Source organism: Myotis nattereri, assembly GCF_964212035.1.
Source record: "Myotis nattereri genome assembly, chromosome: X".
NCBI lineage: Eukaryota > Metazoa > Chordata > Mammalia > Chiroptera > Vespertilionidae > Myotis > Myotis nattereri.
In genome coordinates, this window is record NC_138078.1 from 33,327,316 (window position 1) to 33,399,404 (window position 72,089).

General features: G+C 37.4%; 1 protein-coding gene across 4 annotated transcripts; it reads right to left on the reverse strand.

The window, feature by feature from the left end:
- Positions 1–737: 737 nt before the first annotated feature.
- ZNF711 (zinc finger protein 711) lies at positions 738–41,826 on the reverse strand. 4 transcript variants are annotated; one of them, XM_081115458.1, is made up of 10 exons: positions 41,667–41,826; positions 39,822–39,945; positions 38,676–38,935; positions 38,210–38,317; positions 28,083–28,634; positions 9,672–9,824; positions 8,858–8,995; positions 5,084–5,122; positions 3,913–4,056; positions 738–3,416 (listed from the first exon to the last, which is right to left on the reverse strand). In XM_081115458.1, exons 4-10 carry the CDS (start codon positions 38,289–38,291, stop codon positions 2,239–2,241), a joined length of 2,286 nt encoding a protein of 761 aa, XP_080971584.1. In that variant the 5' UTR covers positions 38,292–38,317; positions 38,676–38,935; positions 39,822–39,945; positions 41,667–41,826; the 3' UTR covers positions 738–2,238. The 4 variants fall into 4 exon arrangements, with proteins under 4 accessions (XP_080971584.1, XP_080971582.1, XP_080971581.1 ...); XM_081115456.1 differs by having other exon boundaries at positions 5,084–5,125; XM_081115455.1 differs by lacking the exons at positions 38,676–38,935; positions 39,822–39,945 and having other exon boundaries at positions 5,084–5,125.
- Positions 41,827–72,089: the final 30,263 nt, after the last annotated feature.

Here is a 72,089-nt window from a genome sequence, read left to right on the forward strand (position 1 = left end):
CCATCGCTATCTGTTTAAACAAAGTTGCCAAAGTGCACCAGAATCACCCTGGGGACTTTTATCTTAACACCTTATTACTCTTATGGAGCTTACTAGAAATGCAGAATTGAAGGCCCCATCCCACACCTACTGAATCAGAATATGTATTTTAACAAGATCCCTAGATAAACTATATAGATATTAAAGCTTAAAAAAGCACTGGTCTAACATGTAATGACTAACACATTCTTTTTTGTTAGTGATCATTAAAAGACAATTAACCAAATTGACAGTCTTAAGCAATAGTGCTATTTAGGTACATTAATTCTACTGAATGATAACTAGTTTGAATATAGATTATTTTTATGCTCATTTGCAGAAGTCTTTCCCAAGTACTTAATAGTTTTCCTTTAAAATGTATTTTGCTCTATTAGAAACATAATTTTAGATTCATTTCTCAAGATTGTGTTACTTAAGCAGGTTAAAAATATTTAGTTTTCTCTATAATATTAAATATCAAGTCTTAAGATGGGCACTTTTATAGCATTCTGTCATGGTTTTAGCAAAAATTTATATTTTTGAGGAATAATCAGGTCACAATCATTACAATTTTTCAGATTCTTAACTTGTATTGTTGCTAATGCACAAAATTCTACATGTTAATCTGCAGACCAAATTGCCTAAGAGCAACTTTAAGTGAAAAGTCTCTTAATAAAGCATGAACCTTACAGCAAAACTTTAAATAAATTTGTACAACCTTGAAGTGCAATAAATGCTTTTTATTGTATGCTCATTTCAATGAGTAACACTTAGAAATAATCCCACGTAACAGAGACAATCTTATTTTACAGCGTGTACATCATTTACAGTCACATAACACACAATTTTAGATTTTCCAAATTTAATATTCTGAAGTTAAGAAAGATAAAAAATTTATTCTCAAGAAACTGATTCTTATCTGGTGCAAAAAAACAGAAAGGTGAACATTAGTTGAAATACAAAGCCACAATACAGTATGAAGTAAAATTACATTTTAATAATGTTGAACAGCTGAGTGTAAACATGAAGCAACTAAAACTTAAAAATACACATCATATGCAATACATTTATGAACAGGATTTCATTAAATTTCCCTAAACCAGCTTTTTATATTAAGCGCCATTTTGATTTCCAGCATGCTAACACAAAGCGTTGTTAAAGGGATGCATATTTTAAATTTATACACTGTAAACTGAATATCCACTTCTGAATTCTATTGGCAGCACAGTGTTTTGTTAAATACTGCATAAACACTGCCTTGTATTGAAAATGCATGTTAATTATATGGTATATATATAGATTTTAAAAATCAAAATTTTCAAGAATGGCATAAAATTGCACCTTTAAACATTAGAGCAAGTAAGGCTAGAACCATCATACTTGCTAATTGTCCTAAAAAAAACCTAAACATTATAATATTTAAGAAAACTGAGTTCTCTCAATTTAATCTTTAGATCATTAAGAAATATAGTGCTAACTTTGTTTGCAACACTAATGGTTGCATTCGTTTTAGAAAGCCATATTTGACTCAAATATACGCTTGTCATATATGCCATACTGAACAATAACCAACTCAAACAGCATAAAAAAGGGAACTTTAATCCTTAGAGTTTAGCACAGAATGCTTTATTTTAAACATCCTGTCCTGTGATAAAATTTTAGCAGCTCTGAAATTCTTTTTAATAGTATTGAACTAATCTAACCTGTTTTTCAGTGAAAGTTATTTTAATGAATACATAAACTTTTAGATTTCTGGAATTCAATTTCCAGGTACCATATAAAAGGCTCAATGACAAAATGCTTGATGGATGACTGCATTTTATTTCCCACCCCATTTCTAAAATTGCATAAAAGTGAGGCTTGTCATAGCAAAGCATTGCTAAACTCCTAAATTATGTAAGATTTTTTTCAGAAGCATGTCTCTAGTATGATCAGCCAAATAGTCATTATCTTTGCTCTTCCCTTCTGTAGTTTATGCATATAATCCTATTAAATTGACACTTAATAGGTTTTTCTACAACCATTCTATGGTGCTTCTTAAATTCTTTAAGTAATTTCCAAAGGGCTATGAGATACCCTGTCAATTCAAATATTTTTAATACAAAGAATGCAAAGTTATGATTTAATATCAACTTTGTAACCAGATGAAAAGGTTTATGAAGTTTTACTGCCATGTAGCATATCATATTTTCCAGAGTTTCTTTCTTTATATTGGTCTTATTACATAAGAGCCTCCTTGTGGTGTCTCATAATATGCTGATTTTTTTCTGATGGTCTTCGGAATCCCTTTTTGCAGAATTCACACCTGTGTGGATAGTCTTTTGTATGTATTGATATCACATGTCGTTTAAAGCCAGATGCATCTGTTGTACTGTACTCACAATACTCACATTGGTAAATCTTCCTTCCAGTGTGGGTCTTCATATGCTTTTTCAGCTCATTTTGTTGTCTGAACCCTCTCTTGCACCTTTTACACTTCAATGACTGATCCTTAGTATGAACTGAAAGGATATGACCACTAAGAATAAATGGATCTGATGTTTTAAAGTCACAGTGCCTACACTGATGAATCTTCCTACCCTTATGGATATCACTATGCTTTTTGAGCTCAGAAGGACGATGGAAACCTTTATCACAAACCTCACATTTGTGAGGGAAATCCTTAGTGTGGACAGATATGATGTGCCGCTTTAGGTCACTTGAGTTGGTGCTCTTATGGTCACAATGAGGACACTGGTGTGTCTTATGTCCTTGAAATAAATCCAGATGGCGTTGAAGCTCCCTTTCATCACCAAATGCTTGGGGACAATGCTCACATTTATATGGCAAATTGTTACCATGCTTAGACTTAATGTGAGTTTTCAGGTTTGATTGATCTGCACACCTGAAAACACAATACTGACACTGATATGGCTTCTCACCAGTATGGGTTCTCATGTGTTTTTTGAGTTCAGAAGGATGTCGAAAGCCCTTCCCACACTCAACACAAACATGTGGAAAATTCTTGCTGTGAACAGCCAGTAAATGTCTGTTTAATAGTCCTTGTTCTGCAGTTTCATAGTCACAGTATTTGCACTTGTGCATCTTCGGCTCCTTATCTCTTAGTATAAGTTTATTTGAACTCAGTGGACTAGCCTCTCTGTATCTTCGTGTATATTCTGTAAACTCATGGGTTTTGTCAACTTTGTTTATAAGCTTATGGCTTTCTAAGTGGTTATGGAAACTCACTTTCTTGTTAGTTGTAAAGTCACAATCTGTACACTGATATTTTTTTCTCATCAAATGATCAGGATGATTCTTCATGTGTCTTTTCAAGAATCCCCTTGATTTAAACTTTTTTGTGCAAATATGGCAAGGATATACTGTCAAGGGTTGTCCATCAGGGCCTATTATAACAGCTAGATTAAAAAAAATAGGGAAGTTGTGACATTTAGCCAGACTGTTTAAAAAGATTTTACAACAAAAGTGCCAATATTCACACTGTGAGAACTATACTAGTGGAATAAAATTTTCTAAGATAAAATGCACATTAAAAGCAATTTATGATAAAATAGCTCACACAAATTAATGAGCAGCACTCTGCTATATACTATTCATCTGCCAAAATACTATATCACATGTACTTTGTAAACTAGAAACAGGTACCCTTTATTGTAAAACCAACCTGACAATTCCCTTTTAAAACACCATTTGGGTAAAGAGCAAACAAGTATAGTTTTATTAAGTATGAGTCAAACACATTTAAAGAAACACAACTATTTAGATCAAACACAAACAGGTATGTGGGAGTAGAGCTATACTATAAACAACTGATATTTTCTCCAATTACAAAAAAAAATAACTCCACTTTTCAAATTATTATAATATCAATAAAGCAAAGTATTAGTATTTTACCTGTTTGCCACTGCCTCATTTCTCCTCTTCTCCTCTTCTTGGCTTTTTGTTTAAGTACTTTATTTGTATTAATGCTATCACAAATTTGAAGGTACTGTGCTGCTGTATTACTTCTGTTTTCTAATGTTGAGTCCAAAGTATTTCCTGAAAAATTGATACACAATTAAACTACATATAGTTATACATTTTTGGATTTTGTTAGATGAATTACTAGAGATGACATGGCATCAGGTTGCCCTTATGGTACTGAATTTAACATTGTGGTATTACATTCCACAAAGTATACCTATGTTATCCTCTTTTACACTCTTATATACACACACGTGCAAACACTTTAAATAACTATGTGTAACACATAACCATCTCATATATACGCTTTAGAATAGTTTACTTAATGTGAAAAGTATTAAGATGCATTTTAAGATAGATGTGGCAGGCAATGTCAGTGTGATCAGTGTATACAGAATAAAGCACTTAATAAAATCTCAGTTGTCACAAATCTGTTGTGTTATGCAATTTAGTTTAAAAATGTAGACCAACAAAACTCTTTAGATTATATGCTGTAATTTTTGCCACTCATCAATTCCTCTGAAATCTATATTTCAATATAGAGATTAAAATACCTCGTAAGGGTAAAAATGGAATAGACATACACTTTATCATAAGAAAAAGTCTCTTTGCTTAAGAAAAGAAAATGAACTATTAACCATGGTATAACACTATATAGAGTGTGTTAAAATAAAAAAAATTAAGCTGACACATGGGTTTTATGTACCAGTTACATAAATCTACAGGCTGCAATAAAAAATAGAAAACAGTTCTGCCCCAAAGAAGATATTAATAAATAGTTGATATCATGGACAATTTCTACACTTCTGTCAAAATAATTTATATTTTGTATGTTTTTTCCATAACAGCCTTTTATAAAGCATGTGGTAAGTTGCCTGGTATTTTATTTTAAGGTAAATGTAAATTAACAGCATTCACAGAATAATACAAATTATTTATGTAACTAATAAATAGGCAAATTCCTCTGTAACTAATTAGATATGGTCAGGCAAGTAAAAGTCCAAAAAATGTGTCTGTACATATAAACTAATAACTCTTCATCTGCCAAACAGTATACAAAATTGGCTATTTGACTTACAACTCACATATAAAGCTCTCTCACCTTGACAATCTTCATACCTTCTTGAAACTCTTCTTTCATCTACTAAAATAAAAAAAGACTAATTAAAAACTGATATGTTGAGTATAATGATTACTAGCAGATCACATCTTAATCTACAAAATCTTACTCTGACCACCATTCCTTGAATTAAATTTTGTTGTTGACTTCTTCCATCCCATAGGTTAGATAATTTCACACACTGAAAATAAGGCCTGCTATCAGCATCCTTGGAACTGTAATGTCCAGAAAAATCTTACTTTCTAAAAAAAACTGGGTAGATAATTCTGCAGAGTGCCCTTAAAATTGAAGATTTTCAATGAAAAACTCTTGAATGAATACACCTTTAGAAAACCAAGTTAAGATAAATTAATACATTTGAACACCAAAATTTTTCAGAGTATACATGGACCATCTTGTAAATTAAGTAGGAACAAAATAAAGTAGAAAGAAAAAATAACTTGATAAATTTACTTTTTATGACCTGGGTTTTTGTTCCTTTTCAAAACCTCAAAATCTTATTATCTGTGGTATTAATACATGAAAATACGATTTTCCAAAAGGGGAAGAATTTTCAAAGGCTATCCCTATTTTAGAAAAATTAAAAATTTTATGGCACTTACTTATATAGGTAGGATTTTAAATAAATCCTATTTGAAAAGCACAATGCATTAAGCAAGGTTCGTTTTAAATATAGTTTATTGATTTTTTTTTTTTACAGAGAGGAAGGGAGAGGGATAGAGAGTTAGAAACATCAATGAGAGAGAAACATCGATCAGCCGCCCCCTGCACATCCCCACTGGGGATGTGCCCACAACCAAGGTACATGCCCTTGACTGGAACCGAACCCGGGACCCTTCAGATTGCAGGCCGACGCTCTATCCACTGAGCCAAACCGGTCAGGGCAGCAAGGTTCGTTTTAAATAGCCCAATATATGTGGTAGGAAAATCATGTAGGTAACTAGAGACGAATCAGTCCACAGCAAAACATCTATAATAATAAAAGCGTAATATGCAAATTGGACGAACGGCCCAACAGCAGAACGACCGTCCAGACGAAGCAGGAGCTGTGAGGGCTGAGCCCCTTGAACGATTTCGTGCATTGGGCCTCTAGTTTTATAATATTAGCCAATTCATAAAGGGTATTAGCACAACATATTTAATGACTTAAAGGCTGGTCAAATGAGATATGTTATGTACTTATCAGGTGAAAAAATGTCAATGTCCTACCATATGCCACAGCCCAGACAACAGGGGCAATTGTTTTATTAACATTAGAGTCCTCAAGCTGAGTTTCAGGGAGATAAGTTCCTTCCTCTTCCCCTACAATGATTTCCATACACTAGTAAACTTCATCTGCTATTTTAGCACAACCTAAATTTTAGAAATAAGTGCTTGTTTATAACCCTAAATATTTAATAAATGGGTAAAAATTCCAAACAATTTAAACCTTTTAACTTTCATTATTTCAATTTGGTTAATTTAAAAATTACAATAGGCAATTTAGAAGCTAGTGCCACTAGGAGAAAATAATTTATCAAAATTATTTTTCTCCTCTTAGAACCTAGTCCTCCTATAAAAATGGCTTTTAGATTATATAAAATATGTGTGCTTGAAATATATTGACTGATTTTATAGTCCATTGGCATAACTATATTAAAAGAATTGTATTCCAGCCCTAACCAGTTTGGCTCAGTGGATAGAACATCAGCCTGCAGACTCAAGGGTCCCAGGTTCGATTCCGGTCAAGGGCATGTACCTTGGTTGCAGGCACATCCCCAGTGGGGAGTGTGCAGGAGGCAGCTGATCGATGTTTCTAACTCTCTATCCCTCTCCCTTCCTCTCTGTAAAAAATCAATAAAATATATATATTAAAAAAAGAGAATTGTATTCCATAATTCTGCCTGATAGTTATTTGGAACTCAGAAAGCATTTCCTGTAGCATCAATACTAGAAAAGTGGCCCATGATTATCTCACATATTGCAACTTACATACGGTACTGTATATTCAATGAAAATGGTCAAAAATAATAATGAAAACATTTTAAATTAAAGTCAAATATATATATATATAATATATTACATGTCATATATATATTGTTGGTGCTCAAGAATATGTGGACGCCCTTTCAGTCAAAAGATAGGATTTTCTGAGACTTTATTAAAGGAAAAAAGCAATAAATGAGATTCATTAAATTGTCTTGAATTTATGCTTATCCTTTCATTCACATTAATGAGATCTTCTGTTCCCTATAGAAGAAACAAGGGACACGTGGGGAAAAAGTGCTTCTCTTCTTCTCAGTTTCTGTTCTTTCAATTAACCAGAAAAAGTCATTGGTGTAAGTTACACACATTCCCATGGAATTCTGGAATCAGGTAACCTAAGTCTCCATCTCCCACCTTCTACCGTGCCCCTTTACTTACCAATGATGAAAAAAATAAAAATAAAGACTTTAGAGACCAAATAGAAATTATTTCATTTAACTCTCTACCTCTTCAATCAAATCCTTTAGACAAATTTGTTTCAATATTTTCAGGTATAGTATATTATTCATGTTTGGAATTAGAACCCAGTTCCCTGTGGCTTTTTTTTTTATATTTTATTGATTTTTTACAGAGAGGAAGGGAGAGGGATAGAGAGCCAGAAACATCGATGAAAGAGAAACATCGATCAGCTGCCTTCTGCACACCCCCAACTGGGGATTTGCCTGCAACCAAGGTACATGCCCTTGACCGGAATCAAACCTGGGACCCTTCAGTCCGCCGGTCGATACTCTATCCACTGAGCCAAACCGGCCAGGGCATCTCCGTGGCTTTTAAGGGATGGAAATTTGAGGAGTGGGGATCAAAATGCAGTATAGGTAAAGATGGGTACTGTCAAGGTAATGCACTTAAGTGGAGGCTCTTGCCCTTCTAGGGCAAAACAAAGCAGTTTTTGTCTTAGTATGGCAAGAAGACAGAAGAAGCCTTAGGGAAGGGCTGCATTCCTACAAAGAAGTGAGAAGAAAGTAAGCAGAGAATAAAATGTCTTCATAAGGAAATGGCAGGAAAGGAAATCTGAGGATCTTTGATCACTCTGTGATACTCAGCCCTAAGAAGCCTTAAATAGCAACTACTTGGAGACTATCAAAGGAATCATAAGTAAAGATCCTGGCAGCTTGACTTGGAAAAATACTTACTCAACCAATCCCTCAGGGATAGTAGGCAAACAACCAGTTTTCCCTTTCACTGCTAAATCCAGATAAAGGCCAACAGTGGTAATTGCCATGTGGAAAGAACAGTGGCAGTAGAGTAATAGATAGGAATTCTAACCCTACCTTCCTCACTTAATATTGGAATGACCTTGGGTAATTACTTAACTTCCCTGAGCATTTTTTTCCTGTATAAAACAGGGATAATACCACCTACTTCCCAGATGAGGTGTGAGAATTAAATGAGATAATATACACATGACATATCCATTAACACAGAGAAAGTAGATTCTCCATAATTCCCTGTATCTTTGTGGGTTCTACTGAAGCCAGCAACAGTATATTGCTGATCTCTGTATCCCTGGTATCTGGACATACTATTTCATATTTGCTAATTTGAGCAATACATGTATGTATGAATAATCAAAAGAACCCTTCCCTTTTAAATTATTTTAGCAAAGGGTCAAGCTTATTTTTAGTGACTTTTTTTTTCCTATATAGTGCTTGTATTTCTGGGAATACTTTATTTTTTAAAAGAATGCATGATGGCTACTAATAAGTCACTCCAGTGCCCTTTTGTTCTTACTGATATCATCTTCTTCTTGAGAAGAATCTTTAACCGCCATGTAAACCATCTTCTCCCGTTGCATTCGGCTCTGGTCAAGCACTCCAGCTACAGAATGTCCATTGGTGTATTCACTCTCTGTGACAATTTCTGTTCCACCTTAAAAAATTAAAACACATATCAAAATAGAGAAGTATCATGGAATAATTTCTTAAATTAATGAGAATATAATAAATAGTTTTTAGAAAAATATTCTTCCAAAATATTCCAAGATAAATTTCTAAATGTCAAGAAAATTTTCTTATAATTTAAACTTTTTATACATCACTGACAAATAACAAATATAACACATCACACTTATACGCCAAGCATTCTATAAGACCTTTACATGCATTTACCCATTTAATCTTCACAAAAGCCCCATGAGCTAGTTATTATCATTATGGCTTACTTTACGGATGAGAACACTAAGGCAGAAGGAGGTTAAGTAAATCACAAAAGGCCACTCAGCTAAATGGCAGAACTAGGACTGAAATCCAAGCAGGCAATTCTAGCCTGCCCTTAAATACTCATTATAATTTTCACCAATAAACTAAATCCTCTCCACTCATTTGTTTTAATATATCAACTGTAATATTCTACTCATGTTTGAAAGAACCTAAGTATGATATATTCTCAATTCCTGGTTCATATTTCATATGCATTTTTATATTCCATCCCCAAAAAAACCTATAAAAAAATCTGCACTTTTAAGTCAATTTATGTATAGTCTCTAGAAAAGATAAGAATAAGTTCTAATTATTGAATATTACAGCAAAAAACTAAGTCTTTGTACCTATTTCAACATCATCTTCAGCCTCAGCTTTAAATATATACACTTTTATTACTTCTGAACCAAATCCATCTTCTTTAACATCTTGTGAACCATCACTGCCGATTTTTAATGGTGTGTTCCCCATATGCTCCAATTTCCCCCCAACATCATCCACTGTAAAATATAAAAAAGTATATATCTCAGTCAAAAAGTAACCGACATTTAGTGGGTGTTAAGCATAAGTGCAATAAGAAATAGCATGTTAACCACCTACCCACTGTATTCATTTAATGACCTATTATACAACCATTAAAAGTAGTATGTTTCATGAAAAAAAGGTGTACAACAGATATACTACATGATGATCACATTATATAAAAAACTATTCACAGGTTTCAATTTATATATATATACATATATATGTACATATATAACATTTAATACCTATATAGCTTTAATTAAAATGGTTTGGGAAAGATAAAATAATCTTCCTTCACATTCAGTATTTTAAGTTAAATCCTTATACCAAATTTAATAACATAAAAATTAGAACATTCTAACAAATGTGAGGTGATACCTCATTGTCGTTCTAATTTGCATCTCTCAGGTGATTAGTGACAGAGTTTTTTCCATGTCTCTTGGCCATCTGTATGTCTACTTTAGAGAAGTGTCTATTTAGGTCCTTTGCCCATTTTTTAATTGGATTGTTTGTCTTCCTTTTGTTAAGTTGTATGAATTCCTTATATATTTTGGAAATTAACCCCTTATCAGATATGACATTGGCAAATATGTTCTCCTATGCAGTGGGCTCCCTTTTCATTTTGTTGATGGTTTCTTTTACTGCACAGAAGCTTTTTATTTTGATGTAGTCCCATTTGTTTATTTTCTCCTTAGTTTCCCTTGCCCTAGGACAGTGGTCGGCAAACTCATTAGTCAACAGAGCCAAATATCAACAGTACAACGATTGAAATTTCTTTTGAGAGCCAGATTTTTTAAACTTAAACTATATACGTAGGTACATTGTTATTAACCTACCTATATAGTTTAAGTACTGTTGATATTCGGTGCCACCACGCACCTGCATATCCCGCAGCCCGCCTGCGCTGCGTCTCCCGTCATCCGACTGACTGACACCCCCCACTTCTTCTAATGCCACTTCTTCAAAATAGACTCGCCCAGGCCGAAAACTGACTTCTGTGCATGGGCCACGAAGTTTCAATCGCACTGTATGTGCGTGCCTGCACGTGGTATTTTGTGGAAGAGGCACACTCAAGGGGCCAAAGAGCAGCATGTGGCACGAGAGCTGCGGTTTGCCAACCACTGCCCCAGGAGATGTACACTGTCAGAATGGCTATCATCAACAAATCGACAAATGACAAGTACTGGTGAGGATGTGAAGAAAAGGGAATTCTATTACACTGCTGGTCAAATGCAGACTGGTCTAGCCACTATGGAAAACAGAATGGAATTTGGTCAAAAATTTAAAAATGGAACTGTCATTTGACCCAGTGATCCCACTTCTGGGAATATATCCTAAAAAAACATGAAACACCAACCAGAAAGAATATATGCACCCCTATATGCAGCACAATTTACAATAGCTAAGATCTGGAAACAGCACAAGTGCCCATCAATAGATGAGTAGATAAAAAAGCTGTGGTACATGTATATCATGGAATACTCTGCAGCTGTGAAAAAGAAGGGTTTCTTACCATTTGAGGCAGCATGGAAGGACCTGGAGAGTATTATTTTAAGCGAAATGTGCCAGACAGAGAAATACAAGTATCATATGATCTCATTCACACGTGAAATCTAATGAACAAATTAAACTGATGAACGAAATAGATCCAGAGACACAGAGGCATGGAACAGATTGAAGAATCTCAGAAGGAAGGCAGGGGTGGGTAATGGGGTGAGATTAACTGGGAAACTTATATTCATAGATGCATAGCCCATGGACACAGACAATAGTGTGGTGAAGGCCTGGGAGGGGCAGGTGTAGGGTGGATCAGGTCAATGGGAAAAAATAGAGGGGGGAGCCATCTGGAATACTCTCAACAATAAATAATTTTTTTAAAAAAAGTAGTGGTCATAAAATATGCTCACATAAAAATTCCCAAATTTAAAAAGTTGTATTTCTAAAACCAAGTAACATATGGAATTTAAGTTTGGAAAAAAAGAGGGAATACAGAAAATACCTGGTTTTATAAAAAGGGCTTTTCAGAAATCATTACAAAATAAAATCTTAGTACATATTTTAATTTCTACTGATTCAATGAAAGGCAACTTCAAACCAGAAATTTAGTACATTTCTAGATTTACCAACATATGCTATACTTCAAAATCATATACATAGGTAAAGCAATATTATTTGAGAATATTACTTACATTTTAAGTATACTTTAAAAATTTGATTCTTTGCCATACATGCAGCCTTTAAGAATATTAGTTTCACATGAATACTATGTACAAATTGTGCAATGAACATAATACACTCCCTTCTTTTACCATAAATATTAAACAATATATTCCCACCAAAAATTAAATGCTTACCAATTTTTAATGTTTGTCCCTAAGAAACTGAAATGTAATCTGAATTGAAAATCTGTTCTTTCCTATTATATACATCATAGTGCCAAATATGAAACATAAAATTGTGAAGTCTGACTACATCTAAACAATTCCAGAAGTACTAAAAACAGAATAAAAAGTGACACTATACAATCATCAACCCATTACTCTTAATAAATGAAGATCAACTTTATGTTCTTTGTTTCATGTAGAATAACTTCCTTATGTATTTCCTGCAATCAAGGGTTTCTGGTGATAAGATCCCTCAGCTTCCATATGGATGGGAACATTTTTATTTCTCCTTCATATTTAAAGGATAATTTTGTTGGATATATTATTCGTGGCTGGTAAATTCTCTCTTTCAGACATTTAAATATTTGGTTCCAATCTCTTCTGGCTTGTACAGTTTCTGCTGAGAAGTCTGATGAAATTCTGATGGGTTTTCCTTTGTAAGTCACTTCTTTCTTTTCCCTGGCTGCTTTGAGAATTTTTTCTTTATCATTAATTTTTGACAGCTTCAGTAACAAATGCCTTGGAGAGAGCCTCTTTGGATTGAGGACACTAGGTATTTGGTTTGCTTCTTGGATTCAAAGATCTAGTTCTTTCCCTAGGTTTGTGAAGTTCTCATCCACTATTTGTTTGAATAGAGAATAGACTCTCTATTCCATGCTCCCTCTTCTCCTCCTCCAGAATGCCTATTATTCTAATATTGCTTTTTCTAATGGAATCACATAGTCCTTGTAGGGCTCTTTCATTTTTTCTCCTTTATGTTCCCGTCTCTCTCTTGTTAATTTCTAGATTCCTATCTTTGATATCACTAATTCTTTCCTCCATCTGATTGGCTGTTTTCTATGCTCAGTAGTTTACTCTTTTTTAATACATATTTTTAAAGAAGGGAGAGGGACAGAAAGATAGAAATATCAATGATGAGAGGGAATCACGGATTGGCTGCCTCCTGAAAACCCCATTACTAGGGATCGAGCCTGCAACCTGGGCATGTGGCCTGACCAGGAATGGAACTGCAACCTCCTGTTTCATAGTCTGATGCTCAACTGAGCCATGCCGGCTGGGCTCAGTAGTTTACTCTTAAAACATTTTTTGTTGTTGAAAGTATTACATAGGTCCTCGTTTTTCCATTAACCTTTTCCATCCTGCTCCTGTCCACCCCCCACCCAGTAGTGTACTCTTAATCTCCTTAATTGCATGCTTCATTTCTAGGATTTCTGACTTCTTCTGTAAAGTTTCAATCTCTTTGGTAAAGTACTCATTTTTTTTCATTGATTTGTTTTCAGAGTACATTGAATTGCCTGTGTGTATTTTCTCACATTTTATTATTTTCAGAACTGCAATCTTGAAATCTGTCATTTATATCACATATATCCATGTGTTCCAGCTTGCTTTCTGGAGTTTTTTCATTTTCTTTCTGATCATCCTCATTACCATGGTTATTCATGGTATTTGAAGTTCTTCTTTGCCTAAGCATTTATATCTGTCCATATTAGTGAAGAGGTTTTCCTACTATTTTCTAGTAGATGGCACTGAATTGCAAGATTTCTTTTACCTCTGTGGTCTCCCAGGCTTGACCTCCACAGCTTCCCTAAGACAATACAGATATGCTGCTTGGAGGTGGAGTTTGTTTTGCCCTCACTGTAATCACAACACCTGACCTCTGTGGGGTCCTGCCCCAAGTACTCCTCCTGGGGATCAGTCACAGAGGGATACATACAGTGGTTCTACTGCAACAGCGCTTGGTTTATGGATAATATGCTCCTCAACCCAACTCCCAGGGCAACAGGAGGAGAGCTTTGGGAGTGGTGGGAGGGCTCAGTGGTTGCACTTCTTATCTGAAATACCACGCCCTGGCCCAACAGTGGATTTCTATATGGCAGAACCCTGTGCTCTGTCAGGAGTCTGTTGACTCAGTCACTGTTCATTCCAATTGCTGCTCGCCCTGCTTAACTGCCCTTCCCCGGCAGTTCTCTGTTCTTCAAGCCAAAGGAAGCTCCTGCTACCACCAGTATCCTTCCTCTCCTGGGTGGGTGGTGAGCTCCTGCTTGCAGGGTTGCATCTGTGGGACATCTTCACTTTTCTCCATTCTTGTCTCCCCATTTATTCCTGGTTTCCCACCTCTAGATGTTTCAATGTGCTGGTCTCTCAGGCATGCGTCTGTGTTGAGCAGGGATTTCTTTGTTGAATTATAGTTGGTTAACTTTTTGACATTTATAATTTGTGACTAAAACATAAAAGAAGAGGGAGAAAAGTCTGAACTGGCAAAGGAGGATGAATATCAGATGCACTCAAAAGAAAAAATACTATAGTATATATACAAGTTTATTTTTACAAACCTAATAGTAACCACACACACAAATCCCCAAACCAGGATACATAGCTTCAAAAGAGGAAACAAAGGAAAGAAGTATAGAATACAACCAAACAAAAATAACAGACAGAAACAAAGGAAAAGAACCAATGAAGGCACAGAACTACCAGAAAACAAAAAATGAAATGGCTATACATAATCCTCATCCATCAATAATTACCCTAAACATAAATGGTCTGAATTCCCCAATAAAGAGGCACATAGTAGCAGAGTGGATTAATAAACAAAACCCAAACATATGCTGCCTATAAGAGACACATTAAAGCTGCAATGACAAAGGTAGATTCAAAGTAAAAGGGTGGAAAATGATTCTCCAAGCAAATAACATCCAGAGAAAAGCAGGTGCAGCCATACATACGTCTGACAGAATAGATTTCAAGATGACAAAGATAACAAGAGACAAATATGGATACTTTATAATAAAAGGGACACTACATCAAGAAAACATAAAACTTCTTTAATATATATATGCACCTAACCAGAGAGCACCAAAATATATAAAACAATTACTCACAGAACTAAAGGAGAAACAGATCAAAACACAATCATAGTTGGGGACCTTAATACTCCATTGAAAGCTCTAAACAGATCAACCAAACAGAAAATTAATAAAGAAATAGCCTTAAATGAAACACTAGACCAAATGGACATAATTGACATTTGCAGAACCTTTCATCCCGTAACATCAACCAAAGGACTTATATGCAAGCATATAGGCCTAACCAATGGACACAGACAACAGGGGGGTGAGAGCATGAGAGAGAGGATGGGGGGTAATGTGGGGATAAGGACACATATGTAATAACTTAATCAATAAAGAAATTTTAAGAAAAGAGAACATGAGAGAAGATGGAAGGAAAGAAGGAATGAAGGGGAAAAGGCAGGCAATTAAGACAGGGAGAAAGGGAAGAAAAGAAAGCAAGAAAGAAAGGTATCAGTGTGATATGTTTATTTACTGATTGATTTCAAACCAGAGCATCTATGTGGTACAAATCTGTTCTTTAATTTACTTGGAAGGAATGGATGAAAAATAAAAGCCTGAAAAAGTAAAAAACAAATAAAAAAAACCCCATCAGATTATACAATCTTCTCCAGTGCACATAGGACATTCTCAAGTATAGATCATATGTTGGGTTCTTAAACTAGCATCAACAAATTCAAGAAGAATGAAATTATACCAAATGTATTCTCTGACCACGATGCCTTGAAATTAAAAATCAACTGTAAAAAGGAAGTAAAGAAATCCTCAAATATGTGGAGATTAAACACACTACTAAAAAATTACTGGTTCAAAGAAGAAATAAAAGATGAGATCAAAAGTTATAGAGAGACAAATGAAAATGATAACACAATATATCAAAACTTCTGGGATGCAGCAAAAGCAGTAATAAGAGGGAGGTTTATATCACTACAGGCCTATCTCAAGAAACAAGAGAAATCCCAAGTAAACAACCTAACATCAGATCTTAAAGAACTAGAAAAAAGAAGAACAAAAGGAACCCAAAGTCAGAAGAAAGGAAATAATAAGAATTAGAGCAGAACTGAATGAAATAGAGAACAAAGATTATACAAAAAAATCAATAAAACAAAGAACTGGTTCTTTGAAAATATTAATAAAATTGACAAATACCTGGCTAGACTCACTAAGGAAAAAAAGCAAAAAGGCCCATAAAAACAAAAAACAGAAATAAGAGAGAAGTCACCAGGGACATCATAGATATACAAAGGATCATATTAGAATATTATGAAAGACAATATGCCATCAAATTCAATAACCTAGAAGAAATGAATAAGTTCTTATACTTATATAACCTTCCTAATCTAAATCATGAAGAACTGGAAAATCTAAATAGACCAATAAGTACTAAGGAAATTGAAACAACCATCAAAAACCTCCCAAAAAAGAGTTCAGAAACAGATGGCTTCACCAGTGAATTCCACCACGCCTTCAAAGATTTAAAACCTGCCCTTCTCAAACGATTCCAAAAATTTGAAGAAGCAGCAGCAATACTTCCTAACACATTTTAGGCCAATATAACTCTGATACCAAAATCTGGCAAAGATAACACACAAAAAAAGAAAACTACAGACCAATATCTCTGATGAATACAGATACAAAAACCCTAAGCAAAATACTAGCAAATCAAATACAACATTGCATCCAAAAAATAATATAATAAAAACACCACAATCAAATCAGGTTCATTCCAGGGGCACAAAGATGGTTGAATAACACAAATTAATTAATGTAATACACCACATTGACAAAAGAAAGTATAAAATCATATGATCTTATCAATAGATGCAGAAAAAGAATTTGATAAGATACCTCTTATTTATGATTAAAACACTCAATAAAATAATAGAAGTGTACCTCAAAATAATAAAGGCTATAAATGATAAACCCTCAGCTAATATCATACTCAACGGCAAAAAACTGAAAGCTTTTCCCCTAAGAATGGAACAAGACAAGGATGTCCACTCTCACTACTCTTATTCAACATAGTGCTAAAAGTCCTATCCAGAGGAATAAGGAAATAGAAAGAAATAAAAGGCACCCAAATAGGGAAGAAGTAAAATTGTCACTTTTTGCAGATGACATGATTCTGTGTGTAGAAAACCCTAAAAATTCCACCAAAAAGCTATTAGAAACAATAAACAAGTACAGTCAAGTTGCAGGATACAAAATCAATGTGCAAAATCCATTGCCTTCCTATATACCAGTGGTTCTCAAACTTCCTAATGCCGTGACCCTTTAATACAGTTCCTCATGTTGTGGTGACCCCCAATTTCATTGTTACAAATTGAGCATAATTAAAGCATAGTGATTAATCACAAAAACAATATGTAATTATATACGTGTTTTCCGATGGTCTTAGGTGACCCCTGTGAAAGGGTTATTTAACCCCCAAAGGGGTCGCGACCCCCAGGTTGAGAACCGCTGCTATATGCTAACAACAAACTTCAGAAAAAGAAATGAAAAAAATTCCTTTGCCATTGCAACAAAATAATAAAATACCTAGAAATAAACTTAAAGAATGTGAAAGACCTATATACTGAAAATTACAAAGCATCATTAAAAGATATTGAAAAAGACACTAAAAATAAAAAAAATATATCATGTGTTCATGGTTTGAAGAATCAACATAGTTAAAATGTTCATATTACCAAAAGCAACATACAGATTTAATGCAATCTCCATCAAAATCCCATATCATTTTTTAAGAAATAGAATGAGAAATCATCAGATTTTTATGGAACCACAAAAGACTCCAAATAACCAAAGCAATCCTGAGGAAAAAGAATGAAGCTGGAGGTATCATGCTAACTGACATCAAATTATACTACAGAGCTAAGATAATCAAAACAGTATGGTATTGGCAGAGAAACAAACACACTGATCAATGGAACAGAATAGAGAGCCTAGCTATAAAAACACATGTATATGGACAGGTAATTTTCAACAAAGGAGCCAGAAACACATAATGGAGTAAAGATAGTCTCTTCAATAAAAGATGCTGGGAAAACTGGAAAGCCATATGAAAATGAATGAAACTGGATTACATTTTGTCCCCATGTGCAAAAATTAATTCAAAATGGGTCAAAGACCTAAATATAAGACCAGAAACAATAAGTTACATAGAAGAATATATAGGTACCAAATTTATGGACCTCGGTGAAAGAGAACATTTTATGCCTCTGGTGGAGGCAGACTAAGGGCAAGAAATTTAGGGAAGTGCAAATCAAAACTGCAGTGAGATACCACCTCACACCTGTTAAGAGTGGTCATTATCAACAAGACAAGCAATAACATGTTGGAGAAATTATGGAAAAAAGGGAACACTCTTTCATCATTTGTAGACTGATACAACCACTATGGAGTCTGGTGAATCCTCAAAAATTCAACAATAGAGCCACCATACAACTTAGCAATTCCTCTCTTGAGTATATACCTGAAAAACTTGAAATCATGTATTCACAAAAACATATGCACCCTATGTTCATTGCAGCATCATTCACTGTGGCCCAGACATGGAAACAACCAGTGTCCTACAATAGAGGACTAGATAAAGATGTGGTACATATACACAATGGAATACTACTCATCCGTAAGAAAGAATGAAATAGCACCATTTACAACAACATGGATGGATGGATCTTGAGAATATTATGTTAAGTGAAATAAGTCAGTCAGAAAAATCTAAGAACCATATGATTTCACTCATATGTGGAATATAAAACTGAAATTCGTGAACACAAACAGCAGTGTGGTGGTTGCTAGAGGGAATGGGGTAGGGTGAGGAGGGGGTCCTAATATATGTTGACTGGAGAAGATTTGACTCTGTGTGGTGGGCATACAGATTTTGTAACATAGAAACCTACACCTGAAAACTATATGTTCATGTTGACTAATGTCACCTTAATAAATTTAATTTAAAAATCTAAATGGGTCAATGTCTAGATTTTCCCTACCTCACTTTGAAATTTTATACATACATTTTCAAAAATAGTCCTTTTGCCTTTCAAAATGGTGAAAAACAATAAATTCCAGAAATTCTTTTACAATGCAAAGTTGAACTTTGTGATTAAATATAAACAATACTATTTAAGTGTTCAAACTATTTGTCTATGACAGAAAGCACTAAAATGATCAATATAAACAAGTTAAATATTTTCATTCCTTCATAGCTTCTAATTCTGTTCCTTCATTTCTGGCAAATATTTTTGGGAAGCAATGAAACAGATTCAAATAAAAAAAAGAAAGATGAAGCCCGGATCACATGGCTCAGTGGTTGAGCGTTGACCTATGAACCAGGAGGTCATGGTTCAACTCCTGGTCAAGGCACATGCACAGATTGCGGGTTCGATCCCCAGTATGAGGCGTGCAGGAGGCAGCCGATCAATGATTCTTATCATTAATGTTTCCAACTCTCTCCCCCTCTCCCTTCATCTCTGAAATCAATTTTAAAAAAAGATGATGAAGTATATATTATTGGTTTAATAGCTTCTCTCTTTAAAATAGTGTATTATGCTCAGTGAAATAAGTCTGTCAGAGAGAAATACCATAGGATTTCACTTATATTTGGAATTAAAGAACAGAATAAACAAATAAAATTGAAATAGAATCATAGACAGAGAATGGACTGGGCTTTCCCAGAGGGGGTTGGGCATGGGAAACTGGAATAAGTGAAGGAATTAAGAAGTACAAACTTGTAGTTACAAAAGTCATAGGAGATGCAAAGTACAGCATAGAGAATATAATCAATAATATTTCAATAACTATTTATGGTGCCAGTTTATTTCCGGGCACTCTATTCTGTTCCATTGATCTTTATGTTTTTATGCCAGAACCAAGTTGTTTTGTCCTTGTAGTATAGCTTGATATCAGGTATTTTGATAACTCCAACTTTGTTCCTCTGTCTCAAGATTGCTGAGACTATTCGGGTTCTCTTATGGATACGTGTAAATCTTTTTCATTATTTCTTCTAGTTCTGTGAAATACACTGATGGTATGTGATAGGAATGGTACTGAGTCTATAGGTTGATTTGGTTAGCATTGATATTTTAATGATGTTAATTCTTCCTATCTATGATGGCAGTTTATGCTTCCATTTATCTGTATTTTCTTCTATTTCTTTCTTCAGTATCTTACAATTTTCCCAGTACAGGTCTTTTACCTCCTTGGCTAAATCTATTCCTACATTATTTTTCTTTTTGATGCAGTTGTGAATGGGATAACATTACCTTCACTTTTTCATAATTCATTATTGTTGTATAAAAATGGAACCAATTTCTGAATATTAACTTTGTACTCTGATAGTTTAATGAATTCATGTATCAGTTCTAGTAGTTTTTGATGGAATCTTTAGGGTTTTCTATATACAGCATCATGTCATCTGCAAATGATGACATCATTATTTCTTCCTTTCCAATTCAGATGCCTTATATTTCTTCTTGTCTGCTTGTGACTAGGACTTCCAGTACTATCTATAACAGTGATGGCGAACCTTTTGAGCTCGGCGTGTCAGCATTTTGAAAAACCCTAATTTAACTCTGGTGCCGTGTCACATATAGAAATTTTTTGATATTTGCAACCATAGTAAAACAAAGATTTATATTTTTGATATTTATTTTATATATTTAAATGCCATTTAACAAAGAAAAATCAACCAAAAAAATGAGTTCTTGTGTCACCTCTGACACGTGTGTCATAGGTTCGCCATCACTTATCTATAATAATAAAAGCATAATACGCTAATTAGACTGGACATCCTTTTGGACTATCTTCCTTCCAGAGAGAGCCAGGGTTGCGAGCGAGGGAAGCCCGGGTCCCAGGTGCCAGAAGGACGCCAGTGCCAGCAGCTGGGGGAAGGAAGGCCTACTCTTGCACAGATTTCATGCATCAGGCCTCTAGTGTTGAATAAGTGGTAAAAGCAGATATCCCTGGCTTATTCCTGATCTTAAGGAAAACATGTTAAGTTTTTTATCACTGTGATCTTGGCTGTGGGTTTGTTATAAACATCCTTTATTATGTTGAGGTATGTTCCCTGTATTCCCACTTTGCTGAAAATTTTTATCATAAATGGGTGCTAGATTTTACCAAATAATTTTTCTACATCTATTGATATGATTTTTATCCTTCATCTTGTTTACGTGATGTATCATGTTTATTGATTTGCAGATATTGTACGAACCTTGCATCCCAAGAATAAATCCCATTTGATCATGGTGTATGAGTTTTTTAATGTCTTACCAGATATGATTTAATACTTTGTTGAGGGTTTTTGCATCTATGTTCATCAGGGATACTGGCCTATAATTTTATTTCTTTTTAGCGCCTTTATCTAGTTTTGGAATTAGATAAAGCTTATTTTATATGCTTGGTTATATAAAATAAACTTGGAAGTCTTCCCTTCTCTTGAATTTTTTGGAATACTTTGAGAATAGGTGTTAATTCTTTGAATGTTTGGTACTATTCACCTGTGAAGCCACCTAGTCCAGGACTTTTGTTTGCTGGGAGTTTTTATTACTGCTTTGATTTCATTAGTTTTAATCAGTCTGTTCAGATTTTTCTATTTCTTTTGTTTTAAAAAACTGATGATAATTTTATGCTGTGACAACTTTTCTTTATATTTATTTTTTTTAAATGTTGACATTATTGCAGGTGTTCCCCTTCAAACCCATCTTTGTCCATCTCCACCCTCTCCAGCAACTCCCTGCCTTGGCCTTTACCAAATTATTGTCCATGTCCATGGGGTATGCACATATGTTCTTTAGCTATTTCCTTCACCTTTTTTATCCAGTCATCACCCACCCTGCACCCCTTGGGCACCGGCCAGCATGTTCCCCGTATTCATGCTTCTGGTTCCATTTTGTTCATCATTCCACATACTAGTGAGATAATCTGTTCCTTATTATTCTTTTTTGTTAATTCTCACCAGAGGATATTTTTCCATTGGTTTTTAAACAGAGTGGCAAGGAGGTGGTGAGACAGAGAAAGAGAAACTTTGATATGAGAGAGACACATCGATTTGTTGCCTCTTGCACATGCTCCGATCAGAGCCAGGGATCAAGCCTGCAACCTAGGTACATGCCCTTGACCAGAATCGAACCCAGGACCCTTCAGACTGCAGGTCAAAGCTCTATCCACTGAGGCAAACTGGCTAGAGCTGTTTCTTCTTGAATCATTTTTGGAGGATAGTATGTTTCTAAGAATTTATCCATTCCTTCCAGATTATCCAACTTCTTGGCATACAGTTGTTCAATTTTCTTATAATCCTTTGTATTTCTGTGATGTTAGATGTTACTTCCCCTCTTTCATTTCTGATTTTATTGATGAGGGTCCTCTTTTTTTCTTAATGATTCTGATTAAAGGTTTATCAATCTTGTTTATCTTGTCAAGAATCAGTTCTTGGTTTCATTGATCTTTTGTATTGTTTTTTAGACTCCCTTTCATTTATTTCCACTCTGATCTTTATTTCTGTCCTGCTACTAACTTTGCCTTTGTTGTTCTTTTTCTAGTTCCTTTAAGTGTAAAGTTAGTTTGAGATTTTTTTTGCTTTGTGAGGTACATTCAAGGTCAACTGCCACCCACTGGATGCTCTGGGACTTTCGTGGTAGAGTAGTGTCTCAAGGAGTCTTTAGGGTAAGGCCAGCAGAGATCATCAGGCCCAAAGAGATCAAGATTTGTCCATGAGTAGGGAGGGCTCTGAATAGGAACCGTGGCACCAGTTGGAAGTGAGAGGGAAAAATGGACCCCACCCAAGAGCTACACAATTCATTTTTTCTCAGAGTATGCCCGGACTTCCTGGAATATGTTCTGCACCTAGGGACCAGGCTGGCCAAGTTCACTGACAATACTGCAGGATCATCAGGAGTTGGGAGGGTAGAAATAGTGGTTCTCCTACTGTTGAGTTAGTGGACCTCCCTTGAGGTGGGAGTCACAGCTACCCTTGCATGCCAGGGGCTGCTCTGTTGCTCTGGGAGGGGTGCAGGGGAAGGGAGGTTGTGGGTGGCAAGGGTTGGGGGAGGGGTTCCTCTGCTCTGGCAAAGGAGGTGAGGGGATAGCAACTCAGTGTATGTATGGGAAGATGGTGGAGGGGTTTGGGGGAAGGGGCTCAATTGTTTGAGGAAAGGGGAATAAGATAGGTGCAGCAACTCTTTTGTGTGTGGTAGTGTGTGTGTGTGTGTGTGTGTGTGTGTGTGTGTGAGAGAGAGAGAGAGAGAGAGAGAGAGAGAGAGAAAGAGAGAGAGAATGAGAATGGCAGCGTGATGGAAGCAGTGTGGTGGAGGGGGGTGCTTCTAGCAGTTGGGGGAAAGGGTAAGGTTGAGGTGGTGGTGGCAACAGCTAAGGCACCGCTTCCTGCTCTATTACCCAATGCACATAGGGCCACTGTTCTTGGCAATCAATGACTTTATAAATAGATCCTCAAAGACTCTTCTTAATGCATTTAGTATTCAAAATACCCCAAATGCAAACTTAAACTTTTTGCTTGTTATAAGTTTTACAATATTCAAGTCTCACAGTGCTGTTTCTCAACTCATATGGCATTCCACTCAGCAATAAGCAGGTGACATTACATACACGACAGAATTCTGTTAGCACTAAATATAACCTAAATGAGTAAGGTGCACTGTTAGCCAACACTGTAAAGTGTTAACGTTCGATATTTTTTTATAAACCATTGACACAATATGATCAAAATTTCATTTTAGCAAAATATATAACATTCCTTTTTAAAGCTAAGTAGGCTTTCTACTGTACCCCTTTTATATTACATTCCAAAATTATATGGTGGATATAATATTATCAGTATACAGTGTTTGATGTACCACAGGGATGGGGTCAGGATATGTGTAAAACATTTGTATTTCACAATGCTGAAAAAAAAATTAGTAACATTTTATTACAAAGGTATTCTATACCTAGGTATATACCAAAGAGATCTGAAAACATATAGTTGCACAAAAACATGTACATGATTATTCATGTTGGCATTATTCATTATAGCCAAAAAGTAGAAACAACCCAAATGACTATGATTTATCAAATGGATAAATAAAATGTATATCCATATAATGAATATTACTTGGTAATAAAACTGAAGTACTGACATGCTACATAGATAATCCTTGAAAGCATTATACTAAGTGAAGGAAGCCAGACACAAGAGGCCACATAGTATACACTTCCATTTCTATGAAAATTTTATAATAGGCAAACCTATAATGACAGAAATTGAAGCAGTGGTTACCTAGGGGGCATTGAAGTGGGGGAGGTGACTGATAAAAGGTATGGGGTTTCCTTGTGCAGTGAAGAAATATTCTACAATTGATTATAGTAATGGTTGTGCAATTCCTTGAATATACTAAAAACCACTGAACTGCACATCTTAAAAGGTAAATTGTATGGCATATGAATTATATCTCAACAAAACTATTATATTAAAAAGATTATAATAGGTATTTACTTTTCTCTTTTACCCATAAAGCTGATGAGGTTGATGTTATCTCCCCTAAAGGCCCTACCAAGATATTGTGCTTTGTATAAAAATATGCTCCTGAAAGAAATATAAACTGATTTTATAGGTCAAAAGTAATTTAAATGCAGCATATTAGTTCATCATTTAAAGGAACTTCCCTCCTTCAGTGATGCTTTTTATAAAGGAAATCAGCACCTATAAATGTCTTAATGGGAGTTTGGTATTTTAAAGAAAAACAAACCTAGGGTAACTTCATCTTAGATAAAGTTATGCTATTAATATCCAAGTTACTTTTATCTTTATTGTTGAAAGTATTATAGACTAGAGACCTGGTGTACGGATTTGTGCACTGGTGGGGTCCCTTGGGCTGGCCTGCAGAGATTGGGCCGAAACTGGCCCGGTGCATGGATTAGTACACCAGTGGGGTCCCTCGGCCTGGCCTGTAGGGATCAGGCAGAAACTGGCTTTCCAACAACCCCCAAGAAGTCCCAGATTGCGAGGGCACAGGCCAGGCCGAGGGACCCCACCAGTGCACGATCGGGGCCAAAGAGGGACCGCAGAAAGGCTCCAGGGTGTGTCCAGCCCATCTCACCCAGACCCCAGCAGCAAGCTAACCTACCGGTCAGAGGGTCTGTCCCCTGGTGGTCAGTGCGTGTCATAGTGACTGGTCGAACTAACGGTCGGGCACTTAGCATATTAGGCTTTTATTATATAGGATGGTCCCCTTTTATCCTAATTGACCCCCTCCAGCCTACTCCCACCCCCTCCCCAGGCTTTCACCACACCATTGTCTATGTCCATGGGTTATGCATATATGCATATAAGTTCTTTGGTTATTCTCTTCCCACCCCCTCCCTTCCCTCTGGTATATATCAGTCTGTTGCATGCTTCAGTGTCTCTGGCTCTATTTTGCTCATCAGTTTATTTTGTTCATTAGAGTCCACATATAAATGACATTATGTGATACTCATCTTTCTCTGACTGGCTTATGTCACTTAGCATAATACTCTCCAGGTCCCTCCATGCTGTCTCAAATATTAAGAGATCCTTCCTTTTCACAGCTGCATAGTATACCATTGCATAAATATACCATAGTTCTTTAATTCATTCATCTACTGTTGGGCACTTGGGCTGCTTCCAGATCTTAGCTATTGTAAATAACACTGCTATAAACACAGGAGTACATATATTCTTTCTGATTAGTGTTTCAGGCTTCTTAGACTATATTTCTAGCAGTGGGATCACTGGATCAAATGGCAGTTCCATTTTTAATTTTTTGAGTAAAGTCCACACTGTTTGCCATAGTGGCTATACCTGTCTGCCTTCCTACCAGCAGTGTACTAGGGTTCCTTTTCCTTCATATCTTCACCATCATAAAATAATAATAATAATGACGATGATGATATCCAAGTTACTGAGCACAAGTGGAAGAACCTAACCATCTAAGATAAAGAATTTGTGAAGTGTGGCCTGAAAGCAGAAAAATTTCAGATGCACCTCAGATATTCAGAGAAGACAAACTCTTTACCTCTAAAACTCAGTTACTGACAAGATTTCCTTATAGGATTATTCAGGGATTCAGAAATAAGACAAAGGTATGTTTTAAGTTCTCAACTTTATCTCTTAGATATTTTGAAAATCTCTATCTTGGAAAAATAAACAAAGAATAGGACTTTAAGGTTAATTTAACACCAAATCCTTTCAAGGCAATTTATTCTCGAATTCCTAAAAGATTCAATGGCCAACAGAAACCAAGAGGTAAACAAAATGAAGTAAATATTAAGAGATGGATAAAAAAAAAAGCTATATAAAGAATAATATAAAACGTGAAAATGGTAAGAAATAGTGCCTAGTCTTATTTGAGTACTTTAACCTTTATAAAATATAGTCTAGGACTTGGGTCGTGGGAAAATGGGTGATATAAAAAACTTCATTTTTGTATATTTGTATATCCTGCTTTCCAAAATTAAAAAATGCTTAAGTTTTAAAGGGATTTTTTTAAATGTTGCTGTTTCTCTACTAATGAATAAGGAATTCATTAATCCCTAGTTTAAATTCCTCTTAGAATGACCCTACTGCAGTTCCAATATTATTCAAGCAATACACTTTTTTTAAAAAATAATTTTCAGCCTACTTAGAGTAGGACAGAAATTCTCTGCATTTGTCAATATAGTAATATCAACATAAATAATAGGAACTAAAATATTCTAGAAACTTAAAAAAACCCTTTTATAGAATCAAATTATAGATGATATGTTAAAGGATGACTATTTACATTACATATGATGTTTAAATTTTAGACCATGTTAACACTAAAGAGTTTAAGTTGACAAGTTCCCATTTTAAAGGCATAATGAATTTGTGTTGGTACAGAAAGACTACTGACTTTGTCATACCATGTTATACAAACATAACTGTAGGTTGTTTTTTTATGTAAGGTTAAATGTAAATATGGAGTTGCTTTAGTAATCCACATTAGTTCAAAAAGAGATAGTAACATTTACACAGTCTTTTAGTAGCTTGAATCATTCCCTTAAAAACAATGCAAATATTCAAAATTGCATATAGAGAAAAAAGTTAACACACTAGACTTCATAATCATATTTAAAATTAAAGTAATCTAATTTTTTTCATTTTAAATTCACTGATACACACATATAATAATCACTGTATGCATACTTACATACATACATACATATACTCTAGCTCCCAATCAACCATTTTGTAATTTTATAAAGAAAAGAACAAAAATCCTCTATGGAAAAGTGAAGTCTTTACCTAAGCTTTACTACTTCCAGCATGATCCCTTCAAATTTATAATGTATAGACCCACTTCTATCTCTAGCTCCATCTATAACATATCATTAGATTTTTATTATTGTTGCTATTCAGGCAAACGCACCACTTAGAATGAGAACAAGATATTTCTATCTTCCTCCTCCAGATAGAGTGTCTTAAGGACATCGTAAAGCAGTCTGAAATAAACACACATATTTACACAAACAGAAAAAAACATACAGGGAAAATTGTTGAACACAATCTGAGTTTATAATTTACTTTTCAAGTGTTGCATAAAAACTAATTATACATTTTTGAACATATTATGCTTAAATTCCTAAGCAAAACTGAACAACTCCAATACCTGCCATATTAAAAGTAAAGCAATGGCTACCTAAACTAAATTTCCCATTTTAAAATATATATATTTACCATTAAAATTCTGTATCAGTTAATGTTCTTGCTGTACTTTCCAAATCTATATTTCTATTCTAAGATATTACTAAATTATGTTATTTTATTTTGGATATGAATATTCATTCAGTAAATTAAAAATATGAGCAAATTCAAAAAAGCATGTCAACAATAGTTTTGAAAATTTTCTTTTTAAAAAAATTGCCCCCATGATTTTTATTGAGTAAATCCCTCATCCCACAAAAACTTTCCAGGTTATATATAAATCAATCTCTCAAGTACTTATGAACTTTATGTTCCACTTACATGATATCATTAAGTAGTCTTCAGAAGTGCTCTTGACATCCTCCTCCTCCTCATCATCATCATCTTCAGTTTTAATAGTAACTGTAGATCCAGGAACACCACCAGCTGTTTGAATCACAGTTTCTGAATCTGAATTAGTTACAAGAACCTCCTCCGATACCATTGTGGGAGAGTCAACGCCTGAAACACAATCTTGGACCACATGTTCTAAGTGTCCATCAGGACCAGTAACAATGTCAGCCACAAAAACCTGCTCAGGTACTCTAACGGCTTCTGTAATTAGCTCAGAAGTCAAGATGTGATCACCATCATCTTCCTCTATATCCTCTTCAATAGCGACATCAGCTTCAAGTACAGCTTCAGGAACAATTACACCTTCTGTTACTACATCGGTTTCAGTGATGATATCAGGCCCATGAACAACTTCAGCTGCAAGGCCATGATCAAGAGTTATCCCATCATCTGTGACAACATCAGAAACTAATACAGCCTCAGGAACTGAAACAACAATATGGTCTCCATCGATATGCGCAGTACCAGCCATTCCAGCCACTATAATATAAACAATTATTCAAAAAGTAGTTATATTATTAGTTAAAAGAAATGCACTTAATATGTTAGATGACATAAAATATTTTAAGTAAGAAATAGTCCTGACCAAACTATCATTAAAAAAAAAAATCACTGATAATTGGAGTGTAATAAAAACCATCACCAATCAGGAAGGGAGTGAAAACAAATTAGAACCTTAAAAATGATGTATTTTATTTTCAAGTAAAACATAAAGTCACAGTGATATATCACTACACACCAATTAGAACAACTGAAATAAAAAACAAATAACAGCACAGGTTGGTGAGGATGTGGAGAAAGTTGATATCTCATATTTTGCTGGTGGGAATGTAAAATGTAGCAGACACTCTGGAAAATAGTTTGGCGGTTTCTTATAAAACTAAACATGTACTTACCATACAACCCAACACTTGGCTCTAGGGAATTTTCCACAAAATTATCAAAACATATGTTTATACAAAAAACTACACATAAATATTCATAACAGCTCATAGTAACTATTACTCATAGTAGCAAAAAATTGAAAATAATCCAAATGTCCTTCAGCAATGAATGGTTTGCTAAACCAATTCTGGCACATCCTTAATATGGAATGCTACTCAGCAATAAAAAAGGGACAAACCACTGCTACATTCAACAACCTGAATTAATCTCCAAGAAATTATGCTGAGTGCAAAAAGGCAATTACCAAAGTTTACAATACTGTATAATGTATAAATGGAATAACTTCTATAGCATTCATAAAATAAAAAAACTACACAGCTGGAGAATAGATTAGCAGTTGCCAAGTGTGGGTATGTGTGTGTGAATGTATCGGCATAGCATATATATGGTAATGGAACAGTTTGTATTTTCATTGGGGTGGTGTTTACACAAATCTATATGTGGGTTAAAACTACATAGAATTATACACACGCACACACAAATGTATGTAGAAAATATGGTAACAACTGAATGAAGTCTGTACTCAACACATTTCGTACCGCTCAGGAGTTTTCTCGTGTTTCGCATGCCATCTGTTAAGGACCGCTCATAAGTGTTCTCGTTTTTCACGCCCATGGAAAAAGGAGCGAATCTAGATACTTATGTAAATTTTGTTTGGTCCCTCTTCATAGAGGAAAATGTTTTACGCAGTACCATACATTAAAAAAGTACTAGGAACTTTAATTGTTTATTTGCTTTTGTAAATAAAAATGTTATAATTATTGAAAAACAACACCTAAAGTACATTATGATGATTTAAATAATGTGCAGTTTGCCCAAAAACGTGCGGTCCCTGGCGTATGTCTTAGAGATTTCTATGCGGTATGCAATGTGTTAACAGCAATGCACCAATATTAATTTCCTGGTTACGATATTACTAGAGGCCCAGTGCACGACATTCGTGCACTGGTGAAGGGGGGGGGGGTGTCCCTCAGCCCGTCCTGCACCCTTTAGCAGTCCGGGAGTTCTTGGGGGATGTCCAATTGATGTCTTAGGCCCCACGGGGAGCAGGCCTAAGCCACAGTCGGACATCCTTAGTGCTGCTGCGGAGGCGGGAGAGGGTCCTGCCACCGCTGCTGCGCTTGCTAGCCATCAGTCCCGCTTGTGACTGAGTGGTGCACTGACCACTAGGGGGCAGCTCCTGCGTTGAGTGTCTGCCCCCTGGTGGTCAGTGCACACCATAGCAACCAGTCATTCTGCCTTTTGGTCAATTTGCATATTACCCTTTTATTATATAGGACGACAGCTCATAGTAACTTAGTTATAAAGGTATCACCATTGGAAGAAGATGAGTAAAGGGTAAATGGGCACCTATGTATTATTTTTCTACTTCTGGCGAGACCAGTATTTTCAAAAAATAAAATTAAAGTAAAAAGGAAACAAACATAAAAAGTGCTAGCTCATATGTTAAATTAGGTGAGTTTAAAATGACAAGCTTATTATAAAGTATGTATTACAAGCATAAAAGTTCCTAAACTTCCTCATCTTACCCTAAATAATAAAAGTGTAATATGCAAACCAACCAAACTGCAGAATGACTGGTCACTATGATGCACACTAACCACCAGGGGGCAGATGCTCAACACAGGAGCTGCCCCCTGGTGGTCAGTGCACTTCCACAGGGGAAGCACTGCTCAGTCAAAAACCAGGCTCACAGCTGGCGAGTACAGCGGTGGTGGCAGGAGCCTCTCCTGCCTCCGTTGCATGTGGGCAGTAAGGAGCGAGGGGCCCCTGACTGCGAAAGGGCACAGGCCGGGCAGAGGGACCCCTCCTCCCCAGTGCACGAATCTTGTTCACCTGCCCTCTAGTAAGAAATAAAGCCTCCTTTGACAACTGATTTTGGGGGATAAAACAAACTATTTTCACACAAAGATTTCTTCTGATAAAATATTATACATATGGCCCTAGCTGGTTTGGCTCAGTGGAGAGTGTCAGCCTGCAGACTGAAGGGTCCTGGGTTCGATTCTGGTCAAGGGCATGTACCTCAGTTACAGGCTTGATCTCCAGCCCATCAGGGCGTGTGCGGAGGAAACTAACTGATATGCCTCTCGCACATCAATGTTTCTCTCTCTCTGTCTCTCCTTCTCCTTACCACTCTGTCTAAAAATCAATGGAAAAAACATCCTCAGGTGAGGATTCACACAAAAATTATACATATATACTCCAAATTGTATTATATTCTAAATTAATCTGTAGGGGGAAAAAGGTTTAAATAACTTGGGCACCATGGTAAACATCAGCTCCTACTTCCCTTGTGAAAGTGTCAAATTTTCCTTCATGATTTCTGTTAAATTATGCCTCCCTCAGTAAACAATTTAATAAAGTTTGTGGACCAGATTGTAACAAATTATCTGTAAGAATCCAATACAAACCCTTTTCCATATAATGATCACTTTCAATAAAGTAACTAGAGCCCCAGTGCATGAGTCTGTGCACCGATGGTGTTCCTCAGCCTGGCCTGCGCCCTGTCACAATCTGGGTCCCCTGGGGGGTGTAGTAGTGCTCGAAGCCGCAGATGGCCAGGGAGGAACCCAAGCCCAGGCCAGGCGCTGCTCCTGCTCATCCTGGCCCTGCTGCTACGGAGGCAGGAGGGTTGCCCTGCCGCAGCTGTGCTTGCCAGCCGTGAGCCTGACTATGGGAGCACACTGACCACCAGGGGGCAGCTTCTGCGTTGAGTGCCTGCCCCCTGATGGTCAGTGTGCTTCATAGCGACCAGTTGTTCAGTGGCTTAGGCTTTTATATATATAGACTAGAGGCCCGGTGCACAAAATTCATGCGGGGGGGGGGGTCCCCTCAGCCCAGCCTGCACCTTCTCCAATCCGGGACCCCTTGGGGGATGTCCGACTGCCAGTTTAGGCCCAATCCCTGGGATCGGGCCTAAACTGGCAGTCGGATATCCTTCTCACAATCCTGGACCACTGGCTCCTAATCGCTCACCTGCCTGGTCGCCCCTAACTGCCTCCCCACCCGCCGGCCTGATTGCCCCTCACTGCCTCTGCGTGCTGGCCTGATTGCCCCTAATTGCCCTCCTGCCAGCCTGGTCACCCCTAACTGCCCCCGCTGCCAGTCAGCTCTTCCCCAACTGCCCCCCCCTGCTAGCCTGGTCGCCCCACGCAGCCTGTTGTTCAGTTGTTTGGTCGTCCCTCACTAACCCCCCTGCCGGCCTGGTCGTAGGCAGCCATCTTGTAAGGGCGTGAGGGTTAATTTGCATATTACCTCTTTATTATATATGATACCTGAAAGAGTGCTATTTGCTATAGAGTATTCACTATTATAAACCAATTCATTATGGCAGTTAGTTAACAAGTTTGGTAGGAGACCAACGGACACTGTTAATACCCTAATCCATAAAAAAAATAAAAAAATAAAATAAAAGTGAGAAGGGAAAGCTGCCTTTAACCCTTCTGTATCCATCTCACTATTCTCAAACTGTCACCTAAATCACCACATTACCCTAAAAGAACAGGGCCTCAATCTTGAAATCTAGTAGACAAAAGGAGTGTGTATACAAGTAGTTCTTTCTCTTTACTTGTTACTCCAGTGGCCATTTTGGAGACAGGGAGGACAGGTTTCAAATTTAGCATTCAACCAGACTGTCAATATCGTTTTTTGCAAGGAAAATGTAAATGTTAAGTCTACAAAATGAAGAGTATGAAAATACTATGTATATAAACAATACATTGATATTTTATAAAACTTCTTCACAATTCAAACTTAAATTATAGTAAAATCCATTTATTTTAGAACACTGCTGGAGGTTAGTTTGGTTCTTGAGACTAGACATTAGGAAAGGATGGTATAATGCTAGTGCTGGCCTGATTTCAGATTAACCTGGTTGGGAAGATTCTAAAACAGATGGAATAAGTGTTTTTCTGTTCACTTAGCCTCTACTCTAGTAGGAACTTACAGGTCAAAATAATTCATATCTAAACCAAAAAATATCCAAATATCCTTTCTTACCCTGAACTAGATAATCTCAAAGAGCTTAGTCTAAGAATCAATGAGTTTTCTACAGGGTATTGGCAGATTACTCAGACCAAGATCCAAGACTTCTATTAAATTTTGCTCTTTCCTCTTCAACTCATGTTAGATTCCTTTGAATTTTTAAACAGTCACACATTTACCTATACAATAGCTATATTTATTGAGCACTGACTATGCACCAAGAAACTTGCTAATGCTTTTACATAATTATCTCACTTAAGCCTCAGAACAACTGTTTAATAAGGTGAGTTGTTATTATCCCCATTTTAAATAAGAACTTTGGTTAAGAGTGGTTAAATGAGCTTGCCCTAGGCGCAAGCTGGGAATTAAACTCTTTGACTCCAGACTCAACTTTATTTTTTTAAATATATTTTTGATGATTTCAGAAAGGAAGGGAGAGAAGGAGACAGAAAAATCAATGATGAGAAACACTGATCAGTTGCCTCCTGAATTCCCCCTACCAGGGATTGAGCCCACAACCTGGGTATGTGCCATGACCAGCAATCAAACCTTGACCTCCTGGTTCATAGGTTGACACTCAACCACTTAGCTTCACCAGAGGGCTAGACTTTATTTTTATACTCTTTAGAAGAGAATTTATTTACCCTAGAAACTTTTTAAAAGATTTTATAGGATTAACCAAATGAGTAACTACTAAAGGAATAGTTTGAGAAAGAGTAAAAATATTGATCATTTACATTTCAAAGCATTTAGTAAGCAGCATTAAAGGGCATTAATAATTTATCTCACTAGGTAACAAAATTATATACAGTAAGAAAAAATCATTTAAAAAGTATGACGTAAATTAGATAACCAGGTAACAGTAAGAAACAAATAATCACTTTAAGCATTTCCAATTTACCAAAGTTATTTCATTTAAATGTGAATACTTGGAATTTCACTATGGGGTAGCATAAAATTTGGTATTTGTTAGGTCTATCTTGGGCCATTGTCTAAGGTTGTTTTTCTATTTAAGTCCCAAAGCAACATAGACTTTCTGCAGCAATAAAATCTTAAAAAACTATTAAATTCAGTAGCACAGATTCCAAGGGCAACCATTCTACTGAAACATGACAAGGTTATTAGATAATTTGTTATAAATATTTAAATATCAAATATCCTTAAAAAACTACTGTAATTAAAAAACTAATTTTTGAATTAAATTCATGTTTCAGATTCTTTTTTTCCCCAAATAAAAAATGTTAAACTCTTTTATATAAAAATAAAAAAAAACCCAACAACTACAAACTGGGAAACTTATTTAAAACTAGAGGCTCAGTGCAAGAAATTCATGCACTGGCGGGGTGGGGGGGTGGGGGGGGGATCCTCTCAGCCCAGCCTGTGCTCTCTCGCAGTTCAGGACCCCTTGGGGGATATTCGGCAGTTGGACATCCCTTTTGCAGTCCAGGATCTCTCTTGCAGTCGGGGACCCCTCACTCCTTACCACCCGCCTGCTTGCTGCTCCTTACCACTTGGCTAGCTATTCCTTAGCACTGCCTGGGAGGCGGGAGACGTTCCCGCCACTGCTACTGTACTCGCCAGCCATGAGCCTGGCTTCTGGCTGAGTGGTGCTCCAGTTGATTTGCATATTAGGGTTTTATTATATAGGATTTGCACCACAAAACAATATTGATCTTATATGATTAAAAAGCACTTATGTATTTATAGTAGCCATGCCATCCCAACCAAGAATCTTATGGAATTTAGAGATTTTGTGCCACAGTGTATTTACTTGGCTAGCTCTACTTGTGTATGCTAAACTGTTTCACTAATATCATTAATTTATGTGATTGTAAATATCTAACTTTTTATGTTTGCAGAAATTTAAAGAGAATGTATCTAATTTTTAATTAAATTTTAGAATTAGGAAATTTTAATGGATGGAGGGAAGACTAAACACAGGGAGGGGGTGGCTATTTTCAGAAAGAAACCTAAATTAACAGAGCTAAAATTTCCCTTGTCAAAAATCCTACCAATAAAGGTTCCTTTAGGTTTAGAACAGTTTGCATTTCTTAAAATAACATAAGAAATGAAAAGACCCATATATGAAATTGAGCTCAGAACTACAGATCAAAAAATATATAAATATGTTGATCATTATATCCCACATATGAGTGAGATCATGTGATATTTATCTTTCTCCAACTGGCTTATTTCGCTTAGCATAATGATCAACATAATTTGATGAAGAATAGATCAATCTAGAGACAAATGGTAGGGGAGGGGGGGGGTTAGAGAGGAACCAAAGGACTTGTATGCACGCATATTAGCATAACCAATGGACACAGACACTGGGGCAGTGGGGGCTTGCCCGAGGTAGTAATGGCTGGGGGGGGGTCAATTGGGGGAAAAGGAGACATATGTAAAACTTTAGACAATAAAATTATATACACACACATACATGTTTTTCCTTTCTACCTTCTAAGATTTCAGAATTTACTAAGGACAAATGGAAACCTAACTTATACTTTAGGTTAACATCATCGCTAAACACAAATGAGTGAACATTATCCATATTACCCATTTCTGATCTAACTGGATAGCCAACAAAATAATTTAACATAAAAATGTAAAGGCAATTTAGTTGCCATCAATTTTTGTCTAGATTTAAAAGAGCATAAATTAAATTAAAAAGGAATTTTAAAAGAATGCATCATTTCAAAACCAATAATCACAAAATTCTACTAGGAAACTGAATCATGAACAACTGTATAACAAAAAACTGTGGCTTTAACTTTTTTATGATATAAGTAAGTTGATTTACTCTATTAAATTAATTTTAGAAAGGACTTTAAAGATCTGGAAGTAGTTCTCATATTTGCCCATTTTATTACTCATAAAAAGTAAGGGTATAATGAATAAAATTTTGCTTTCTATCCCATAACATGTTTACATGAGTATAACTGTGTCTATGTGTCTTTTCCCCAATTCAAATAAAGGTACTGTTTGATGAGCTGTTTATCCTGGGGTTTCATGTACACATTGGCACATTCCTCAAGGGCACTCATACTCTAGTCTGAGATGCAAAGCTTTAGGTTAAATACAAAAGCATTCTAATGCATTAAAAATATTTAACAAGACAAATGTCTGCCCACTGATGAATGGATAAACAAATTTAGCTTACCCATGTAGTAGAGTATCATTTAGCAGTAAAAAGAAATGAAGTATTAATCTATGCTACAATATGGATAAAACTTGAAAACATTATGCTAGGTGAAAAGAAGCCAGACACAAAAGGTCACATATGGTATGATTCTACTTATATGAAATGTCCAGAACAGGTAAATCCATAGGCAGAAAGATGGGGGGTGGGGTAGGAAGTAACTGCTAATAGGTATGAGGTTTATTTTTACCATGACAAAATGTTCTGAAATTAGGTAATGGTGACAGCTGCACTTTGTAACTATACTAAAAACTACTGAATTGTATTCTTTAAAATGGGTGAATTGTATAGTATATTAATTATATCTCAATAAAAATAAATAAGAAAAAAAGAATGTACATAAAAATATGTCAATACACATATTCTACTTCCCTAGCAATTAAAAGGAAATAAAGTATTAGATGTAATAAAGGATTAATTTACCATCAAAAAAAAACATTGAGGAGGAACAATGAAAAGGAAGTTAAGAGGAACACCAAATATTTATCAGCACTGATTAGATATTTTTTTCAATCTTGGAAGAGAAATGCTACATTGCAGGTAACATTTTGTATTAAATAGAGAAAATGCTGTATTTCTTCCATTTTAAAAATACCTATTATTAAAAGGTAACAAATTAAAGTTGGCATTTCAACCAAAACGTATTTAACATATTGAAGTTCACATGTTCCAGTATTTTAAAAACTATCTCTAGCAAAGAATTCACAAAATTATTTGTGAAATCTTACTCTTCAGCCCTTTGCCCTACCTCTAAAATGTATCCCTATACTTTTTTCACCCCAAATCACTTCTAGGTTGTTCATAATCAGCACAATTCATTCTGACTCTTAGAATAAATCCATGATTTCTTTCTATTTCATCAATTAACTACACAGTCATCTTGATCTCCAACACATTTGTTCTTGAACTACACACTGTACCTTTAGTCATCAGGCCCACACTGTACCTTTAGTCATCAGGCAGAAATATCAAGGAATCAAAGAATTGGAGAATACCTTAAATGTTATCTTGACCAACCCCTTCATACAAGTGAATTAAGTAATTTGCCCAAGTTTACACAGATAGTTAATAGGACTGGCAAGACTGGAATTCATTTTTTTGGGGGGGCTTTACAATGGAACAAAATAATGAATTCAACCATATCATCTAATTTTATCTTTGACAATTCCATAATACCTCATATTTTGTTTACTTTTTATCCCAATTTACCATTTGTCTTTTTTACACTCATACTCTCACTGTGATCTTTTCTTCAACTTCTACTACTCTATCCCTACATCTTATACTTCAGATACCTCTATATTCTATAATTCATATTGACCTTACCCAAATTCAGTTTCTTTGTGGACTCTCAATGGAGTCTTCACACTTTCATTAAAATTACTACACTTAAGAGACTACTGAAAAATGTTCACAAAAATAAAGAATATTTTCTTTTATTTTTAAAAATGTAATGCTATTAATAACAACTTTCTGAGAATACAGTTTCAGAATACAACTGATCACCTAGTGCACAATTTTCCTATATCACTTTATAAGCATCTAACTTCTTTAAAATGACTTAAGTATTTCCTTGTCCAGCTTTATTAACAATTCAAATTAAAATATATTTTAGAAATCTAACTTAATATTTCCTACATGTAAGAACTGATATTTATTTATGCAAATTGAGTTTTACATTTCCAATGGCATATTACCACTATATTCCAAGTATCCTTACCTCAACTTTCCCACAAAATTTTAAAAATGGTTTTAAGTAGACAATAGACATATAGCTGTACTTTAATAAGTCTTACAAATGTGTTTTCCTAGCAAGAGAACAATATTTCATTGTAACTCTCCCCTTCTGCAATGTAGTTTTGATATTTCGTTTGCTCTGACTCTTAAAAAAGAAAGAAAAAGTACAACAAAGAAAATGCTTTACCAAAATCTTGCATAATCATGGTATGGGCCATTCTAGAGTCTGATGTGTACAATCCAAGACTGCCTCCTCCACCTGAATCCATACTTAGCAAAGTTCATTCACAAATCTCTGTAAAAGAAATGGTTTTTAAGTTTAAAAGCATGTAGGCCAGTCAATTATTTTGAGAAAAAAAATGCAATTGAAAACATGCCTCTCAACCAGGTGTGCATATTTCATTACAAAAGAAAACAAAACAAAAACCTTGATTAGATGCTTTATGTGACAACCATAAATTACAGAAGGGCCAAGTGGAAGTAAACCAAAGATAATGGAGAATGAGACACAGTAAGTGTGGTGAGCCATAGAGAAGTGAAAGAAGCAAGCAAAAGAACAACACTGTAGTGTTGAAGTTCCAGTTAAAATATAGGTTAGAAAAGCAGAAGAAAAAGAACAGGATGACAACAGACAATAGTTGGGATATTTATACATTACTAGAGGACTCAGGTGTCTAGTATTAATGAATTTCATCCAGTGGCTCTCATCCATTTCTTCCAGACCCAGAGCAGCCCTGCAGCGGAGCTCTGCAGATAAACGTGTTTCACCTCTGGCTCCAGGGGTTTTACTTATAATGTAAAATGTTCTATCCCAGTTTCCCGGGAGTTCTTTGGGTCAGTAAGGACTTCTGAGCTCACTCTACTACATTCTCTTGTCTCACAGTTTTGAGGACTCATGAAACATGACTGCTTCCTAAATATGGTAAAGATAAGATCAATCACATACAAACATTTTAGCAAATTGTCTCTTACAGAATATATAGTTTACTTGCAATTGTTGGATTTTTTTTCCATTAATGATTACTAAAGTCATTTTAGCCTCCTATTAATTTTGAAAGCAAGGGATCAATACATTTCATTTCAAATGACTTATTTAAGATCACCAGATAGTATGAAACCTAGTCATGTGCTGTCACTCAACATATTTTTTATAACTACTTATGTGTATTTCCTCATCAAACCTAAGATTCTAAGTGAATATACCAAAAAATCTGTAAATTTTATGTAACAATTATCTCCTTTTTAGATAGGAGTGTTTAATAAATAGGACTATACTGCACAAAAGATGAGATTATATCATTAATAAACATTTTAGAAAGCTGCCATGTAAACTAACTTTATCCTTAAGTACAGGAGATCACTAAGATTTTTTTCTTTGCCTTAAAGTTCTATAGATGTAGGAGAGTCTCACAGAGTAACTTCTATCAACATTTGAGTCATGTATATAAAAATCCTACAACATATCAAATATTTTAGATAAAATTATTTGGTTATGTGTGAGCAAAATTACAAAGTTTTAGAAATTCTTGGCTGTATTTTATCTTTTTAAAAATACCACATTGTTTTCTGCCTTCAAAATGAAGTCAAGAGCAATCACAATAAACTGTGTGTTCAGAGGTAAGTTAAAATACCATGAGGACTTACTCTTAAAATTAAAAACATTGTACTATTTCAACTTTAATTAGAGCAATTGTTTTATTTATTACTAATAGAACAATTATAAATGTCTTTAAAATGTTTTAAACACTTAATTTTGTTTAGTTATTAAATAAGATAAAACACTATAATTTGTTAATCACCTTAATATAGAGTCTTGAAGAAACTGTAGATTTTTCTTACACTGTAAAATAAAATCTGCAGCAATTTCTTTTTTTTTTCCTTCTGAACTATATTATTTTCTTTGGGGGAAAAAGTTTCCTTTACCTATTGTAAAAATACATTTAGAATTAGATATTTTAAAACATTTTAAACCAAAACTCTTACACAACTAAGAATTTTTCTTTACACTTTCAATTTGGGCTGATATGCTCAAATCTATTAATATAAAAAGCAACCATCTATTAATATAAAAAGCAAACATAGGGATTCCAACAGAAACGACTATCCATCCACTATGATATAAGCAACATTATTACACTTAGAATTCGACCACCTGACTAAAACAAAATCTTCTCTAAAGCACATTTTAAAAATCACTAGCAACTCCATATTTTGGAAAGTGAAAGAGAACCAACCAACCAAGGGCAAGCTTTATCCTTGCCAGATCTATAGAGAAAAAGATGCACTAGCGCTCAGTGAAATGTAAAAATCTGAACACCTAATGCAACTATTATGGGAAGTGCCATGCTGTATGAATACCAAATAAATTTGAGCACATTTATTCCCATATAGGAAGTTTCAATAAGATCAATAATAAATAAGGTAGTAGAACAGCCAATAGATCCCTAGGCTTCTGAGTCTTCCCAAGAATCTATCTCGCTCCCATCTTTACTGAATGGAGGTAACCACCAAGTAAGCTTTAAGTAAACATCTTTCCAGCAACGTAGGGGGAGCAGAAATCACATACACACACCAGTGTTACTCTCAGCAATCTCCTCTAAACATAGCTCATTCAGGACCTAGCTTCTCCGTGATGTAAATTCGGTAAGGCATGGGAGAGAAATCCTAAGACGGCAAAACAAGAGAATGTGAAAGTAGTATTTGCAGGGATATGAGACAAAGGAGCCCTGGCAAGTAGCAGTATTGCAGCTTTGGACACAATCGTCTTCCCGCATAAGTCTGCCTTTGCCGAGACCATGCCAAGTTTCAATCGTTTCGAGCAGAACGCACACACGTGCCCTCATACATTACCCATCGGGCTGGATCCTTAACCGAACCAGAGCACCTTCGCCACGGAAAGGCGGAGAACGAAGAGACCAGGAGACCCTTTCCCCTCCACCTTCCTTTCAGTCGGTGCAGTGGTCTCCCCCGCCGCTACGCTCCCCACGCCGTGCAACCCACCCCCTCACCCTCCTCCCGCTCCCTCGGCCCCACTACATGGGAGAAGGCTGAGAACCAAAATGGTGGTGTGTTAGCAGAGGCTACACTTGCAGCACACCCCCCTCCCCCCCTTCCTGGCTCTGACGGCTCCCTATAGCCCTAAAATGCCCGATTCGGTCCCACCTCCTTGCAAACGCCGCCATCCCTCGCGAATTCCAAGGTTACCATTCGCGGCGGGCGGGGGGCGGGGGAGATGTGGGTGGGGGCGCGAGTGAAAGGAATATTGGGGGGAGGGGGGAAGGTACCAGGATAAAATGCCGGGGGGACGTCGCATTCTTCACTTCACCGTTTTGTTTTCCGCCATTTTCCCGTCACCCAAAACCACCCACGGCTTTCAGGAGGGCTCTTGCCCCCAGGGGCTCTGGCCCTACAGAAAGAAAAGGTTCGCTGAGGAGGAGACACTTCCCTCAATTCCTCCAGCCACCGCCGAGGCTGAGGAGAAAAGCTGGGCGCTCGAGGGGGAGGGCAATTTAGGGACTAGACGCCACTTCCATTGTTCCCTTCACCCTACAGTACAAGCCGTGCAAGCTCTCCTCCCCTCACAGGAGCGACACTGAGCGCAGGGGCCCCTAATCCCTCTATTTTCTCCTCAGGAGTCTCCTTACCTGCAGATGCCGCCGCCGCCGCCAGTAAAATTCTGACCGCGCTCCGGATTTCTGGGGGGAAAGGACGGGGGGGGGGGTGGCAGCTGTGGATCAGGAAGGTCCTCACATTCGGGTTTCCGAGGTTCTGCAGCCAGAGCCAATCACAAGCTACTCTGCGTCTGGGAGGCGCGCGGCCTTGCCCTCCTTTATATCGCTGCCGGCTGCTGAGGTTGCATTACGTCACGCTGCCGCTGCTGCAGGGCGAGGGGCCGGAGGGGGAGCCTGCGCAGGCGCGGGATCCCGGGAAGCTCTCGCTGGGTTTGGTGTCTTACAGACCCCGCCAATCGGCTGTGGGGGCTGCAGCGCCGGGCGAGTCCGAGTCCGCAAGCCTGGATCTGGGCGAGCCCCCGAGGAGTTTCCTTGGGAAGATTTTCTGGTTTCCAGGTTTCCCAAGGGAATGAAAAGGGTAAGGGGGTGGGGGGATTATGGATCGGTGACTGAATGGCTGGCTACTCACTGAGCCTCCAATAGCTGTTGGACTACGTTTAAAAAAAAACAAAAATCGCCCCCACCCTCGAGGAGGATTTGGCCAATTAGGCTGACCAGAGTGATGAGGTATGCCTCTTCCCAGTAACCGATGTGTGTTTTGAGGTTTTCATTCCTCCCTCCCTCCCTTCCTTTTCTATTCAACAACGGTAGACAATGGGTTGAAGATAGAGTGAAGAAAGGCATAGAAGGGAAAGGTGGACAAGGGACCTAAATGAAGGGAATACTAAAATAGCTCCTAAATCTCTCACTTTGAACTTGTAGCTGCACAGAATGGGAGAACAGTGAGAAATTCAGTAGTGACTGGTGAGGAAAAAAGTGATGAGATGTGAGTAAAAGTTTAGATTTGCAGAGCCTTATACTGTATTCTGAAAATTTAGCTTTAGTACTATGAGCATTTGAAATAAATAGCGGTGTTTAAGCAGGGATAAGATAGGACCCTTTAAAAATAAAAAAAAGGTAACTCACTATCTTTGCCTAAATAATGTGAGTATTTTACAAATAAAACATGTTATTGTTCTCAGTTAGCTAGGCAATTTCTTCAGGTCTCTGAACCTAATACACCACTGAAAGTTTTAAAAAAGATAGAGACATGATGTGAAAGCCCTAGCCCAGTACCTGGCTCATAGTAGACCAGGTATCCTCAAGCTTTCTCTATGCAGGGTCAGGTAGTAAATATTTTAGGCTTTGAGGGCCATAGTGTCTATGTCACAACTATTCAAATCCACAATTATAGTACAAAAGCAGCCGTAAACATTATGTACACAAATGAATAGGCTGTGTTCCAGTAGAACTTTATTTAGGGACACTGACATTTAAATTTTATGTCATTTTAGCATGTCATAAAAAATTCTTCTTGGAAGATTTTTCAACTATTTAAAAATGCAAAAACCATTCTTAGTTGCAGGCCATTAAAAAAGGCAAAAGTAAAATAAAGTATAAACGAGTTTAAGAAAAACAGATAGCTATCCAGATTTAGCCTGTGATCTGTACTTTGCCAACTCCTATAAGTGTTAAATATTTACACTTTTACTTTTCCTCCTAGATGAAGAAAGGTATTTTTATGAGTGTATTCCTATACATGATGTGTTTCTATGTTGGATACTCTGGCACGTCCTACTTGAAAGTTTTCCTACCAGTGACAATTCCAATAGGACATTGATGGAAGAAAGCTAAGAAAAATGGAGAGTTTTTACATTAATAACCTTTGTGAATGGTACACTGTAGTAGGAAGTTTTTAAAACCTGAAGATCATCTTTGCTCCTCTCTCTTTCTCCAAACTTCTGGTCCATCAAAGTGTCTTTAGAATTCTACTTCCTTAATATCTGTGAAAGTCATCCTTTTTTCCCCTCATTCCTAATGTCATTACCTTGTTCAGGTTCACATCCCTTCTTACTTGGATTGTTGCAACACCTTCCTAATTAGTTTCTCTGTGTCCACTTGTTCATCAGATCCTGAAATCAGAAATCACCAAATCATAAAGCTATCTCAAATCAAGCCTCCCCACTACAATTTCACTTCAGCTGAAGCCCTCAATAAATGGGACTGTGCAAAAACTTCCCGATTCATTTTTCCTTCAAGTCTCCCTTTACTCCAGTTGGTATCTTTTCTAGTGTAAAGTCTACACTACCACAGAAATCATTTACATAACAAAACAAACAAAATTGACTATCTCACTCCTCTGCTTAAACATTGCTGTCAATTCTCATTAGAAGTCCAGGTTGATACCCAGGCAAGGACAGAAGGAGGCTTATGGGAATCCCAGCTGGGCAATAATGTGGAAGATAATCCAACATATGTTGTTTAGATATTTCGTAGATATTTGGTAGATATTGATTCAAAGGAGTGCATTGAATGCTACATTAAGGATGGTTGTTTGTGCTATTATTTTAAATAGTTGGTTTTTTAAATCTCCTTCAGCGTTTTTGTAGTTTAATATTAACCCTAAGGCCAATAATATTAATTAGATGCCATAAACTCTTTGTAATTTGTATCTTGCTTTGTTTTGTAGCTTGCTCACTTCATTTTCCTCTACTCACTTCGGTAATCCTTGCTAACTAATAGTATTTTGTTATGTACATTTAGAAACCACATATTGCCCTCTTGTCATATGTTTCTGGAGTCAAAGTTTGTTATGATATATATTTTCTTTAACCTCAAGCTTCTCTATGAAAACTCTTAGCCTTCTTACTTTAATAGTAACCTGACCATCTTCCAAGGAAATAATCTAAAATAAATTGACATAAGCACATTCTGGGTCATCAGACCACTCTATAACTGAACACTACCATACATTATCAACACTTATGTTTGTATTTGTATTTACAAGCACACTGACACCAGATAGTACAACTTTAATTGTTTTGAGTCAAACTGAAATTAAGGAGTCAGACTTTGTATGTAAATTATATTATCCTCTACCAGGTGTACTGTATATAATACAATTACTTGGTAGTTAGAATAAACTGGCCCGGGAAGTGAGTCATCCCACAGTGTATGATAAGACAAGCTGCACTCAATGTGCCATTGTGGAGTCACATTCATGTTGTGAACTGTAATTTAGTTTCAGCAAAACAATATAATGCACAACATTAAATTAATCCTGTTAATTTATTAGTTTTGTTGTTTATTGTTTTGGTTTTATAATTGATAAGCACTGTAAGCCTAAGGCACTTACTTATACGCAGCTCTACTCTTGTTTATGTTTAAATAACGTTATAATAAAACAATTTAAGTCAACATTGAGAGTACAAATTTTTCCTTTTAAATTAGTCTGTAATAAACAATACAAAATGATGCACAAAAGGGCTCGAAATACTATTCTTCATAAAAAGTATTGGGGCTCTTAGGGGGGAATAGTTAATTCCGGAGTTGAGAGAGGAAATAAATAAGATGAGATTGTGTTTTATGTTGAGTCTGTGAGCAAGAAAACAGTCAGACCAATGGGATAATGTCCAAAGTACATAGAGCATTGAAAAATAATAGTAACTACAAGTAATTGATTGAAACACATTGGATATAGAAAAAAATCCTGAATTCATAAAGAATACTGAAAGAGGGGAATAGAGAAAGATCCCCCTCCCCAAATCCCAGATAATAGTGGGTACTATTTGAAGTAAAACTAACACCTTATTCTGACAATTAGCAATTAAAAGAAAAGAACTCAGTATTTTCTGTTTTTTCATGTACAAATTATTTCAGCTCAGCCAAATAGCCCATGTTTGATGACAGCAAGTTACTTTCACAAGAAATTCAATTATTAACTGTCAGAATATAGAAATAAACATAGAAAATGACAATTTTATAACTGCTAATAAAGTAAAAGATCAAGCAGTGATCATCAGTGGGTGAAATATTAGATGTAAAACTGATGGAAGCTTGATAAAGGAGCTCACACTGTCATCACCTGACCCCTCTAATCAGTTTCTTAGCATCTTCACCAGTATTTGGTATTATTACTATTTTTTACATCAGCTGGTCTAATAAATATGTAGTAATTTCTCATTGTGGTGTTAATTTGCATTTGTCTGATAGCTAGTTTTGATAAAAAAAATTTTCATGTGTTTATTTGCCATAACCTCTTTGGTGAAGTGTCTGTTCAAGTTCTTTGCCCATCTTTTAATGTGATTGTTTCCTTATTGTTGAGTTTCAGTCTTGAATGTGTGTGCATGTATACATACATTATATATATATATATATATATATATATATATATATATATATGATATAACTCCTTTACCATATATGTGATTTATAGATATTTTCTTCCCATCATCACCTGGTCTTTTTTTTTTATGGTGGCTTTGGCAGAGCCAACATTTTCCATTTTCGTTAAATCCAATTTATCAAATTTTTTCTTATATGGATTGTGCTTTGGTGTGTATTCTAAGAATTATTTGCCTATTTTCAGGTCACAAATATTTCTGTTTTATTCTAAAAGTTTTATTACTTTAGGCTTTATATTTATATCTATGAACTATTTTGATAGTTCTTTTTATAAAGTGTGAGATTTAGGTTGTGGTTTAAAACAGTATCCTTTCTCAAATGAGATTTTGCACCTTTGTAAACAATAAATGGCCATATTTATGTGCAATATATTACACATAGGTCTGTGTGTATCTATCCTTTCAACAAAACCACATTGACTTCTAAAAGGAACATAACTTAGTCATAATCAGATGCTCATTGTAAAGGGAAAGAAACCAATGAAAAAACACATATAAAGTGCTAGGTCTAAATTACTGAAAATTGTGTCTGAAATTGAGGTGTGATTAGGGATTTTATAATAATTCTTAAGTCTTATATCACGTAAATTCTATTTTCAGCCAGTCAAACATATTTGAAAACATGTTATGTTAGAAAAAGAGAAATTGCCTGTATTGTATTGTGCTCCAGGAGGCCACATGGAAGTGCCACAGAGGCTAAGGTCAGGGCCAGTGGCCAGAGCTGCAGGCCTCCCACCCCTATATCAACTTTCACCAAAACAAAGTTCCTTTTCTGCTTTCTATTCTGGATTCTGAACAGGATTTCTTTCAAAGAAAGAGTTCCCATGTAACAAAAGTCTGAAAATCACTGCCTTACCCTGATACAGTGTTTATATATAGTGGTTCAGCCTTTTGAAGGGACTATTTGGCAGTATTTGTTAAAATCTAAATATTAGTACTGTTTGACTCAGCAGTTTTACCTTTAACAATTGATATTCAAGGGCACAAAGATATATGTACAGAATATTTATTGCAGCATTGTTCATAATAGCAGAAGACTGAAAACAATGCAAACATTGTTAGCATAATAATATTCATGTATTGGGATTCTTAAAAGAATGAGATGGAAAGATGTTGAAGTATATTGCTAAGTGGAAAAAGGAAGTGATAAACAGTATGATTCCATTTTTTGGTCAAGTAAGTCAATAAATAAAACCATTGGCCTGGCCGGCGTGGCTCAGTGGTTGAGCTTCGACCTATGAATCAGGAGGTCATGGTTCCATTCCTGGTCAGGGCACATGCCCAGGTTGTGGGCTTGATCCCCAATGTGAACGTGCAGGAGGCAGCCGATCAATGATTCTCTCTTATCATTGATGTTTCTATCTCTCTCTCCCTCTCCCTTCCTCTCTGAAATCAATAAAAAATATATTTAAAAAACACACATTGACTTGATTTCTAAAATTGGGGAGTGTGATTCTTTTAACTTTATTTTCCCACAAAATGGAATTAGCTATTCTCATTCTTTTTTAGTACCACATTGTCTATATCTATAAAAAATTCTACTGGGATTTTGATTGATATTGTGCAAATCTGTAAATTTCTGAGGAAAACTGACATGTTTACTTATGTGAATTCTTTTAATTGATATAACACAGTATGTCCATTTATTTAGGTGTTCTTGTTTTATTTCATCAGCATTTTGTAGTTTTCAGCATTCAGATTCTACACATATTTTGTTAAGAGTATACCGAAGTATTTCTTTTTTTAATATATATATTTTATTGATTTTTCACAGAGAGGAAAGGAGAAGGATAGAGAGTTAGAAACATCGATGAGCTGCCTCCTGCACAACCCCCACTGGGGATGTGCCCGCAACCAAGGTGCATGCCCTTGACCGGAGTCGAACCTGGGACCCTTCAGTCCCCAGGTCGACACTCTATCCACTGAGCCAAACTGGTTAGGGCCCGAAGTATTTCATTTTGGGAACTATTGAAAATGTTTGGGATCAACTCAGTTTCTTTTTATTTGTGTATTTATATCAGATATATTCCAAAATTTGTGACATTTTTAGCCATCATTTCTTTGAACACATTCAGTGCTATCACCTTTTTCCAGTCCTTCTGAGACTTTGATTGTATGAAGTTTAGACATTTTGTTATTGTCCTACTTAAGGCTTTGTTTGTTTTTCCAATCTTTTTTTCTTTTTGATGTTCAGAGTAATTCCTACTGGTCTAACTTTAAGGTCACTGACTCTTTCCTTTGTCATTTTTATTGTGCTCTGGAATCCAAAAGGTGAGGTTTAGTGGTATTTTTTTTGGTTATTGTGTTTTTCATTTCCAAAATTTCCATTTGGTTCTTCTTTGTGTAGTCTGTTACTTTGTTGATACTTTCTTTTATTCTATTTTTTATACAGAGTTGTAGTCTACATACTGTTTTTTTCCATACTTTTATTCCAAAAGAAATGAATTTACTTTAAGATTAATAAATACACCATTGTTTTATAAAATGGAGCATTAATTCCCGATACTTTATTTTAATGTTTGATTCAGGAGTGTTCTTAATTGCATATTTGAGCATTTTTCTCATAGCTGCTTTAAAATCTTTGTTAGATAATTCCAACATCTTTGTCATCCCATCATTAGCATCTGTTGATTGTCTTTTCCCATATAAATTGAGATTTTCATGAATCTTCTCATGCTGAATAATTTGGATTTTGTCCTGTACATTTTGAGTAGTACATTGAGACTCTGGGTCATACACACACACATGCACGCACGCACACACTGAGTGGCCAGATTATTATGACCACCTTACGTTTGTAGGCAAATTAGCTATAATTTTGCGCTGAAGTTGCTAGAGGGTCAGACCATTATAAATAGGGAAGCAAGTTGTTTACCACAACAGAAGTGATTTTTTTCTGAAGATATGGGTAAACAACGCTATTTAACAGCCTTTGAACGTGGGATATATATATATATATATATATATATATATATATATTCTATGAAATATATTGATTATTTTAACAGTTGACTTAGCTAAATCAAAGGAATGGGGAAGAATGAGAGAGAGAAAATTCTTTTCCCTTATTCTCTTTAACCTTCTGGAATTCTCTTTTCCTCTCCTCCATCTAGGACTAGTGGATTTCTCCTGGCTGTCTATCTCTGCCTCCCAGTGCACACTTTTGGATTTCAAGTTACATTGAATTCAGGTAAGGGACTCCTGGAAGGAGAAAAAAAGGCACAATCCATTTTATTTTTATTCCTAGTTTTATTAGTATTAAACCTACATTGACAAGAGGGGAAAAATAGATTAATCACTAGTCCAGTGGGACTTTGAGTTCTGGTCCTCCTACTGATGTGTACTTTTCAGAGTTTTCAAATAGCTTTTCATGCAGTCTGTTCAGGTTTTATACTTGAATTTAGTTTGGAAATACAGAGAAGCATATGTTGGCTCCATCTTACCTAGAAAGAGAAGTTTCAAAGTAAACATATTAAATTGTTTGAAATGTATTCAAAAATCACATTTAAAAAATAAATCTTTATTGTTGAAAGCATTACATATGTCCCCCTTTTCCCCCATTGCCCTTTCCAACACTCCTTCTCCCCCCAAGCACTTACCACCCCACCATCTGTGTCTATGGGTTATGCACATACATACATGAGTTTAGTGGTTGATCTCCCCTGCCCTCAACCAGCCCCTGCATTCCCTCTGAGGTTTGAGAGTCTGATAATTATCTCCATGTCTTTGGGTCTATATTTTTATTGTCTAAAGATTTACATATGTCTCCTTTTTCCCCAATTGACCCTCCCCCAGCCATTCCCACCCCCGGCAAGCCCTCACCACCCCAGTGTCCGTGTCCATTGGTTATGCAAATATGCAGGCATGTAAGTCCTTTGGTTGCTCTCTAACCCCCCCCCCCACTTCCCCTGGTATTTGTCTCTGGATCTATTTTTGTTCATCAAATTATGTTCATAATTATATCCCATATATGAGTGAGATCATGTGATATTTATCTTTCTCTGTACTGGCTTATTTCACTTAGCATAATGTTCTCCAGTTCCAGCCATACTGTTGCAAATGGTAAAAGTTCCTTCTTTTTTTATAGCAGCTTAGTATTCCATTATGTAGATGTACCATAGTTTTCTAATCCACTCATCTGCTGATGGGCACTTAGGCTGCTTCCAAATCTTAGCTATTGTAAATTGTGCTGCTATGAACATAGGGGTTCATATATCCTTTCTGATTGGGGTTTCTGTTTTCTTGGGATATATTCCTAGAAGTGGGATTACTGGGTCAAATGGGAGTTCCATTTTTAGATTTTTAAGGAAACTCCGTACTGTCTTCCACAGTGGCTGCACCAGTCTGCATTCCCACCAGCAATGCAAAAGGGTTCCTTTTTCTACACATCCTAGCCAGCACTTGTCATTTATATGAGTTCTCTGTAAATGTTGGAAATTAAACCCTTATCTGAAATTGGCAACTATGTCCTCCCATGCAGTGGGCTTCCTTGTTATTTGTTGATGGTTTCTTTTGCTGTGCAGAAGCTTTTTATTTTGATGTAGTCCCATTTGTTTATTTTCTCCTTAGTCTCCAATGCTCTAGGAGCTGTGTCTGTAAAGATATTGCAACTACATATGTCTGCAATTTTGCTGCCTGTGGAGTCTTGTAGGATTTTTATGGTTTCCAGTCTTATATTTAAGTCCTTTAACCATTTTGAGTTTGTGTTTGTGTATAGTGTAAATTGGTGGTCTGCATTCTTTTTTTTTTTTCATGTATCTGACCAAATTTCCCAGCACCATTTATTGAATAGACTGTCTTGACTCCATTGTATGCTCTTGCCTCCTTTGTCAAATATTAATTGAGCATAATGGCTTGGGTCAATTTCTGGGTTCTCTGTTCTGTTCCATTAGTCTATATGTCCGTTCTTGTGCCAGTACCAGGCAGTTTTGAGAACCGTGGCTTAGTAATATAGCTTGATATCTGGTAATGTGAACCCTCCTACTTTGTTGTTCTTTCTCAGGATTGCTGCAGCTATTTGGGGTCTATTTTTATTCCAGATAAATTTTTGGAGAATTTGTTCTAGATCTTTGAAATATGCTGTTGGTATTTTAATGGGTATTGCATTGAATTTGTAGATTGCTTTCGGTAATATGGGCATGTTAATGATGTTACTTCTATCAATCCATGAACACAGTATTTTCTTCCATTGCTTATGTCTTCCTCTACCTCTTTTTTCAATGTCCTGTAGTTTTCTGAGTACAGGTCTTTTACCTCTTTAGTTAAGTTTATTCCTAGGTATCTTTTTTTTTAAAAATATATTTTATTGATTTTTCACAGAGAGGAAGAGAGAGAGACAGAGAGTCAGAAACATCGATGAGAGAGAAACATCGACCAGCTGCCTCCTGCACATCTCCCACTGGGGATGTGCCCGCAACCAAGGTACATGTCCTTGACCGGAATCGAACCTGGGACCCTCCAGTCTGCAGGCCGACGCTCTATCCACTGATTCAAACCGGTTTCAGCTATTCCTAGGTATCTTAATTATTTGGTGCAATAGTAAATGGGATTGTTTTTGTCGTTTCTCTTCCTGTGAGTTCATTATTGGTGTATAAAAAGGCCATAGATTTCTGGTTGTTAATTTTGTATCCTGCTACCTTGCCGAATTCATTTATTAGTTCTAGTAGTCTTTGGGGTTTTCTATGTATAGTATCATGTCATCTGCAAATAAGAACAGTTTTACTTCTTCTTTTCTAATTTGGATGCCTTTTATTTCTTCTTCTTGTCTGATTGCTATGTCTAGCACTTCCAGTACAATATAAAACAGGAGTGGTCAAAGTGGGCATCTCTGTCTAGTTTCCATTCTTAGGGGAAATTAGTTTAGCTTTTGACCATTGAGTATGATGTTTGCTGTAGGTTTGTCATATAAGGCTTTTATTATGTTGAGATATGATCCATCTGTTCCCACTTTGCTAAATGTTTTTGTCAAGAAAGGATGTTGGAATTTGTCAAATGCTTTTTCTGCATCACTTGATATGATTATGTGATTTTTTTGTCTCTCAATTTGTTTATGTGATGTATCATATTTATTGACTAGAGGCTCGGTGCACGAAATTCGTGCGGGAGGGGGGGTACCCTCAGCCCAGCGTGCACCCTCTCCAATCTGGGACCCCTCGGGGGTTGTTTGACCGGCAGTTGGACACCCCTCTCGCAATCCTGGTCCACTGACTCCTAATCACTCACCTGCCTGCCTGCCTGGTTGCCCCTAACTGCACCACCACCCCCCCCCACTGGCCTGATCACCCCTCACTGCCCTGTGTGCCAGCCTGATCGCCCCTAACTGCCCCCTGGGCTGGCCTGGTCACCCCTAACTGCCCACCCTGCCGGCCTGGTCACCCCCAACTGCCCCTCTGCTGGCCTTGACATCCCTCATGGCCCCCTCGCCAGCCTGGTCGCCCCATGCAGCCTGCTATTCAGTTGTTTGGTCGTCCCTCACTAACCCCCCTGCTGGCCTGGTTGCCCCAAGCAGCCTGTTCAGTCCTCCATTCAGTTGTTTCAGATGTGATGGTCACTTAGGCTTTTATATATAGAGATTTGCAGATATTGTACCATCCTTACATCCTTGGAATAAATCCCATTTGATCATGGTGTATGATTTTTCTAATTTATTGCTGAATCCAATTTGCTAGATTTTTGTTGAGGATTTTAGCATCTATTTTCATCAAGGATATTGGCCTGTAGTTCTCTTTTTGTGGTGTCTTTATCTGGTTTTGGAAATAGGGTAATGCTGGCTTCATTGAAAGAGCTTGAAAGTGTTCCTTCATCTTGAATTTTTTAGAATATTCTAAGGAGGGTAGGTTTTTATTCTTTGGATGCTTGGTAGAACTCCATTTTAAAGCCATCCGGATTAGGGTTTTGGTTGGCTGGAAGTTTTTGACCACTGCTTCAATTTCATCAGTAGTTATTGGCCAATTCAGGTTTTTTTATTCTTCCTGATTGAGTTTTGGGAGCTTGTATTTTTCTAAGAATATATAGATTTCATCTAGGTTGTCCATTTTCTTGGAATAGAGTTGTTCATAGTATTTTTTCATATTTGTTTGTATTTCTGTGGGATTGGTTGTGACTTCACCTCTTTCATTTCTGATTTTGTTTATTTGGGTCCTCTCTCTTTGCTTTGTGGTGAGCCTGGCTAGAGGTTCATCAATCTGGTTTATCCTTTCAAAGAACCAGCTCTTGGTTTTGTTGATCTTTTGTGTTGTTTTTTTGGTCTCTATGTCATTTATTTCTGCTGTAATCTTTATTATTTCCTTTATGCTTACGCTGGGCTTTTCATTTTGCTTTCTTTCTAACTCTTTGAGTTGTAGGGCTAGATAATTTATTACCATTTTTTCTTGTTTTTTGAGGTAGGCCTATAGAGCTATGAACTTCTCTCTCAAGACTGCTTTCACTGTGTCCCATAGATTTTGGGATGTTGTGTTTTCATTGTCATTTGTTGCCATCCTTCTTATTCTTTGATTTTTTGATAACCCAATTATTGTTTAATAGCATGCTATTTAGCCCTCAGTTGTTTGATGGTTTTCCATTGTTATTATTGTTGATTTTTAATGCCATTGTGATCTGAGAAGATGCTTGATATGATTTCTATCTTCTTGAATTTGAAGAGACTTTGCCTATGTCCCAATATGTGGTCTATCTTTCAAAATGACCTGTGTGCACTTGAGAAAAATCTATATTCTGTGGCTTTGGGGTAAAATGTTCTGAAGAGGTCAATTAATTCCATCTGATCTAGTGAGTCATTTAGGATTGATATTTCTTTGCTAATTTTTTGTTTAGGGGATTTGTCCAGTGGTGTTAGTGGGGTATTAAAGTCCCCTACTATGACTGTATTGCTGTCAATCTCTGCCTTGATAGCTTTCAGAAGTATTTTTATGTATTTGAGTGCTTCTGTATTGGGTGCATATATGTTTACCAGAGTTATATCTTTTTGTTCAATTGTTCCCATTAGTATTATGAAGTGGCCTTCCTTATCTTTTGTTATGTTCTTCACTTTGAGGTCTAATTTGTCAGATATAAGTATTTCTACCTCAGCTTTTTTTTCATTTCAATTCGCCTGAAAAACCTTTTCCATCCCTTCACCATCAGTCTGTGTGAGTCCTTTGTTCTGAGGTGGGTCTCCTGTAGACAACAATTATATGGGTCATGTTTTCTTATCTAGACAGCTACCCTGTGTCTTTTTATTGGGGAATTTAAACCATTTACATTTAAAGTTATTATTGAAAGGTACTGTTTATCACCATTTTTATTATTATTTTTAAAATATATTTTATTGATTTTTTTTACAGAGAGGAAGGGAGAGGGATAGAGAGTTAGAAACATCGATGAGAGAGAAACATCGATCAGCTGCCTCCTGCACACTCCCCACTGGGGATGTGCCTGTAACCAAGGTACATGCCCTTGACCGGAATCTAACCTGGGACCCTTGAGTCTGCAGGCCGATGCTCTATCCACTGAGCAAAACCGGTTAGGGCACCATTTTTATTCTTTATGCCTGTGTTCCTCCTTCTCTTTCCATTTCTTCTTTTTACAGAAGACCCTTTAGCATTTCTTGCATTGCTGGTTTGGTGGTAATAAACTCCCTTAGTCCTTTTTTGTCTGTGAAGCTCCTGATTTCACCCTCAAGTTTGATTGATAGCCTTGCTGGGTGCAGTATTCTTGGATTTAGACCCTTGCTTTGCATGACTTTGTATATTTCACTCTATTTCCTTCTGGCCTGATGTGTTTTTATTGAGAAATCAGTCGATAGTTTGATGGCAGATCCCTTTTAGGTAACTTTCTGTCTTTCTCTGGCAGCCTTTAAGATTCTTACTTATTTGTTAGTGTTTGCCAATTTAATTATGATGTGTCTTGGTATTGGCTTTTTGGGGTTCATCTTGTTTGGGACTCTGTGAGCTTCTTGGACTTGTGTGAGTTGTTTCTTCCCAATATCAGGGAAGTTTTCTGTCATTATTTTTTCAAACAGGTTTTCTAATCCTTGCTCAGTTTCCTCTCCTTCTGGCACCCCTATTATGTGGATGTTATTTCATTTCATGTTGTCCCAAAGTTCCCTTAGGCTCTCCTCCTGTTTGTTTTTTTTTCCCAGTTGCTGCTCTGTATTTTTTCCTACCTGTCTTTTAGCTCACTGATACATTCTTCCACATCTTCTAGTCTACTGTTGATGCTTTCTATTGTGTTCTTTATTGCAGCAATGTCATTCTTCATTTCTTCTTGATTCTTACACATATTGTTGAATTTGTCTTCCATCCTTTACCGTGTCTTTATGACCATTGCTCTGAATTATTTCTCTGGCATATTGCTTGCCTCCATTTCATTTAATTCCTTATCTGGTGATTCCTCCTTTTTTTTCATATGGGTGGTGTTTCTTTGTCTCCCTATGTGTGCTCCTCTCAGGGTGTCTGGTTATGTAGCTCTCTCTCTCCTGCATTTGCTTAAAGACACAAAATACAACATGACAAGACACAATACAGAGGGCACCAAACACAAATGTATTCATGGTACCAGTAACTCCAAATAAAGGTGATCACCAGAGGAAAGGGTATTAGGGGAGAGAAAAGAGTGCAAAATTATATTGAGAAAAGGAAAAAATGTAAGAGAGCAAAAGAGAAGAAAAAATAAGGGGGAAAATATATGTACTAGTATATAGGGAGAAATATCCAAAAAACCAACAACTAATCCAAATAACACTAATAAAAAACACCTAGAGAAGAATGCAAACCACAAACAACTAATCTATAAAATGCAAACCACAAACACCCAACAACAAACACCCAGATGACTCTGGAGAGGCAGAGCATATTTCTAGAAGGTAAGGTCAAGGAATTGAATGAATGGGGAAATAATCACAATTCAGCATAGAGGAGGTAGAAAGAGAATGAGTATATAAGAAGAAAAGTAAAAACCAAATTAAAAAGAGATCAACCGAAGGACTTGTATGCATGCATATAAGCATAACCAATGGACATAAGACACTGGGGGGTAGGGGAGGCTAGGGGATTGTCAAGGGCGGGGGGAAAAAAAGGACACATATGTAATACCCTTTGTAATACTTTAAGCAATAAAACAATTTTAAAAAAAGAGATGGAGAAAAAATATATACATATATTTAAAAATCTACATTAATAAAAGGCAAAGATGCTAATTGACTGCACCTTTGCTATGCCCAAGCCACGCCCACCAGCCAATCAGCATTCTTCTCTGGGTGTTTTTTATTAGTGTTTTTTGGATTAGTTGTTGGTTTTTTGGAGATTTCTCCCCATATACTAGTACGTATACTTTCCCCCTTATTTTTTCTCCTCTTTTTCTCTCTTACATTTTTTCCTTTTCTCAAACTATATGCAAATTAACCTAACCAAGATGGCGGCCGGCAGCCATGGAGCTGGAGCAAGCAGGAGGCTTGGTTGCCCCGGTGATGGAGGAAGCCAAGCTTCCCGCCTGCTCTGGCCAGCTGTGGCCTCCGCAAAAGGCAACTAAGTTTCAATTATAGAAGCTAAATAAATCCCAGATACCTGCTTCTAGCCAGCATTCCCTGGGAGCTTGGGTGTCTGGGGGCTGTGGCCAGCTTGAAAACAGCCATCAGCCCCTCACCCAGATGGCCACACCCTCATGGGGTGAGGGTTCCTGCTGTGGGGCTTGACCAGCCTTCAAACAGCCATCAGCCCCTCACTCAGGCTAGCCGGGCACCCCAGCGGGGACTCCCACCCTGAAGGGGCTGTGGCCAGCCTGCAAACAGCCATCAGCCCCTCACCCAGGCTGGCCAGGCACTCCAGGGGGGACATCCACGCTGAAGGAGATGTGGCCGACCTGAAAACAGCCATAAGCCCCTCACCCAGGCTGGCTAGGCACCCCAGCAGGGACCCCCACCCTGAACGGGCTATGGCCAGCCTGCAAACAGCCATAAGCCCTTCACTCAGGCTGGCCACACCCTAATGGGGTGAGGGTCCTTGCTGGGGGGCTTGGCCATCTGCAAATAGCCATCAGCCCCTCACCCAGGCTGGCCAGGAACCCCAGCGGGGACCCCCACCCTGAAGGGGCTGTGGCCAGCCTTCAAACAGCCATCAGTTCCTCACCCAGGCTGGCAACACCCTCATGGGGTGAGGGTCCCTGCTGGGGGGGCTTGACAGCCTGCAAACAGCCATCTGCCCCTCACCCAGGCTGGCCAGGCACTCCAGCAGGACCCCCTTTCCTGAAGGGGGTATGGCCAACCTGAAAACGGCCCTCAGTCCCTCACCCAGCTGCCCAGGCACTCCAGCAGGGACCCCCACCCTGAAGAGGGTGTGGCCAGTCTGAAAACGGCCCTCAGCCCCTCACCCAGGCTGGGCAGGCACCCCAGCGGGACCCCCACCCTGATCCAGGACAACTTTCAGGGCAAACCAGCCAGCCACCACCCATGCACCAGGCATATAATAAAAGGGTAATATGCAAATTGACCCTAACAGCAGAACGACTGGGAATCACTGGTTACTATAAAACACACTGACCACCAAGGGGCAGATGCTCAATGCAGGAGCTGCCCCCTGCTGGTCAGTGTGCTCTCACATGGGGAGCTCTGCTCAGCCACAAGCCAGGCTGACGGCTGCTAGTACAGCGGTGGTGGTGGGAGCCTCTCCTGCCTCAGCAGCACAAAGGACATCTGACTGCAGCTAGGCCTGCTCCCCGCTGGTAAATGGACAACCCCTGAGGGCTCCGGGCTGCCAGAGGGATGTCTGACTGCCAGCTTAGGCCCAATCCCCCAAGGAGTGGGCCTAAGCCAGCAGGTGGTCATTCCCTGAGGGGTGCCAGACTGCGAGAGGGCACTGGCCGGACTGAGGGATCCTCCCAAGTGCACAAATTTTTGTGCACCGGGCCTCTCATATGTATATAAAAGAAAATTTATAGAGTGTAGATAGGCCTGAGTTGGTGATTGAAACTAATTAAGCTATTAGAAGAAGAGAAGAAGTGAGGAGAGGAAAAACAGAAGCAAAACAAAATCAGAACAAAAAACAAGCAAACAACAACAACAAGACAGGAAGAAAAAGGAAGAAAAGGAAAAGAAAAAAGAAAAGAAAAAAGGAAAAGTAAAAAAAATTGGCTAGTGAAGAAAGAGAAGAGAGAAGTGTGCATGGACTTGGAGCAGGGGAGAGGAAATTAGATATATGAGCAAGATCAATTTTTAACATGGAGTAAAAAGAAAGGATAGAGAAAAACTAAAGCAGGAACAGGGTAAGAGAAACAGGACAAGAAAAGGGACAAGTGGGGAAGAGAATGTTGGCATAAAGGAAAAACTGAGATAGAGTAAAATAATGCTAAAATAAAAATAAATATAGAATATAGAACACTAATCCAAAAATAAAATAAAGAAATTATAGATTAAAATAAAACTTAAAAAGTAAAATAATAGTAATAGTAATAATTAAAAATAATAGTAATAGTAATAATTAAAAATAATAGTAATAGTAATAATTAAAAATAAAAATATAATAATAAAAGAAGTAAAATCAAGTGAGAAAAAAAATTTAGTTTCTTAATAAAAGATAAAAAATGAAAAAGTGAAGTAGTGAAGGTCATTCACTTCAGTGGATCTTCAGTGACCTATGAGGTCTGGTTTAAGATCCCTCTCTACTGTTCTGCCTGGCACATCTTTTTCCTGTCAGGTAGTCTGCACAGTGTTGAAGTGCCCTCTGATCTACTGCTCCTGTGTCATAAGCCACAACCCTGTTTTCAAGCAGATGGGATCTCCCTGCTCACTTTGCTTTTCTTCCTGCCTTCAGTTGTATTTACACAAGCATCAATTTCTGACACAACCCCTGGGTGGTGGTGTTTTTGTATTAGTTTCCAGGATCAAATGGCCCCTCAACCCTGTGTTTAGATTCTTCTTTCCCTGCCGCACTTAATACTGGGTTGGAGGGAGGAACTGACCCAGAGCTGGTTTCCTGCTCATCTCTCCTTATTCTGATCCCCAGTTTCCACAAAAACAACTTTCCCCAGCAGTCTTGGTGAGTTGCTGGGGTCCAACCCCAGCAGGTCCAGGGGTCCCCAAAGGTGTGGACGGAGTTGGTGAAGAAGGAATGACACGGAGACAGCGTTCAGTTGATCAGCAGCCTAGCCAGGATCTCTAGCCAAGTTCTGGTCAGGATCTCCAGCGAAGTTCTGGTTAGGATCTCCAGCCAGGTTCTGTGTCCATGTTCTCTTGCTAGGTTCTCCAGCCAGGTTCTGTAGCCATGTTCCCTCGCTAGGTTCTCCAGCCAGGTTCTGTCCAGGTTCTCCAGCCAGGTTCAGTCACCAGGTTCTAGTCAGGTTCTCTTGCCATGTTCTATCCAGGTTCTGTAGCCAGGTTCTGTCTCTAGGTTCTTCAGCCAGGTTCTCTCGCTAGGTTCTGTCTCTAGGTTCTATGTAGGTTCTGTGTCTAGGTTCTGTGTCCTGTTGTCTTGTTACATCTGTATTTATACCAGTTGATTCCAATCCTATCAATCTCTATTCCAAAGCTTAGGGCGTTTCTTATCTCCATTCCAGGGAGTAAAGATTATGTTGCTTAAGCATGATTGTTCGTAGTTAAAGTGATTAATTATCCTCCTGGCACTTAGTTAAGGGGTTTTATTCCCTCCCTAACTTCAGGAGAAAATCCCTACCTGGAGAAACAACCTTTCTCAGAGAGGTGACCTTGGTTAAAACACATAGTGCCAAGAAGGTGAGCAAACATATTAAGAACAGTATGCCATATATGCCAGGTCCCTTGAAATAGCAAGGATGGACCGGCTCCCGGCAGTGAGTGTTTTTAATTGGAAGATCCTATGCACTGGGTTTTTCAAGTAAAAGCAAGGGAATTATAAAGACAAAGCAACCACACCACCTCACATCTTTTTCCTCCTGGCACTGTGCTGTTGGTATAGAAATTCAGGCTGCCTTTTTCGGCACAGTCTCCCATGTCTGTGGGCTTAGATCTAGATTCCCCCTCTGCCAGTAGCCCTGTGGACCCGCTTCCACATTCGAGGGCTACACTGACCACAAGGGCTGTGGATTTGGTGGGACGCGGTCTCCCTCTGAGACTCTCATCCCCATTTTGTGCGTTTCTCCCTCTAGCCTGGATCCCATATCTCACCTCTCTCTAGGCCAGAGGTTCTCAACCTGTGGGTCGTGACCCCTTTGGGGGTTGAGTGACCCTTTCACAGGGATCGCCTAAGACCATTGGAAAAAACATATATAATTACATATTGTTTTTGTGATTAATCACTATGCTTTAATTATGTTCAATTTGTAACAATGAAATTGGGGGTCACCACAACATGAGGAACTGTATTAAAGGGTCACGGCATTAGGAAGATTGAGAACCACTGCTCTAGGCAATCTCTGACCTTTCTGTCCATGGATTTCCTTACCAGCTGCATTTAATTTGTCGGTTCTGGGTGGCTGTTATTTGATTCAGCTGTTCCCTATATCTGCTCTGTGAGAAGATGCAGGACCTGTCTACATATTTGGCCATCACCTTGTCCGCCCCTGGCCAGACTTTTTAGGCTCCCGAGGTCAGAGAGGCTGGAGTCTAGGTGTTCGTGGGTTTGCAGCTGAGGTAACTGGTCCCTGGGCATTGTGGTTGTAGGGTCCCGGGAGGTATCTGAGGTCTCCCTGGTTGAAGGTAAGGCTGGGCTTCTGATCACAGCCACTCTCCCCTTTAAGATGGTGTGGTCTCTGTGGCAGAGCCGGCCACTCCAGAAGAGATTTCAGTAGTAGTAGAGGCTGCCCGGCCAGGGGAGCCTGTTCGCCAGTCCCCAACAGTCCTGTGGAATATAACTATCCCTCACTCACAAATACAGACTCTCTTTGTACTTCCACGCACTCTCCTTTAGCTGTCTCACTCATATACTATCTTGCAGCCTGCTGTTCCATCGGCAGCCATCTTAGATCTCCTCTCTCTGGGTCTATTTTTGTTCATTAGTTTATGTTATTCATTAGATTCCACATATCAGTGAGATCATGTGATAACCAAAGAATGCTCACTTATATCAAATACTCTTTTTTAAATTTAAATTCTTTGTTGTTTAAAGCATTACACATGTCTCCTTTTTCCCCCATTGACCTCTCCCCAGCCACTCCCACCCCCCAGCACATGCCCTCACCCGGCTACTCTCTGTGTCCATTGGTTATGCTTATATGCATGATTACAAGTCCTGTGGTTGATCTCTCACCCCACCCCCTACCTTCCCTCTGAGGTTTGACAGTCTGTTTGGTGCTTCTATGTCTCTGGATCTATTTTTGTTCATAAGTTTCTATTGTTCATCATATTCCACAAATGAGTGAAATCATGTATATCAATGCTCTTGGCAAACAGTTTGAGTATGATAATAGCAACTAATTGATCATTGTGTTTGGCAATATGAAAGTATTGGTTATCTTGAGCAAATATCATTTGGGAGAGTGCTAGGGAAAAAAGTCTGGTTATGTATTGAATAGGTTCAATACATAATTGGATGAGAAAAGTAAATATAATGACTAGAGACAAATCGAATTAATTAGTGAAGGTTTTAAGGACCTCAGGCATAAAGGTGTAATTTCATTCATTGAGTCAAAAAGTCATTCACTCATTCATTTACATATTCACTCAATAATGATTTAGTAGTGGGCACTTCTAGACACTGGCAGTAAAGATGTGAACAAGATAATTTCTGCTCTCTTGGAGCTTGCATGCTTAAAAATATCTAAATTTAAGCTACAGAAGGAGTGAACTCACATAGACCACTTACCACTTTAAGGACTGTGGACAAAAGTTTTAAACTCTGTACTTCAGTTTCCTCATTTGTAAAATAGGAATTTAAAGGATACTTTACCTTACAGCAGTGGTTCTCAACCTTCTGGCCCTTTAAATACAGTTCCTCATGCTGTGACCCAACCATAAAATTATTTTCGTTGCTACTTCATAACTGTAATGTTGCTACTGTTATGAATCATAATGTAAATATCTGATATGCAGGATGGTCTTAGGCGACCCCTGTGAAAAGGTCGTTCAACCACCAAAGGGGTCGCGACCCGCAGATTGAGAACTGCTGCCTTACAGTACTGTGAGCATTGATGTGAGAATTAAAATTGGGAATCCTTATCCTCTTCAGCACTTATTGTTGATTGGTTTTGTTTTTCTTTATTGATATTACATATGTGTCCTTATCCACCATTGCCCCCCCCCCCCCCGCCTGCTCATGCCCTCACACCGCAGGTGTCTGTGTCCATTGGTTATGCTTATTGCATGCATACAGGTCCTTTGGTTGGCCTCTCCTCCTTGCCCTCACCATCCCCTGTCTTCCCTCTGAGGTTTGATGGTCTGATCGATGCTTCTCTTTTTGTTCATCAGCTTATGTTGTTCATTATATCCCACAAATGAGTGAGATCATGTGATATTTATCTTTCTCCAACTAACTTATTTCGCTTAACATGATAATCTCCAGGTCCATCCATGCCATTGCAAATGGTAGGAGTTCCTTCATTTTTACAGCAGCATAGTATTCCATTGTGTAGATGTACCACAGTTTTCTAATCCACTCATCTGCTGATGGGCACTTGGGCTGTTTCCAAATCTTAGCTATTGTAAATTGTACTACTATGAACATACAGGTGCATATATTCTTTCTGATTGGTGTATCTAGAAGTGGGATCACTGCATCAAATGGGAGTTCCACTTTGAGTTTTTTGAGGAAAATCCATACTGTTCTCTACAGTGGCTGTACCAGTCTGCATTCCCACCAGCAGTGCACGAGGGTTCCTTTTTCTCCACATCCTCACAATTACTTGTCCTTTTGTTGATTTGTTGATGATAGCCATTCTGACAGGTGTGAGATGGTACTGCAATATCATTTTGATTTGCATCTCTCAGATAGTGACTTTGAGCATGTTTTCATATTGTCTCTTGGCCTTCCTTATGTCCTCTTTATAAAAGTATCTATTTAGGTCCATTGCCCATTTTTTCATTGGGTTGTTTATCTTCCTTTTGTTAAGTTGTATGAGCTCCCTGTAAATGTTGGAGATTAAACCCTCATTGGTGATAACATTGGCAAATATGTTCTCCCATGCAGTGGGCTTTCTTGTTGTTTCATTGATGGTTTCTTTTGCTTTGCAGAAGCTGTTTATTTGTTTGGTCCCATTTGTTTATTTTCTCTTTAGTTTCCATTGCCCTAGGAGCTGTATTGGTGAAATTATTGCTTCAGAGTCCAGAGTGCTAACCATTACACGATGGAGAAATTATTTCTTCAGATTATGTCAGATTTTACTGCCTCTGGATTCCTCAAGATTTTTATGGTTTCCCAACTTACGTTTAAGTCCTTTATTCATTTTGAGTTTATTTTTGTGTATGGTGTGAGTTTGTGGTCTAGTTTCATTTTTTTGCATTTATCTGTCCAATTTTCCCAACACCATTTATTGAAGAGACTGTCTTGACTCCATTGTGTGCTCTTGCCTCCTTTGTCAAATTGATTTGTGAATTGTAGCCATTTTGACATGTATGAGGTCAGAGTTTTGACACTGTCGTTTTGATTCGAATCTCCCAGATGATTAGTGACGTACAGCATGTTTTAATATGCATCTTGAACCTCTGTATGTCCACTTTTGAAAAGTGTCTATTTAGGTCCTTTGCCCATTTTTTTTATTGGATTGTTTATCTTCCTTTTGTTAAGTTACATGATTTCCCTATAAATTTTGGAGATTAAACCCTTATCGGATGTAACATTGGCAAATATGTTCTGCCATGTAGTGGGCTTTCTTATTGTTTTGTTAATGGTTTCTTTCACTGTGTAGAAGCTTTTTATTTTGATGTAGTCCAATTTGTTTATTTTCTCCTTTGTTTCCTTTTTTCTAGATGTATCAACAAACATATTGCTATGAGAGATGCCTGAGATTGTGCTGCCTATGTTTTCTTCAAGGATTTTTATGGTTTCACAACTTACATTTAAGTATTTATTCATTTTGAGTTTATTATTATGTATGGTGTAAGTTGGTTGTCTAGTTTCATTTTTTCATGTACCTGTCCAATTTGTCCAACACCATTTATTGAAAAGACTCTCTTTACTTCATTGTATGCTCTTGCCTCCTTAATCAAATATTAAGTGAGCATAATGGCTTAGGTCAATTTCTGGGATCTCTGTTCTGTTCCATTGATCTATATGCCTGTTATTGTGCCACTACCAGGCTGGTTTGATTACAGTGGCTTGGTAGTATAACTTGATATCTGGTATTATGATACCTCTAACTTGGTTCTTCTGTCTCAAGATTGCCATGGCTATAAGGGGTCTTTTTGTTTCCATATAAAATTTTAGAATATTTATCCTAGATCTTTGAAATATTCCATTGGTATTTTAATAGGAATTGCATTGAATGTATAGATTGCTTTGGGTAGTATGGACATTTTAATGATTTTGATTCTACCAATCCATATACACAGTATATTCTTTCACTTGTTTATATCTTCCTCTATCTCTTTTTCCAACATCCTGTAGTTTTCTGAGTACAGGTCTTTTACCTCCTTGGTTAAGATTCCTAAGTATCTTCATTTTTTTTTTAATATATTTTACTGATTTTTTACAGAGAGGAAGGGAGAGAGATAGAGAGTTAGAAACATCGATGAGAGAGAACCATCGACCAGCTGCCTCCTGCACATCCCCCACTGGGGATATGCCCGCAACCCAGGTACATGCCCTTGACCGGAATCGAACCCGGGACCCCTCAGTCCGCAGGCCGACGCTCTATCCACTGAGCCAAACCGGTCTCGGCAAGTATCTTCATTTTTTGTTGCAGTGGTAAACAGGATTATTGTTTTTGTTTGTTTCTTTGTTTTTAAAGGGAACCCTGGTACACTGCTAGTGGGAATGTAGACTAGTGCAGCCACTATGGAAAACAGTATAGACTTTTCTCAAAAAATTAAATATGTTACTGGAATTTGACCCAGTGATTCCAGTTATAATAATATATCCTAAGAAACTCGAAACACCAATCAGAAAGAATATATGCACCCCTTGTTCATAGAAGCACAATTTACAATAGCTAAGATCTGGAAACAGCCCAAGTGCCCATCAATAGATGAGTGGATAAAAAAAAGCCATAGTACATTTACACCATAGAATACTATGCAGCAGTAAAAATGCATGATCTCTTTCCCTTTGAAACAGCTTGGAGGGACCTGAAGGGTATTATGCTATGCAAAATACTCAGAGAAAGCCAGTCAGGGAAATACAAGTATCACATGATATCACTCATATGTGGAATATAAAGAACAAAATAAACTGATGAACAAAATAGACCCAGAGACATAGGAGCATGGAAAAAACTGATGAATTTCAGAGTGAAGGCGCAGGTGAGTGGGGGGAGAGAGATTAACCAATAAACTTACATGCATATATGCATAACCCATGCACAGACAACAGTTTGGTGAAGGCCTGGGGCTGAGGGGGTGGGGCCACAAAGGGTCAATAGGGAAAAATGGGGGACATCTGTAATATTTTCAATAAAAAAGATAAATTTCAAAAGTTAAAAATTTAAAAAATAAAGATAAATAAGCCCTAAAAAAACATAACTACCATGTGCCATAAAAATGTGGGAATCTTATAAATATAGTACAATGCTCAGTACATAGTAAAAACTAAGTAAATATTAGCAATTTTATTAGCCTTATTATCATCTTTACTAATAGAACACTTTTAATATGTCCCTTCTCTACATTCTCTACAGGGAATCTGAACTGCTTTACTCAAGGCTAAATATTTCTGAGTGTCTATACACTTGCTTATTTTTTTGTTTGTGCTTTAGAATAGTCCCTTAAAGACTGAGAGAGGTTGGGAACCTTGACTAATGGTGTTTTCTAATTTTCAATGTGTAAGTCCTCTCATCATAGGCAATTTTAAACTACCAATTTTACATAATTGAATGTAGACTTGGAAAGAAGTGTACACAATTGACAGTAGCACACCATTGAAATACCCTGCTATTTCCTCAACTCCTATAACTAGAATCCAACTCACTTCAAACCAAGTAAAATTTAGGCAGCTTATGGCCACTAAAGTACTATGTCACAAATACTTTAGAAGACACTTGGACAGTATCTACAAAAGCTGGACATATGTATATCTTTTTTTTCTTTCAGTGTAGTTTCAATTTACTTTAACAGCTAAAGAACATTCCATCTTACATAAACACATTTTTAAATGTAATTGAAAGAAACAATGAGATTCCATATGGGGGAAAAAGACAATGAAAATGTGTGCATGATATGAACTTTACAGATTATAGCTGGAATGTTTGTACAGCTGCACCATTTAATTGGTTAACTATCTTCCCAGAATTGTGAGCAATACAAGGGGAAGATTTCTAGGCTGTTCTTTTTTTAATTTTTTTCTTTATTGATTAAGGTATTACATATGTGTCCTTATTGCCCCAGTGCCCCCCATCCCCCCACTCATGCCCTCAAGCCCCTGTTGTCTGTGTCCATTCGTTAGGCTTATATGCATGCACACAAGTCCTTTGGTTGATCTCTCCCCTTTACCCCACCATCCCCTACCTTCCCTTTGAGGTTTGACGGTCTAATCAATGCTTCTCTGTCTCTGGATCTGTTTTTATTCATCAGTTTATGTTGTTCATTATATTCCATAAATGAGTCAGATCATGTGATATTTATCTTTCTCTGACTGGCTTATTGCACTTAGCATAATGCTCCCCAGTCCCATCCATGCTGTTGCAAATGGTAAGAATTCCTTCTTTATTACTGCAGCATAGTATTCCATTGTGTAGATATACCACAGTTTTTTAATGCACTCATCTGCTGATGAGCACTTAGACTGTTTCCAAACATTAGCTATGGTAAATTGTGCTGTTATGAACATAGGGGTGCATATATCCTTTCTGATTGGTGTTTCTAGTTTCTTGGGATATATTCCTAGTAGTGGAATCACTGGGTCAAATTGGAGTTCCATTTTTAGTTTTTTGAGGAAAATCCATACTGTTCTCCACAGTGGCTGTACCAGTTTGCATTCCCACAAGCAGTGCACAAGGGTTCTTTTTTTCCCATATCCTCACCAGCACTTGTCATTTGTTGTTTTGTTGCTGATAACCATTCTGACAGGTGTGAGAAGGTACCACATGGTCATTTTGATTTGCATCTCTCAGATGATTAGTGACTTTGAGCATGTTTTCATATGTCTCTTGGCCTTCCTTATGTCCTCTTTATAAAAGTATCTATTTAGGTCCATTGCCCATTTTTTCACTGGGTTATCTTCCTTTTGTTAAGTTGTATGAGTTCCATGTAAATGTTGGAGATTAAACTCTCATTGGTGATTACATTGGCAAATATGTTCTCCCATGCAGTGGGCTTTCTTGTTGTTTTGTTGATGGTTTCTTTTGTGTGCAAAAGCTTTTTATTTTGATGTAGCCCCATTTGTTTATTTCCTCTTTAGTTTCCATTGCCATAGGAGTTGTATCAATGAAGAAATTGCTTCAGTATATGTCTCAGATTTTGCTGCCTGTGGATTCCTCTAGTATTTTGATGGTTTCCCGTCTTATGTTTAAGTCCTTTATCCATTTTGAGTTTGTTTTTGTGTATGGTATAAGTTGGGGATCTGGTTTCATTTTTTTCCCATGTATTTGTCCAATTTTCCCAACACCATTTATTGAAGAGACTATCTTGACTCCATTGTATGTTCTTGCCTCCTTTGTCAAATATTAATTGAGCATATTGGTTCGGGTCGATTTCTGGGCTCTCTATTCTATTCCATTGATCTATATGTGTGTTCTTGTGTCCGGGCAATTTTTAGAAGAGTGGCTTTGTAATACATCTTGATATCTGGTATTGTGGTCCCTCTAACTTTGTTATTCTTTCTAAGATTGCTTCACCTTTCGAAAGAGGACATACAGAAGGCCAAGAGACATATGAAAACATGTTCAAAGTCACTAATGATCCGATACATGCAAATCAAAACAACAATGAGGTACCATATCACACCTGTCCAAATGTCTAGCATCAACAAATCAACAAACGACAAGTGCTGGTGAGTATGTAAAGAAAAAGGAACCCTCGTGCATTGCTGGTGGAAATCCAGACAGGGAACTCATACAAATTAACAAAAGGAAAACAGTATGGAGTTTCCTCAAAAAATCAAAAATGGAACTTCCATTTGACCCAGTGATCCCACTTCTAGGAATATATCCCAAGAAAACAGAAACACCAATCAGAAAGGATATATGCACCCCTATGTTCATAGCAGCACAATTTACTATAGCTAAGATTTGGAAATAGCCTAAGTGCCCATCAGCAGATGAGTGGATCAAAAAAATGTGGTCCATCTATACAATGGAATACTATGCTGCTGTGAAAAAGAAAGAACTCTTACCATTTGCAACAGCATGGATGGAACTGGAGAGCATTATGCTGAGTGAAATAAGCCAGTCAGAGAAAGGTAAGTACCACATGATCTCACTCATATGTGGAATATAATGAACAACATCAACTGATGAAAAAAAAATAGAACCTGAGTCATAGAAGCACCGATTAGACTTTCCAACCTATTAGAGAGAGAGAGAGAAAAAGAGAGATAAAAACATCGATGTGAGAGATACATGGACTGGTTGCCTCCTGCACATGTCCTGACCAGGGCCAGGGATTGAACCTGCAACAGAGGTACGTGCCCTTGACTGGGAATCAAACCCACAACCCTTCAGTCTGAAGGGTGGTGCTCTAACCACTGAGAAAATTGGCCAGGGCAAGGCCAATTCTTTTTTCCTGTAATGAGATGGTGCAGATCAGGGAAGTGGAGATAGCTTTCTCCTAACTCCTAGAAAATAAGGAGCTCTGGAGTTCTCTTTTGGTTCTTGTGTATCATAATGTTGGATGCCAGGACTCCCTTTATTTATTTATTTATTTTGAGAACCAAATTTTTTATTTTTTATTTTTTTTCTTTTTTTTTTATTGCTTAAAGTATTACAAAGGGTATTACATATGTGTCCATTTTATCCCCCCGCCCTAGACAGTCCCCCAGCCTCCCCTATCCACCAGTGTCTTATGTCCATTGGTTATGCTTATATGCATGCATACAAGTCCTTTAGTTGATCTCTTACCCCCCTACCTCCTGCCCCCCAACCGTCCCCGGCCTTCCCGGTGCAGTTTGACAGTCTGTTTGAGGCAGCTCTGCCTCTGTATCTATTATTGTTCAAAAGTTTATAATGGTCTCTATTATCCATGAATGAGTGAGATCATGTGGTATTTTTCCTTCATTGACTGGCTTATTTCACTTAGCATAATGCTCTCCAGTTCCATCCATGACGTTGCAAATGGTAAGAGTTCCTTCCTTTTTAGAGCAGCATAGTATTCCATCGTGTAGATGTACCACAGTTTTCTAATCCATTCATCTACTGATGGGCACTTAGGCTGTTTCCAGATCTTAGCTATGGTGAATTGTGCTGCTATGAACATAGGGGTGCATATATCCTTTCTGATTGGTGTTTCTGGTTTCTTGGGATATATTCCTAGAAGTGGGATCACAGGGTCAAATGGGAGTTCCATTTGTAGTTTTTTGAGGAAACTCCATGCTGTCTTCCATAGTGGCTGCACCAGTCTGCATTCCCACCAGCAGTGCACAAGTGTTCCTTTTTCTCCACATCCTCTCCAGCACTTGTCGTTTGTTGATTTGTTGATGATAGCCAGTCTGACAGGTGTGAGATGGTACCTCATTGTTGTTTTGATTTGCATCTCTCGGATGATTAGTGACTTTGAGCATGTTTTCATATGTCTCTTGGCTTTCTGAATGTCCTCTTTTGAAAGGTGTCTATTTAGGTCCTTTGCCCATTTTTTGATTGGATTGTATATCTTCCTTTTGTTAAGTTGTATGAGTTCCCTATAAATTTTGGGGATTAGGCCCTTATCAGATATGACATTGGCAAATATGTTTTCCCACACAGTGGGTTTTCTCGTTTTGTTGATGGTTTCTTTTGCTGTGCAGAAGCTTTTTATTTTGATGTAGTCCCATTTGTTCATTTTCTCTTTAGTTTCAAGTGCCCTAGGAGCTGTATCAGTGAAGAAATTGCTTCGGCATATGTCTGAGATTTTGTTGCCTTTAGATTCTTCTAGAATTTTTATGGTTTCCTGTCGTACATTTAAGTCCTTTATCCATTTTGAGTTTATTTTTGTGTATGGTGTAAGTTGGTGGTCTAGTTTCATTTTCTTGCATATATATGTCCAATTTTCCCAACACCATTTATTGAAGAGACTATCTTGGCTCCATGCGGGGGTCCAACCCCAGCAGGTCCAGGGGTCCCCAAAGGTGTGGACGGAGTTGGCGAAGAAGGAATGACACGGAGACAGCGTTCAGTTGATCAGCAGCCTAGCCAGGATCTCCAGCAAAGTTCTGGTCTGGATCTCCAGCGAAGTTCTGTTTAGGATCTCCAGCCAGGTTCTGTGTCCATGTTCTCTTGCTAGGTTCTCCAGGCAGGTTTTCCAGGTTCTCCAGCCAGGTTCTGTAGCCATGTTCCCTCGCTAGGTTCTCTAGCCAGGTCTGTCCAGGTTCTCCAGCCAGGTTCAGTCACCAGGTTCTAGTCAGGTTCTCTTGCCAATTTCTGTAGTCAGGTTCAGTCCAGGATCTTTTGCCATGTTCTCTCGCTAGGTTCTGTCTCTAGGTTCTGAGGCCAGTTTCTGTCCAGGATCTTTTGCCATGTTCTCTCCAGCGAAGTTCTTCTGTCTCTAGAGAACGTTCTGTGTAGGTTCTGTGCCTAGGTTCTGTCTCTCTCTCTCTCTTGCTGTCTTGTTACAACTGTATTTATACCAGTTGATTCCAATCCTATCAATCTCTATTTCAAAGGTTAGGGCGTTTCTTATCTCCATTCCAGGGAGTAAAGATTATGTAGCTTAAGCATGATTGTTCGTAGTTAAAGTGATTAATTACCCACCTGGCACTTAGTTAAGAGGTTTTATTCCCTCCCTAACTTCAGGGGAAAATCCCCACCTGGGGAAACAACCTTTCTCAGAGAGGTGACCTTGGTTAAAACACATAGTGCCAAGAAGGTGAGCAAACATATTAAGAACAGTATGCCATATATGCCAGGTCCCTTGAAACAGCAAGGATGGACCGGCTCCATTGTATGTTCTTGCCTCCTTTGTCAAATATTAATTGAGCATATTGGTTCGGGCCGATTTCTGGGCTCTCTATTCTATTCCATTGATCTATATGCCTATTCTTGTGCCAGTACCAGGCAGTTTTGAGAACAGTGGCTTTGTAATACAACATGATATCTGGTATTGAGATCCCACCTACTTTGTTCTATTTCAGGATTGCTGCAGCTATTTGGGGTCTTTTTTTATTCCAGATGAATTTTTGGAGAGTTCGTTCTAGATCTCTTAAGTATGCCATTGGTATTTTAATGGGAAGTGCGTTGAATTTATAGATTGCTTTGGGTAGTATGGACATTTTAATGATGTTGATTCTACCAATCCATGAACACGGTATGTTCTTCCATCTGTTTATGTCTTCCTCTATATCTGTTTTCAACGTCCTGTAGTTTTCTGAGTAGAGGTCTTTTACCTCTTTAGTTAAGTTTATTCCTAGGTAGCTTAATTTTTTGGTGCAATGGTAAACGGGATTGTTTTTATAATATCTCTTTCTGAAAGTTCACTATTGGTGTATAGAAATGCCTGAGATTTCTTGGGGTTAATTTTGTATCCTGCTACATTGCCAAATTCATGTATTAAGTCTAGTAGCTTTTGGATGGAGTCTCTAGGGTTTTGTATGTATAATATCATGTCATCTGCAAATAAGGACAGTTTTACTTCCTCTTTTCCAATTTGGATGCCTTTTATTTCTTTTTCTTGCCGAATTGCAATGGCTAACACTTCCAGTACTATGTTGAACAGGAGTGGTGAGAGGGGGCATCCCTGTGTTGTTCCTGTTCTTAGGGGAAATGGTGTTAGTTTTTGTCCATTGAGTATGATGTTGGCTGTGGGCCTGTCATATATGGCTTTTATTATGTTGAGGTATGATCCTTCTACTCCCACCTTGCTGAGAGCTTTTATCAAAAATGGGTGTTGAATTTTGTCAAATGCTTTTTCTGCATCAATTGATATGACCATGTGGTTTTTTTCTTTCAATTTGTTTATGTGATGTATCACGTTTATTGATTTGCGGATATTGTACCATCCTTGCATCCCTGGGATAAA

Coding starts and splice junctions, on each gene's coding strand:
- ZNF711 (XM_081115455.1), bottom strand. CDS start 38,291: ATGGATTCAGGTGGAGGAGGCAGTCTTGGATTGTACACATCAGACTCT. Junction 28,635..38,209: donor CATGATTATGCAAGATTTTG/GTAAAGCATTTT, acceptor TTTATATTATAG/TGGCTGGAATGGCTGGTACT. Junction 8,996..9,671: donor TGAAGATGATGTTGAAATAG/GTACAAAGACTT, acceptor TAATTTTTTAAG/GTGGAACAGAAATTGTCACA.